The following is a 72,089-nucleotide window of genomic DNA, read 5'->3' as shown; positions in this document are numbered from 1 at the left end:
TTAAATCTTTCTTGAAACGCCCTTGATGGAAGTGAAGATCATTTCTTATATGAAGATGATGATGATGAGGAACAAGAGAAAGAAGAAAGAGAAGAAATTAATGAAGATAGAGAAGAGTCAGATGACAGTGACATGGGTTTTGCAGGTTTCTGAAAGGTCAGTTTACTATTAAAATTACCTATTATTTTATCCATTTTTTTAAAATCATACTTTAAAGTTTAGGTTTTTTTCAGAAAATTGTATTAAATTTCTTGGGTGCGTCTTATACATAGGAGCATCTTATACATCGGAAAATATATATTGGAATAAAATATTTATTTCTCTATTTTGGAAAACCAAAGTTAGAAAAAACAGCAGATTGATTACAAACTCACAAGTTACAGAAAATGCTGGTTGATTAAAAAAAAAAAAAAAAAAAAGATAATGTGAAATTTGGCATTGTTTGGACCTAGCAATATTTTCATAGTCAAGTAGATATGAAGAAGTGCCGATCGTGGACAATCATCCAAATGATTATTTGTAATTTGGTTTCTTAATTGATTTTTTTATGACTGTCATATTTGAAAAAGCAGATTCTGACAAGTATGTCGATCCGAAACACGACAGAATTTTTCACGCAGTATTGGTTAATATTGGGAATTTTTCATGTGCATACTTCCAAATGACTTCATTGTTTATTGATTTTAAATGTAAACTATTCTGAATGTTTATTATCTCAAGTTCTACTTTAGCTTGGTTTATATCAAACAGCCCACTAATTTTATTTGAAATTTTTGTGATGTTCAAGTTTTCTTGAAATGGATTATTGACAAAAGATACAATCATTTCAGTTTTATTAAAATCTTTAAATCTTGAATTTATTTCTTCCTCAACTAATTCTATTTCACGAATAAATTCTTTTAAATCATAGCGAAGCTTTTCTTGATTTTGTTCAAAAATGTTTAATAAATATGGGAGATGTCAAAATTCGTGTCATTTATATTTTTCTTTAATAAAAGTAAGTATTGTTGGAAAGTTTTTATTGAACTTAACATGTCAATTAAATTTTTATCTCTACCTTGTAACTCTAAATTTAAATTGCTTAATTTCGTACAGAAATTTACTAAAAATAAAAAGTGTAGCAACCATCTTTTATCACTCAATTGTGGATAAATATTTCCTTTTTCATCAAGAAAAATTTTTATATCGTTAATTAATACAAGAAATCTTTCTAAAAATTGACCTCTGCTGAGCCAGTGAACATTATTGTACAACAGAAGTTCCCTATCATCATCTGCCTGTAATTTAAATAACTGCCATTGCAGGGCTTTTCCTCGAACAGAATTTATACAATTTTAAATGTAATATCCAAAACATCTTTTATGTTTAATCTTTTACTACACAGTACTTGTTGGTGAATAATACAGTGGTATGTTAAAAAATCTGGATATTTGTCATCGTTTTTACATAATGAAATGAAGGCTGATTTATTACCTATCATTGCAGGAGCACCATCAGTAGTAATAGACACAAGTTTAAAAAGTGGAAGTTTGTGTTGTTTCACAAATTCATCAAATGCCGAAAAAATGTCTTCTCCCCTAGTCCTTCCCAATAATGGTATAATTTTCAAAAATTCTTCTTTATTTGAATAATCTTGAAATACAATGCGAATAAATACCATTAACTGAGCAATATCAGTGAAGTCATTTGATTCATCAAATTGTAATGAAAATGCAACACACTGGTGAATGTCTGACATTAACCTAGCCTGGAAACTTTTCTCTGGCAATTGGAACTCTTCCTTTTGGCAATTTGAAACCTTGTCTGCGGCCTAGAAGTAGTCTCTCTCTAGCGACGTCTCGAACCGAGAAGCTCCTTTCTGGAAGCGGGAAACTCCTCTCTCACACAACGTGGATCCCGGGCAGTCTCTCTGACGGCGACTCTGGACTTTGCGGCCTCCTCTCTGACAGCAATTCTGGAACCAGGACCCCTTCTGCTTGCTTCAGTCCCTTTTTATTAGGCTTCCTCTGAGACCTCGCATAAAGTTTGGCAACCCCCAAAGAATCTGTATGAATCTTTCATCTTAAGTTTCAATTTAGCATGTTTTTTGTTCTCCTCCACTTTCTTTTGATTGTAAGTTGCCAGCCATCGGAAAGTTGTTTGAAATCTTTCTGACTGACTTCAGAGTTGTTTACACTTAGAGCCTGCAAGCCTTTTTTGCTTGCAGGCTCTAATGCCATGTACAGCATTAGAAAGCCGTTGTACATGGTGGCTTTCTAATGCCGCCATGTACAGCTTCGGCGACATAAACATCGCCTTTCTTTTTAACACTCTAACATATTCTTATTAAAGTAGTATATACAGTTAGCTTCAAAAGAGTTATTTACAAAAACATCTAATACAGACTATATATATTAAAAATAAAAACATCTAATACAAACTATACAAACAAATTAATTCATTTACCTGGACTTATAAGAAAATTACTGATTTGACAATTTAACAAACAAAGTTTATTTTTTTACAATATTCACATGGGACTTAACCTAAGTAAAAAATCGATGTAATGTGCTTTGGAATATTTAATATTTAAGCTACAATCGAGTTTTTACACTTTGCTTATAATTGTATTCACTCGGCTAGCTGTTTGACTTCACACTGATCCAAATTAATTCATTTACCCGGACTTATAAGAAAATTACTGATTTGACAATTTTAATGAAAAATAAATAAACATAGCAATACACTTAAAGCGAATTAAAAATAATACAAAATGATGATAAATAAAATATTATGTTTTCAGTTTTAATTAAATTTGTAAGTAAGGAGGAATACACAAGAGATTGACCAAAAATCGCTCCGCGATCGACAGGTTGAACACCCTTGCTATAGGGTAATCAACCAACCTCTCATGTATGGGCCCAACATAATAAAAAAAAAAAAAAATTGTGAATAAATGAGAGAAGTATCAAAATAGATTTGCACAATAAATATAAAAAGTGCAACACCAGAGTTCTATTAACATGAATTTGGATCTTTCTTGTTTATATTACTGATTCAAAGTTTCTAGACTCACAAGGGAAAGAGTGTCCAACTTATTAGAAGCAAGCAACATTAAGATTGTAATAACATCATCAGGTAATTAATTCAGTTGCTTATTATTATTATTTTTTTTTAGGCATTTATTAAATTTTTTTCAAGTGCTGATATATAACTGAGGGCAGTTGTATATCATCTATATTGTACGGCATGATATCTCATAGACGGCATATATATATATATATATATATATGCCAACTATGAGACAATTTGATTCTTGTTCCATTACTGACAGAAAAATATGTTGCTGCAGTGACAGATTGAAAAAAAAAAAAAAAAAAGAGACAGGAGTTACGTATTATTGAAGAGAGAATCCAACGAATATTTTTGGCAATGGTGACAAGTTGATAACTTGTTACGGTATCTACATGGGATGCAACTTTGGTGTCACTCGCTTCTAATGAGCTTGCTGCACTCTATCCATGTGGAACTAGAAATTTTCGACCAATAATAGAATCATATAAGCTCTGAAAACTATTTTGGAGTGAAAACTATTAAATTGTAAATGTAAATGTAAACTATCGTAAAGTTTGTAATTACAGTGTTAAAGTAAAAAAAAATGTATCAACAATTATCTGTTTTTCAAGAGAAAATATAAACAGCCTGTTGGCACATGTGGCAAGTTTACACATTAGTCTAATGGCAGTTGACATATTAATGAGACTTTACCCACCAAAGCTTCTAAACCTATAACACTGTATTATGGGTAGGTAATGGTCAGATGATCTGCGCATTTAATATACATAAATAATTACATCATTAGGATGACAAGTATATTCCTAATACGTGATAAGAATATTCCTAATGAATAATCCTTCCTTGCGCACGTGTGTGTGTGTGTGATGCATGCTACTTGAACGCACAATACACAGTGAACACTAATTATTATTTTTTCTTTCACTCAGGTGATGCCATAATTTTATGAATGTATTTTTTTATGTCATCCTACTGTATATTGAGTGGCCAGTAGCACATGCTGAACTACTATAATCCTTCAGAACAGCCTCAGTATACTCTGACATTGATTCCATGATGTCCTAGAAATGCTTCTTAGGTGTACCACTCTTTCAGAGACAAATTCCTGCACTCCCATCATATTTACTAGTTCAAGTCTGTTTAATGTGGAATTTGGGATATGGTGCAGTATTTTATTGCTCTGTAGACTTGAAATTTGGTGACCTAGGGAATCAGTCTTTTAAGATAAATAAAGTCGCTATAATCTTTTTGTAGTCATTGCTGGATAATGTGCTGTGTGATATAGCATATAATCCTTTTTGAAGTGTCCACAACATGTGACATAAATGGTGAGCAGTGATATACAGAGAGGCCAAGCCATTTATCCCTTGCTGCTATTAACAAGGTGCTATGGAGTGTTAGGAAAATATGTCTCAGACCATGCAGTGTCATTGTCTTGCATTGCTGTGATTAAGCATGATGGATCCTCCCATGCATTTTTTTGTATCATGTGGCCTGACTATTTGTAGCATGTCTCTAACAGACATGCTTCAAATATGTCTGTTACAAAGAATCATGACATATGATTCTGTCATGAAACATATGACAGAATCAAATTATATGACTGGTCTTATGATTCTGTCAGTCCTAAGACCAGTAAGATCTTTAGACTTCTTGAATTGATCAACTGTTTCTATCTGGTGTTTATCAAGTCAACATACTTGAAGGTTTAGTTTTTCACAACATTCTCCGTAAATGATACAGGCTTCTTATGAGGAAAATGGTTTCTGAGATGCATTTTACTGATCTGTTTGGTTCTAACTCTCTTCTCCATTTGGTCACTTAGATCACAACCTCTGGCCATTATCACACTTGAATGCAGACACCTTTCCAGAAGTTGTGTACTACCTAATTATAGCCAGTACTGCTGCATGTTAGGATGAGGTGTCTATTTTTGGTTGTTGATATATAATGTTATATATATATATATATATATATATTAAAGATACCAAGCAATTTTATAATCTTGGTTTTAATCCTTTTTTCCTAAGTAAGCAAACAAGCAGGTAAGTCAAGTTTGCGCCTGAAGTATTTTTCAGGTCTGAGGCAACTCGTGGTAAAGGTGGAGTAAGCTCTGATCACTTTCCTTAGTATCTCCCATAATGCAAAGCACATCTCCTTGCAGACATGTATGAGGCTATGCATTAAGGGAAGGGTCACTACCCAGACCGGTTTCGACCTTTATTGAGGTCTTGTCAGTGGGAGCCAGACCCTGAGATGCTGCATTCCCACATATAAGAGGTTGCAAAACCTATATCACATTAGTGATATGTATGAACAAATGGTTAAGGAAAAAGAACAAACTTATTAATGTGTTTCTTGGATAGCTGAATGTTGTAACCTTTGGAGAAACACCATGAAATGGCTTCTTCTAAAGAACAAAGGGAAATGAAGTGAAAGAGGAGAATAAGAAATTGGTTCTATAGATTTGAAGCCAAACTGTGAGTAGGTGTTGATAAACTGCTGTTCATGTTTTTATAAACTTAAAGGAAACAGAGGACTGAAGATAGCCAGTTCAACAGAACAGAACGCATGAAAATATTCGTAGTAAATATAAGGCAAAAAAAAATCGCATTTGTGGAAAAAAGTAAATCCATTAGTGTGTGTGTGTGTGTGTGTGTGCATGCGTGTGTGAGAAAGAAAAAGAAAGTGGGGGAGGGATCATCTATATTCTGAATAGCATCAAGCATATTTGTTTTTTGGTGATCCACCCATTCTAAATATAACAGAGGTGATTAGGAATTTATATAGTTAGCATTTTTGCAAGTAAAAAGGAGAAAAGTTTTTGTGATATATTTGTTTCAGTAAAGGCTAAAGATAAATTTCAACTAAAAAATGAAAGAGAATAAAAGCAATTTGTTCTTGTCTGGCAAACTGGATATTATTGAAAATAAGGGGAGGGTGAATGGAAATCTGCTTTTTTTCTAGAAAGAAGATAGAACTGAGTTTTGGTCATACTGAAAGTGGTCTTCACTTCATTGAAGAATAGCATGGAAATCAGTATATCTTGTAGCCAGAGTCATTTCAGTACTTTGTGTGTCAGGTCAGTAGAAGTATAGTTCGCCCACCGATTAGAGGTCCCTCGACACTTCTGCGCATGTCAGAAAAAGGAGAATCCATTCCGATAATAGGGTAATCAATCTGTCTTCTGGAATGTGTTTGTTTATTATTACAGGTCGGAAAATTTAGCTTTTCTTTTACGAACATTGTAGTTTTTAAAGTGTAACTATTTTGCTTGTATAACAGTTGGAAAAATGTACGTAGAGTATTAACAAGATTAAAAAAAAGGTATATCATAAAACAAAAATTTAACTAAGTTTATTTTTAAGAAAGTTTTCTATAAAATAAAAATAATTATTTTATAGAAATCTGATCACCAAAGGTTCGCATAATTCTTCGATAATTCCATCTCTGTCCCAATACATATTTTCTAATGAGGTGACATGAAAGCAATATTTTCCCCAGTTTTGAACTGCAATACTTTCAATCGCCTGTTCTGAAAGCTTAAAAAGTTTCGACATGTCAATATCTCCAGTTACGTTGCGATGGCGAATGAAACTTTTCGCTTCTGCCCAAACATACTCAATAGTATTAATATCGCAATGATATAGTGGTAGCCTCAAAGCTAGAAATCCATGCTCTTTGAGCATCGTGTAGAATTTAAATAGTTTAGTTGTGGGTGAGTTTCTTTTGACCAAATTAAGCAATTCAATTTTTTGCATATCTGGGGAATGAGAAATGTTATTTGCAGAGAGCCAATCCATAAGAACTTGTTTCTTATTAGACCAATTTGGAACTTTGTTTGATCGAATAGAGTGATATAAAGCATTATCCATTGTAACAACAGCATTTTTGGGAAGGTTTGGAATCAGTTTTTCTTCTGCCCACTTTTTGAAGATCGTAGAATTCATTTGCCTATGTAATTGGCTTTGTATAGTAAGTTTGAATTCGGTAAAAAAAAAAAAAAAAAAAAAAAAATTTCTCCACCCGCACACAAAATTATTATGCGCCGTGAGGCATTTCCGGTTTGTAGCACTCCATATTCTTCATTAGACTGCCAACATTTACCATCATAATTTAAATTACTATCAATCCAAGTTTCATCTAGATGCACAATCGTTTTTTTTTCCTCCCTGAAACGTCTTATTGCTCTCAAATACTGCGTTCTAGATAAAACAATGTCACTTCGCTCCATGATAAGTTTCCTTTTATTCTGGGACTTTTTAAAACAAAATCCGATTTCATGAAGTATTTTCCTTAAAGTTTCTCTTTTCCAAGGAAAATTTATTTTTTCTTTAAGTACAGGAATCAATTTCGGAAGTTGGCAATCTTTTCTCGACCACGTAAAATTCATGAATAGTTCTTCTTATAACGTCTACATCAAAATCATTCAAAGCTACGGTTTCGATCGTTTTCTTTACTCTGGTGCTTTTTTTTAGAAGATTTAAATTTTGGCTTACCTTCACCTTTTCATTCCCTACGAATTCTTTTAACAGTCGACCTCGATACGCCTGCAATTGCACTTGCATGTTTTATGACTTGAGAAAGGGGAACAAGGAGACGATTCTTTTTCACAGAATGTCAGCACATTATTCAATATTCTTTTGCAAGAGCTACTGAAACGTTTAACAACCTAACGTTGACTGTACTGGATCCATCATACAAATTAATAATAAAAAAATAATGCAAAAAAGCTACAACAAAAATCAAGCTACTACTAGTACAGCGACAGACAAGAAAGCTCGTGATTTTGCATGTTGGCAACCAATTCGTACATCCTTCATTTCTTTCTCCCCTTCAGCATGAATCGACTATTCTTGGCAAAATGCCAAGGAGAGATCTACAAACGGTGGGCTAACTATATCATATTACACCAAAATTAGGATGATTTGAGCATACGGAATAGGGTTTGAGGTCAACAGGAGAAAGTTATTTATGTCTGAAGCGTAGTGTAGGCAGATGTATGGAGCTCTAAGGGAATTCCAGCATTGGGAAGAAATCTGAAGTGAGAAAGCTATTCCCCATAACAAGTAGTAAATGAGAGAAAAACTAGTAATCTTGTAAGGGATGGAAGAAAGACCAATGGATTACAGTTTGGTAAGTATGCATTTGTCATATCATTCATATGTCCTGGAAATATAAAGGATAGACATATAAGATTCTTCAAACTTTTCTATGGCTTATTTGTCCAAAGACATCAAACTTTGGCTATCATGTGAGCATATTGTTTCTTTGCACTGGTCCCATGAAATTTATTGGAGGAGGCATTATGTTAAAGATTCAGTAATGCTTCACTAATGCTAGACAATCATGATGATCTGATGGAAAGAATCAGATTTTGCCTGGATCAGTTCTTGATTCAGGCAAAAATATTATTTAAGTTGTAGTATGAATATACTTACCTTAATGATGTTTCCAGTGGTTGACAGATTCATATTGAACACTTGTAAGTAAATAAATAATAATTATAACAACTTCCATGGAGCCACCAGATTCATCATATGTGGTCTCACTCAGTAAGCATCATACCTATCATGACGAGTCTTAAACTCATTCATGCTAAGAGTAACAGTGCATTTTGGCATTGTATTCTACTCACCCACCACTCTCCACATATAAAAAATGTAGTCCTCACTCCCCACTTCACAATACTTTTTTAAATATTAGCTTCACACATGAGATGTCAAGACCTATGACACATCAGTACTGTGTGTGTGTGTGTGTGTGTGTGTGTGTGTGTGTGCGCGTGCGTGCGTGCGTGTGTGCGTGTGTGTGTGTGCGTGCATGAGTGTGTATTGAAAAGTGGTTAAGAAGAAAGAAGGAATCTATTAACAAGTTTCTTAAAGATCTAAGGATTGCATTCATGGAAAAGCAGTATGGGGAAGGCTGTTTTGAAGAACAGAGGTAGATGGAATGAGAAGGTTTGATATGTGTAGAGTTGAATTGTGTACGGATGTTGAGCAGTGGCTGCCTGTGTTCTTACATGATTAGAGGAAAGCAGAGGAATGGTAGTGGCTAATTAGGTGGAGCGAGACCTATAACAGTAGCTATAAAAAATGGCATAATGTAGAAACAATGCTTATGAGAGAGTGACCGGAGGCATCTCTCTCTCTCGCTCAGAGATGCCCTCCGGTCACTTAAGTAGTTTATCCTCCTTTGCCTACAACCAAGAATTCTTAGAGTGGTTTCGAGTGCATTATCCAAAATGTTAGAACAGTATTCTAAGGTTTGTCAGATTTGGAATTTATAAAATTTTAGGAGTTGAGCAGGAGAGAAGTAGTGTCCTGAATGAAAAAGAATACCAATTTTATGGAGGATGAGGCAAAATTGAGAATGGTGAGGAGATCAGTGTTTTAAGACACTAGTTTTGGAAGGTCTTTAAGTTTAGATCATTTGAATACTGAAATACTTCTCAAATGAAGAAGTGGAATGAAGAATATTGTCATCACCAAAACTATGGATAGGATTTGAAGTTAGAGAAAGAGAGAGAGAGAGAGAAGGTTTTTGATGTTTAGAAGGAAGAGTGTGGGCAAAAGTATAGAGTTATGGGAGTAGTTTTATACTTGGTATAGAACTACCAAGTATAGAATTAGACATCCGATCATCCACAGTGATATGCAATGAGCAACCACAGGGGAAACTAGATCCAATCACAAAGGACAGGAGAGACCATAAGGCAGTAGCTTGATAAGAAAACATTAATGCCTGACATGAACAAATGCCTTGGAAATATCAAGAGTGACTAGATGAGCTTCTTCAAATTTTTCTGCAGACTGTGTTCAAATGTGGGTAAGGTTAAAGATAAGGTCTGCTGTAGAACAAAAGTGAAGCAATACATAATGATGACTAATTAACTGATGGGGTTTCTAGTGAATAAGCTGGTTTTTTGATTACCTTCTCCATCATATCAGAGAACTAAGATGAGAGCAGTACATACACAGTTTTGAGACATGACCTCTTGTTCTTACATATCCTTGCATAGCCTCAAAAACTTGAGAAAATGAATTTTGAGTTTTTGAGGATATGTGAGGATTGAGGGGTCTTGGATTTGATCATGAAAATTAGAGGATATCTGATTTGCATGATCAGGATCATGAAAGTGACTAGGAAGTGATTACCTGGGTAGTTGCAAATTATGTGAGGGCGTTTGTGTTTTGGAACTACACAGCTGGTGATTATGAGGAACCCAGGGATAGCTTGGAGCTTTAGCATGAAATGAGGAGTTGAAAAGGAGATCCATGCTGCTTGGGTGCTATTCAAGAACTATTTAGTAGAAGCAATCTCTATTAAATCTATTCCAAGGGTTAGAAGGTTAAATAAGAGAGGTGTGAAATGGATGAATGAAGAGATTAAGCATGCAATACAGAAAAAAAAAAGACATTATGTACGGAGGCAGCATAATACAAGTGGTAATAGTCAATTCTATAAGGAGTACAAAGAACAGGAAAAGGAGGATAACTCAGTTGGTAAAGGTAGCAAAAGTTCAGTATTAGCAGCATTTGACTAATGAAACAAACAAACAAAATATCCCTAGGGAGTTTTTTTTTGATGTATAGCCAGCAGGAAAAAAAAGGAATGATTATGGTAGGATGACATGGATTGGAGAAAATGATCTAGGGACAACAGCTGTAGAGGATATACTGTAGTTGAGATATTTAATGAGCAGTTCATCCTTGTGGATGTGACATCCTGGAGAGAGTTTGAGAGCAATTGATGAGTGGGAGAGACTGTGAGCGAGAGGTATATGAGGTATTGAGCAAAGTGTGATGTTAATGAAGCTGTGGGACGTGATGATATATCGCCATGTATTTTGAAGGAATGTAGCAGGGAGTTGACATCTGCTTTAGCATAATTGTTTAATATGAGTCTTACAATAGGTCAAGTTGCAGAGGAGTGGAAGGATGGGAAAATTGTACTCCTTCATAAAGGAGTTGACAGAACTCAACCATGAAATTATACCTCAATTTGTGTTGTAGTTAAATTGATGGAGAGGCTTGTGAGAACCAGGATCCAGAGTTGGGTTGAAAATAGTGATATTATGTTTGATGGACAGCATGGTTTTGTTAAAGTGAGGTCATGTTTTAGTAATCTATTTTCTTATTATAATTTATTTATTTATTCTTATGGCAAAAGCAGCTACAGGTTAATGTTCAGACCAGAAAACTAATCCAGGGGCTCATCTGTCTCCTCATTGATGTCCTGGAGGCCACCATGAAATTAGCACCTTGGGAAGTCATACATAATATGAGTGATCATCTGGGCCACAAGGGAACAGTCACACTAAGGATGGTCTAATAGTCTCTATTTATGCAGTAGGTAGCCACTTCTGCCCTGGTTAGTTCTGATCCTGTTGATAGATGACCTAATCTTCCTAGGAAGAGCAAAACCAGGCTGCAAAGCACAGGGATCTTCAACCAGGATCTTCAATCTTCTAACCATTTGTTAGAAGATTGTTGGACCAGTGTTCTCTCCAACTGTCAGGTGTTGATGGTAAGGCAGCTGAAGAGAGTTCATCCATGGACCAGAAAGGGTTTTCTGATTTTAGGCGAATACTAGGTGGATTTATGAGAATCTGGTGGAAGGGCAGGAGTAGGTTGCTCATTACTTTATTAAATACTTTAATTGAGGCTTGTCTTCTCCATATATTTGGTGGAGCAACATTAGATAGGATAGGCAGCCAGGGAAGAGGGGTGTTTCTCAGTGTCCCACTAATTGTGTGCATGGTAGAGTTTAGCTGGGTGTCTATAATGTTAGTGTGTGCAATTTTTTCCCAGACAGGAGTACAGTATTCTGCTGCAGAGAATGCAAGGGCTAGTGCAGATGATCTTAAAACATCAGCACCACAACCCCAGGTTGTTCCAGCAAGCCGTGAGATGATATTATTTCTCATTTTAACTTTGCTGGACAGGTTGGTGATGTGCCTTTTATAGGTTAAGCTTCAGTCCAGGCTCACTCCAAGATATTTCGGGTGAGGCTCATGTTCTACCATTTTGTCACAGAAAGAGAGGTCGAGGTGTCGATTTGCCTCTGCATTGTTCAAGTGGAACTGTGGACACACTTTTTGTTGGATTTGGCTTCAGGTGCCACTGCTTGAAGTACACCTCCAGGATGTTCAGTTCTAAATTCAAGGTTGTTTTCAGGTTAGCAAAGGAGGTAGACTGGTGTAGGATAGCGAGATCATCGGCGTATACATGTTTGCTTGAGCTAGTATGTGGTAAATCAGACATGTAGATGCTAAATAGTAAACGGTATAACACAGCACTTTGTGGAAGACCATTATAGAGGAATTGGGCCTGCTCTTTTTTTTCCACCAATATGGTCTCAGATCTTTCTGTTGGAGAAAAATGGATTCAAAAAGCTGGAAAGTTGTTTTCCACCTTATGATATTGCTTAGCTTTAGGAGGAGGCCCCTGATCCAGACTGTGTCATAAGCTGATGTTAGGTCAATGAAAGTTACTCCAGATTTAAGTTTCTTCTGGAAGCCTGCTTCAATCTGTTGTCAAGGCCAGGACCTGGTCACAGCAACTTCTTCCCGGTCTGAAGACAGCTTGTTTAATCGAGAGCTCTTTTGATGAGTGGTGAAATTCTATTAAGGAGAATTCGTTCAAAGAGCTTATTACAATAAGGTGATGACAGCTTCATTGGGGATCAATAGGGAGATCGATATGCAATGGTATACTTAGATTTGGCAAAGGATTTTGATAGATTAACATATGATAAGTTGACAGTTAAAATAGAGCAGATGTGGTTGGATATTAGACTAGTGCATTGGATTGGAGATTGTCTATCAACAAATTGTGTATGGGGAAACAATATCTCAGAAAAAATCACTAATGGTGTGCCTTAGGGATCTGCTTTAGGGCAATCTCCTAAATGCCCATTAGGGCATTTAGGAGATTGCTGTTTAACCTGTTATTTAATGATACTTGGGAAGATTTGAATGGGGATATTCACTTGTTTGCAGATGATAATGCAAAGTTGGGACAAACTATGAGGAGCGGAGCAGAGCAAATGTTATGGTCTTACAAGAAGGCTTGAATAGACTGAGTGAATGTGCCTTGGAGGGGATGTCAGTTCAATGTTGTGAAATGTAAGATTTTAAAATTTGGGAAAAAAAGATGGAATATAGAATTTACTTTGGTGGAAGATATATTGTTTGAGATGGAGGAAATCAGAGATCTTGTGATGATGGTGGATAGAGATCTTAAATTTAGAGGACACATTGCCAAAACTGTGAGAACAACATAACAAATTTTGACAGTGATGCAGAGGACACTGACTTGTAGAAGTAAGGATAGTCTAGCTCCATTGTTTAATGCCTTGATTAGGCCACATATAAACTACTGTGCAAGATTTGGTCACCTGGTTTTCAAAAGGATGAAGAGATATTGGAAAGGGCCCAGAGGCATTTGACTAAGTTTCTGGTCTCTGGAAATTGAACACGAAGAAAGTTTGAGAAGATGAAATATGCAGATCCTATTTGAGTAGATGAAAAGGGATGAAATGATAAAGATATACAAGTTGGTAAGGGGTTTTGTCATGGGATTAATGTTGAACGGGTTTTTCATAAAATGGTGGGAGATTGGTAGAGATAAGAGGTCATTCCTGGAAACAATATAAGGAGGATGTGAGCACAGGAGTAAGAAACAGGTATTTTGTTTGGAGAATTGCGAATGACATGATATGTATTGCCTGAGCGTGTGGTGTCTGCAGAGAATTTGAACGTATTTAAGGCATGGCACGATGAGCTGTGTGTATGACAAAGATGAGTCTTTGACTCTCTCCAGTTATAGAAATAATAATAACAGCCACATAAGTTAGTCATAATTTTTCTTGTATCCTAAAATCACGGAATGCTGAGGAAAGCATGTCTTTGTCTTCATCCAAAGCACTTCAATAATTTGTTTCACTTTCTGTTTGAAAGTAAGAGCAAATATTGAATAACTGCTAAAACCATATCAATATTTTCTCCTCTTTAGAATGAATTTGCTTTCTGTATGAAAATCTCAACCTGATTTACTGAAGAAATCATCATGTCTTTCTATGCCTACTGGCACATAAGGCTGCAATGCTGGTTTTCCATCTCCCCCCTGTCCCTCGCAGCTGCTCTTGCTTCTTCCCAACTCGCCCATCTTGCCTCCTTCATTTTGGATTCCATCATTCTTCTCCAAGTTAATTCTGGGCTACCTCTAGAGCGTCTCCCTTCTGGAGCCCAACTCAGTGCTACTTGGGGAATTCTGTTTATCCCCATGCAAAGAATATGTCTGGTCCATTTCCATCTTCTTAGGTGAATCTCTTTATCTATTGACTTGGAGAAGGTTTTCTTTAAAAGTTTCTCATTAGTGATTGTATTTGACCAGAAGATTTTTAAAATTCTTCTTAAACATTTGTTTTGGAAAATGTCCAATTTATTACTTTGAGCCTTTGTAAGTTTCCAAGTTTAGGAGCCATATAGCAATACTGCTCGCACAATAGATTTATAAATATTAATTTTCACTTTAACTGTAATATTAGCAATTCTTTGTAAAACATCTTTGTCGGCACCACCTTGTTTATTTATTACTGATCCAAGGTATGTAAAAGTATTTGCATGACCTTGGTTTTCTTCTTGTTTATATGAAGACCCACAGTTTCTGCAGAGCAAGCAAAGTCATCAGTTTTTAGCTGTAAGTCATTTAACTTGGAGGGCAGAAGCACTATGTCATCAGCAAAATCAAGGTCTTCCATCCAGTGTGGATGTAAAGTCCCAGTGTATTCCTCTCTTTTGATGATTAATTGAGTTTTTCATAATCCAATCAATTAAAATTATAAATAATAGACCAGATAGAACACAACCCTGCCTAACTCCATTTCAATGATAAATAAATCTGTAAGTTTTCCATCTACTTCCACACAAGACTTGCTGCCATTATACATATTCTTAATAATGTTGAGAAATTTTTAAGGTATTCTGTATTCTTCTAATATTTTCCAAAGTTTCTCTCTATCTACTGAGTCAAATACTTTACTAAAATTGATGAAGTTTAGGTAAAGTGGGGCTTGAAATACTATACATTACTGAAGAAATAATTAAAACTAAATCCATAGTGTCAAAACATCTTTAAGGCTGAGAGTCCCAAACAAAACAAATTTTACGAGTCAATTTCCATATGATCTTGAGAGTAATAATGTTTTCTTCAGATTTTACCAAAGAAATCCAGTATGGCTTAATGACTACAAAACACAGCGCTTATCTCTCTCTCTTTTAAAAGGATATTCTCTGTGAGTCTTCCATTTCTAACTCTTCTAATTTCTTAATGAGCATGCATTTTCTTGATTACAGAACTAATGTAAATAACTATTTGGGAACATCGATCAAGTGTAAACGAATAAGTATTTTAATACCGAATAGTTTCACCGAACTTAAGCTGTTGGCATCGTCAGGGCACAAGCACTGAGGTTAAAACATATCACAAAATAGATCTTAACTCTAAATTCTAAAAATTATAGTTACAAACTAAAATAGCATTGAACGTGAATAATACACGTATTGCGTGTACATGATTTACTAGTTGTTGCTAAGGAACGTTCTATAGTTAGGCATTAAAGTTCATTTCTTGTGTGTTCAGAGATCTAATTAGGGTTTTCCATATCTCTGGAAGTATTAAACCTTGGTTCCTGTTAAGGTTATCTGTACTGCATGCGACTGTGGCTGCTTCTTTAAACATTCGAGAGTGGTAGTCTTCTTCTATGTAAGGGGTACAACTTTTGTCCCACTAAATGATGTGGTTTGTTATGGAGAAATGTGATGACAAACTATGAGGAGCAGATCAGATGTTATGGCCTTACAAGAAGCCTTGAATAGACTGAGTGAATGGGCCTTGGAGGGGATGTTAGTTCAATGTTGTGAAATGTAAGATTTTAAAATTTGGGAAAAAAAGATGGAATATAGAATTTACTTTGGTGGAAGATATATTGTTTGAGATGGAGGAAATCAGAGATCTTGTGATGATGGTGGATAGAGATCTAAAATTTAGAGGACACATTGCCAAAACTATGAGAACAACACAACAAATTTTGGAAGTGATGCAGAGGACACTGACTTGTAGAAGTAATGAGATTCTGGCTCCATTGTATAATGCCTTGATTAGGCCACATATAAACTACTGTGCAAGATTTGGTCACCTGATTCTCGAAAGGATGAAGAGATATTGGAAAGGGCCCAGATATATCTTGTCTGTTGTTTTTAACATAACTGACGTGTTCCTTCTGTCTAATCTCGAGGCCTCTCGAAGTCTGGCCGAAATAACTTGAACCACACGAGTATGGGATATTATAGACTCCAGCATACTTATAGAAAGGATGGGTATCTTTTGGAGATCATAGTAGTTTACGAATTGTTTCTATAGGTTTGAATGTCACTCTTATTTTGTATGGTTTGAGGAGATTAGCGAGCTTGTTAGAGATACTGCTCACCTACGGAATGGCGATTGTAGTAATATATTGAGTGTCTTCTCGTTCTCTTTGTGGTGGCTCAGAGAAAAGGATTTTTGTCGACTTTTCTAACTCTTCTAATTTCTGTTTAAGCTTCATATATTGAATGAAGACATAGAAACTCCACAATTCTCATCCCACTTTGTTGTCTTCTTTTCTTACTCTGACCAACTTAATTCTTAGTGGTGTCCATTAATTAATGTTTTTTTTTACTTCTACATATGCTCGGAAATACAGTAGAGTAACTTTCTGCTCCACTCTGCCATTGTGTGCTACTGTTACTCTTTTCAGAACTGTGCTTGAAACGATGATAAAGTTCTCTCCTAACGCAGGAAAGTTACTTTAATTATAATTTCATTATGAAACAAGCAAAATTTATTTCACAATCTTTAATGCAAAGTAAGTCTATTTAATGACTTCTGATAATTTAGTGGTGAGTTTCGCTTCTCTTGTAACAGACAACATAATTAATTTTTTTGAAAACAATCTTTGTCTGGATCTAAATAGTACAAACATGGCAGCTCATATAAAATTATAATTAATCGCTATAGTTAATCTCTAAAATTAAATTTAAATAAATTTATATCATATGTAAGCAAGACTTTTGCCAAAAGCAAAAATAATATCTCAAAATGTCTTATTGCCCATGACATGCAGAAAGAAACAAATGTTTAACTGAAACTTTACAAATACTGTATTAACTTTTTTTAACTTTCAATTTAATTATTTATTTTTAATTTGTGGGATATCTGAAGTTTAATATGGATCTCCTGCGATGTTATGTATTTAAACCAGTTCAGAATGCAATTTGATTGGCTAAATTCTAAATTGCTTGCCTATTCTCAGTCATTCAGTATCTAGGTAGATAGCGTATACCTACTAATAGGGTGTACTATAAGAAGTCGAGAAATTGAATGTTACATGACAATAGCTGTTTGGTATTCCTGGTATTTCTTAAAAGACTGTGTGAAGGTGTTCTACCAGTTAATTAGCTCTGATCCTTAAGCATCTGCAAACATTTGCAGTATACTCTCTAAACTTAACAAAACTGTTAATCATCACAACCAGATTTTGAATCTTACCCCCCCCCCCCCAAAGCATATTTCCATCATTAAGTACACAGCCTTCTAGCTCTGCACCGTAATGTGCACTACTTTGCACCTTAACATTACAAATGCATTTCCATTTGTTTGTCCACTCAAAATAGAAAAAAGAGTTTATTCAGATGGTTCTAAACAGAATTAATATGCACCACTCCTTATAACTCTCCCCAACTTGCATCGTCATCAAACAGCTGAAGATCTCCACTCATTCCACATGAAATATTATTAACAAATAAGTTAAATAGCAACATCCTAAGAACAAAACTTTGCAGAACACAACCTTCTGTTTCTCAGATGCTGCATCATTCAGTGTAACTTGCTCCTATCATTCAGAGAGTCCATCTGCAATTTTTTGGTAGCCAGTCTAGTATCCATATATCCATCCTTATCTTCTATAGCTTGGGCACCAACTTGTCATGTGGCAGTGTATGAGATGTAAAGTCCAAGAATATCACTACATATGAGTCTCTTTACCATGTTTTTTATCATATCATGAAATGTAAGTAGATTTCAGTTCATTTCATGTTTTATGTTCTTCTTCTCCTCCCTACAACGTATTAGGTCTACTGGCCTTTTACAGAGCTATCTTAAGCCCTTCTAAGTCGTACCCTGTCCCTAGGATAAGATGACTAGCCCTATGACTGCTGGTATGGCTATATCCTATGGCTATATTTCATGTGTTCATGGGGCCAGTTTGCCTGCTTGTGGGAGGATTGGTTGGTTGGTGTTTATTTGGCACAAAAACTACAAAGGTCATACTGTGCCATACAGGCTATATTTGGTATGTTCATGGACTAGTTTGCCTGCTTGTGGGAGGATTGGTTGGTTTTATTTGGCACAAAAACTACAAAGGTCATACTGTGCCATACTAAAGGTTACAACAACATTTACAGAAAATTGTAAACCATACGTCTGTACAAGAATCTAGTTTCACAAAGCAGCATCTATAGATAAACGGAACTGCTGCAGATGGCACAGCAACACACAAGGTCAGAGGTTATTACAGTAGTGCAAAAATATTTAACAATATAAGTTAATACACAAAATACGAACCACTAAGCCAAGGAATGCAGTATCTACATATATGTAAAATTGTAATAGATGTTTTTATAGCAGTACAAAAATAGTCAAAAAGGGATTACTAGGGGTGTGAGAGTGCTTGACCTGGTAATAGCATCTCAGAATTTGACTGTAATGAATATGACCATGTTGCCACCTATTGGTAAGAGTGATCATAAGGTCTTGACCTGGGAGGTGGCTAAAGGTGTGGAATTTTCGATTAAGACAGGGTATATGTGGAATTACCGTGCTGGCAAGTATGACAAGCTTAGGAGATTGCTTGGATCAGTGCCATGGCATGTACAACTGCAAGGGCTGGATGTCGATAGAGCATGGGAAGTGGTCAAGGAGCATTTACAGGAGGTTTTATGGCTGATTGTATACCTAGGGTCCGAATAGTAAAACAAGTAGGGGTTAAATGGATGAATAACACCATTAAGCTTGAGCTGCAAAAAAAGAAACAACTGTGGAGGGAATTTAAAGAAAGGGGTGACCTGCAGTCACACGAACGGTATAAAGTGCAGGCCAGAAAGGTAACGAGTGTGGTAAAAAAAGCAAAAGCGGATTATGAATGGAAACTAGCTATGCAATCAAAAGAGAATCCCAAACAGTTCTTTCAGTATGCTGCAAGCAAGAAAAAAACTGTACACGGCAAAATGATTTTAAGGAATGACGATGGCAAGGAGATCACTGAATCAGTCGATATAGTGGAGTTACTGAGCGCGCACTTTGCAAAAGCATATCATCCAGGTGGTGACATTAAAAAAATGAAGGAACCATTAGTTTATACGGGAATAGTGATGAATGAAGTGGAGGTGACTAGTCTGTTACAGAACCTTAATGTGAACACATCTGTGGGATTGGATGGTATACCGGCACGGGTCTTGCGTGAAGCGGCTAAGGAATTATCAGTGCCCTTGACCATGTTGTTTAATCTGTGTCTCAGGTCTGGTTTAGTCCCAAAGGTGTGGAAAGAGGGGAAAATAGTTTCACTGCATACAGGAGGATCCAAGACTACGGTTGCAAATTACCGACTGATCAGCATATCAGGAGTCATTGTCAAGGTCTTGGAGAAAGTAGTCAAGGGAAAAATACAGGAATGGATTGATGAAAATGAGATACTGTACAGGGGACAGCATGGCTTTGTGAATGGTAGATCATGCTTCAGTAATTTGCTCAAGTTTTATAACAAGGTGACGGCTGAACTGGATAAGGGAAATGGGTTTACAGTGATACTGCTGGACCTGACAAAGGCGTTTGACAGGATACCACATGGAATACTAATCCGTAAACTACAACATATGGGAATGGATATAGGGTTGGTGAGATGGATAGGTGGTTGGTTGATGGAGAGATATCAAAGAGTAGTTTATTCAGGAGTAGAGTCCAAAAGATGGCCTGTGACTAGTGGTGTGCCGCAGGGTTCTGTTCTTGGACCACTGCTGTTTAATCTGTTCATTAACGATATAAGGAAGGATCTAAGTGGAACAATTAATTTGTTCGCTGATGATGCAAAGTTGGGTAGGGTAATAGTGAATGCAGAAGATGTCAAAGTCTTGCAGGATGACTTAGATAGATTGTTCAGGGCTAAGGAGAATGGATGTCAGTTTAATGTGACAAAATGAAAGGTTATGCATTTTGGGGTGAAAAGATTAGCAGCAGTATACCACATTGGTGGACCTGTACTTCAAGAGATTGATGAGGCCAGGGACTTGGGAGTGTTGGTGGATAGGGAGATGAAGTTTAGGGGGCACATTGCAAAAGTAGCTAAATCAGCTCATCAACTCACTTGGTTGTTGAAAAATACCTTGATGAGCAGAGACAAGCAAGTTATTGTACCTCTGTACTGAGCCTTGATAAGACCTCATCTCGACTACTGTGCCCAGATTTGGTCACTTCGGTTCCTTCTTGATGGGGAGGAGGTGGAGAGGATCCAGAGGCGAGTGACTAAGATGATAACAGGTCTATGGAATGAACCATATGAGAACAGGTTGAAGATTTGTGGGTTGCAGAAACTAGTTGATAGGCAGAAAAGGGGAGATATGATTAAGACATTCAAATTGCTAAAGGGATTCTATAGGATTAATTCAGAGGATATTTTTGAGATCAGGACTGGTGGTGGGAGAACTAGGGGACACCTATGGAAGCTGGGCAAGATTGTGGTTAGCAGGGGTGTTAGAGCTGGGTTCTTTACTTTTAGAGTGGTAAATGAGTGGAATAAGCTGCCATAGTCTGTTGTGGGTGCTATGACAGTGAATGAGTTCAAGGCAAGGTATGATAGATACTGTGAGAATGTAATCGCATCGTTGTGTGGACATGATGTTTAGGGCCTCCCTCAATGAGTCTAAGGACTCCTGGAGTCGCCCGAAATAATAATAATAATAATAATAATTATTATTATTTTATAATATGAATCAGTGAAAATTAAATTTAGCAATGTAGTATAAACAGAATTACTAGAAGGTACACAAATAAACAAGGTGTCCTACAGCACTACATGATTATTCAATAAATAAAGTAGTAAATAAGATGCATATATAAAATTTATGTTAAACAATGCAGTATCTACGTATAAACAAAATTACTGCATAAATTATTTCAGCAGTACATAAATAGATAACCTGTAATGTTATCTATTTTATATATATATTATTATATATATATATACATATATATATATATATATAATATGTATATATACAAAACAAGTCAAGGAAAGCAGTATCTACATATAGTAAGATTATAACAAACATTATTATACTAATATTTAAAGTGTCAGAAAGGATTATTATACAGCACATATGCATAAAGTTTAGCATTATGGTATTTACAAATTAACAAAATTAGAGCAGGATGATACAAATATACAAGATCAAGGTCTACAGTAATACATAATTGGCCAGATTTAACCTAATGAATAATATGCATGTATAAAAGTTAAGTTAAGCAAAACAGTATTTACATATAAACAAATTTATACTCAAATGTCTTTGTACAAATTAATTCTTTCTTAAAAATTAAAAACATCATGCAATTTGCTTGCGTCTGCTAGCCTTCCCCTGAGTGTATATGGCTCGGTTAGATAGGTGAAAATTTCATTCCTGTCTCATGTAAATTTTTGACAATCTACCAGAATATGATCAATAGTGAGATGTGTGTTGCATTTTTCACATATGGGAAGGTCATCAGCACTCAGTAAATGAGAATGTGTAAGGTGACTGTGACCTATGCGGAGCCTGTAGCAAGAACCACCTCCTCCCTTCTCTTTGTACGTTGGCTAGAATGCCAGTGTTTAATTTCAGGTTTAATGTTATATAATTTGTTTGTTAATGCTTCTTGCCATGTTGACTCCCACTGAGCAATTAGCTTTGATCTTATAAGCTGTCTGTAGTCTGTATATGGAACTGTCAAATAGTATGTGGAGAAGGTATGAGCTGATTTCGCAGCTTCATCTGCTGCCTCATTTCCTTTAATTCTGATGTGACTTGGAATCAAGCAGAGCTGAACATCAAAATTAAGGATTTTCATTTTGTGAAACAGGTGTAGCACCTCATAAAGTACTGGATGTGGATTATACATAGGAGAGGAGATAGCCTATAAAGAGCTCAATGAGTCTGTATAAATTATACACTTTTGGTAGCAGTTTTCTTTTATATGCACAAGTGCAAGCTGAATGGCATGTAACTCTGCTGTTACACACACAGCAGCAGAGCCGACAGTGGTATTAGTTGTTGAACCATCAGTATAGATAGGTAAGAAATCAGCGTGTGCTGCTCTGTGTGCATTAAACAATTGTAGGTAAATGGATGATGGGATATAAGATTTCTGTAGCTGACAAAGTGAGAGGTTGCAGGATAGTGTGCAAACCTTCCATGGAGGAATGCTGTTATGTTTAGTGTAGTTAATAATGTCAACATTTATACTGACAGCTTGCACAGTTTCTTTAAAATGCATACCAAAAGGATGTATAGCAGTTTGATGTGTGATATTGAGCTCCCCAATGCAGAGAGAAGATACTATTTCATGTAGGGTGATCTGGGAGAGATTTTATTTTTAGGGCGTAATTAAGAGATAACTGTTTCCGTCGAAGTAATAGAGCTGGTTCATTTGCTTCATCATAGAGACTTTGAGTGGGTGATGTGCGCAAGGCACCAGTTAGCTATCCGTATATCCTGATGTTGGATGGAATCTAACCATCATAGGTTACTCTGTCTTGCAGAACCATAGACTTGGGACCCATAATCCAGCTTTGAATGTATAAGTGCACGATAAAGATGGAGCAATGAAGCTCGATCAGCACCCCACTCAGTCAAGGATAGAGTGCGAAGGAGGTTCAAAGTTCTTTTGCACTTTTCTCTTAGTTGACAAATGTGTGCTAGAAATGTAAGTTTTCTGTCAAAGATGAGTCCCAAGAACTTGGTTTCTGTAATTACTGGAATAACAGTATGTCCCATTCTTAGCTCAGGATCTGGGTGATGAGTGCGTTTTTGACAGAAGTGTACACAGACACTTTTTTTCTGTTGAAAACCTACATCCATTATTAAGAGCCCACAGAGAGACATGATCAATTGCTTGCTAAAGTTGCCTTTCAATTACCCTCATGTTACGTGAGTGACAGTAAATTGTGAAGTCATCAACATATAGAACACTGTTTACAGTGGGGGGAAGCTGTTCAATGATTGATTAATTTTAATAGCAAAAAGGGTCACACTTAAGACAAAGCCTTGGGGAACACCCTGGCCACCAAGGTTTATGTGGTTTATCTTTGAGTGATGTCTCCGACTTAATATTTTTGACAGGTGAATTTTCATCGAATGGGACCAGTTTTGAAGTTGTCTCTGGAGTAAGGCCATAGGTCTTGTGATTAATGCACTCAACAGAGAAGCATTTGCAATCATAAAGTTCAGGTATGGTGGAATAGACATACATGTTTTAGTTGCTGTTGGCACTTTTTTAATTGTTACTTTTTCAGCATAAGAGGATTGTAGAACAGGTATAATGGTGGCCAGCTTTCTTTTTGCATCCTGATATGTTATGTTTTGTTCTGTTTTAATTTCTTATATCTCTTTTTCATCTTTCCATTTCTGACATACACGAAAGAGAGTAAGCTGGATGATCTCCTTGACAGTTGACACATTTAGCTTTTTTTTGGGATGTACATTCTAACTGGACAGCTGAGATACCATGCGTTTACAGATGTCGGAGGCCTAGGTGTATCAAAAGTAAGGATGATGTTCTTGGTTGAGACCAGGCGCCCATCCCTACTTATTAGGATGTGCCTCACACCTGTCACTCCTTGATCTTTGAGCTCTGAACATATCTCCTCATCAAGAACATCAAGGAGATCCCATTCTGATATCACTCCTCTACTGGAATTGAGTGTTCTGTGAGGTGTTACTGTAATTTGTATTCCACTCATTGTCGTTGCTCTCAGTAGTTCCTCAGAATGTTGTTTACACATTGTTTCCATGAGGATATCACCAGAACGCAATTTCTTGACAGGTTTGGGAGGTCCTGCCAGTCCTTCTAAACCTTTTTGGATATAGAAGGGTGACATTTTCCCAATTGGTTTTTTACCTGTTGCATGAATGATTAAAAAAGTTGGTACATTTATGTTAGTATCCAATATCTTTTGTTTCTTGCTTCTGTTTTCATATGCTGTGTCTATAGTATCAGTACTTGTTTGAGACTTTATCCTCAAATGTTTCAGGCTCCCTGAAACATTTGACGATAAAGGATTCATATTTAAGGAGTTTTTAGTTCGGCACCAGAGCTCCCCACCAACCACGGAGCCACACATGGATGCCCACTACCCAGCAAGCAAAGACTGAGCTCAGGAGTGGAACACCAGGGCTACCGTGGATGCTATACCGGCACTGCAGCAGGTCTAGGATCACGACCTTGGACCATGGGATGAGAGACTTACTGCAACACTGTTGACCCTTGCAGATAAGTCCACTAGCCGATTTATCCTGGCTGGGCCATCCAGGACCGCCTGTCTTGCTGAAGCAGGGGGCCAAATTAGTGCAAGACTACCAGGATCCCCTTTTTCCCAGATGTCCACAGGTTGCACCGCATGGCAAACACAGCGGCAGGGTGTTGGATCCCAGTGATGGTGGTCTGGAAAAAGTATAGTGAAAAAGACTCAGGAGAAGTAGAGCAAAGAATACGGGAAGAAAAGTAAAGAAAAAGAGGAAGAATTAAAATGGCCAGTACCATCACTGGGAGGTTCCCTCCACCACAAACAGGTGTCCCGCATGCAGGGGTGTGGGAGGAAAATCCCCAGATAAACTATGGAGAAAAACCCTGCTGTCCATGCCCAAGACTGGCTAACTTAGCTAACTTGTCTGAGAAAGATCCTTAAGCTCCTCATGTCGGCGACGAGAATTGAACCCAGGACACTCCTTTCCCAGGCATATGGTTGCGAAGGCCATAGCCACTAGGCTAACTGTGCGGGCATATTTTATGTCGTAAATAGTTTATTTTATTTTATTTTATTTTTTTGTATATTTCCCTTACTTATTGCATCATTTGGGGAATACTGATCATTACAAATACATATTTTGTTGATTATCATTAATTTTTTTTGTAATGGAATATAGCCAATGAGAGCATAGGATACTCATGCATTGTCTTATCTTATAGAGTGTTCACTTGCACCATAACTGCGAAACAGAATCCAAAAATAAATATGCAGTGGACAGTGGATATTAAAACTTGGAAAGTTGAGAAGGAATAATTTATTTTCCCAAAATATTTTATTATATTGATTCTAACCTATTGATTGTTGTTTGAGTTGCCATCATGTCATGACATCACTAGCCCTGTCGATCCAGCAATGTTTCAGAGCCAGTAAGAATTTGAAATGCACCAGTGTAGTTATTTTTGTAGACCTAAAGGATTTATTTTATTGAGAGCTTTTATGATACTGAGACATTTCATTTTATTCGAAGCAGAGAAGAAATTGCTTTTTTTTTACTGTAGAAGCAAATCAAGAGATATTATAAGTGTTAGAAATGAAAATATTGTGAAAATTATTTATTAATCAAAAAATAAATAGTGTTGTATCACTTATAAAAATAGAAAATCACTTAGAAGTAGTTAACATATCTACTTCAACACTGATAGTTAAAATCAACCATAGCATTAACAGAAGGTTATAAGTTGACCAGATCCAGGAATAAACACGTGACTGATATATTAGCAGCTGTGTTAGAGTACAAAGGCTAAGCTAACATCTGACAAGTGAGATATATTCCTGGCTGATGAGCCAGTTACAAAATTTTTTACGTTCTGTGTGTATATATATATATTTATATATGTTAAAGATACCAAGTAATTTTATAAACTTGGTTTTAATCCTTTTTTCCCAAGTAAGCAAACAGACAAGTAAGTCAAGTTTGCACCTGAACATACTTCAGGTCTGAGGTAATTCGTGGTAAAGATGGAGTAAACTCTGATCACTTTCCCTTAGTATCTCCCTTAATGCAAAGCACATCCCCTTGCAGAGATGTATGATGCTATGCATTAAAGGAAAGGGGCCACTACCCAGACCGGTTTCAACCTTTATTGAGGTCTCGTCAGTGGGAGCCAGACCCAAAGATGCCAAGGTTGAAATAATGCAGAGCTTATAAATTTTATCTAAACAAGTTGCCACAAGATGCTTTGGCCTTATTAAATAAAAATATGGTTGATTGACTGGTTAATTGACCTACTGTCCAACCAGTAGGCCACAGCTTTGAATCCTGATGGATTTCTCTCTCTCTTTATACATATATATATATATATATATATATTTATGAAAAAAAAAATATATATATATGATCATTCTGTCATATATATATATATATATATACTCATATATATCCCATCCTATCTTAGCGTTATGTTCGATGAATTTGCATTGCCAGATAACTTGGCTTCTTTGAAACCAGATCATTGCTTATGATAGGGTGGTTAATCCTATTTGTATTGTCTGCTATGTCTGTAAATTGCATGCATTCTGCTGCCTGGTGTATCTGGCTTGCAGAATGATACATCTGTTTCTATAAGAGAAAACCTGCCACCTCTCTATGAGACCATCTTCAGTTGAAAAATTCTCATCCTAGATGGGATTTGAATCCAGGCATTTCCAACCATACAACAATGATGATACCAAATGAGCTATGCAAGTGCATATATATATATATATTCATTTTTAATATAAACTGACTAAAACCCGAGAGTTATAACAAAATGAGATTTATTTGAAAAACGCAACATTTTTCGTCGAGATTGACTTCATCAGGCATTAAGAACATAGAAAGATATTAAAAGACACTGAAAATAACATTGAGACACTCTAAAGCTATACAATTATAAAGTTATAATATTCGACTGTGAATTACAGTTATTATGAACTTGTGCTATAGTCCGTGTTAAAGTTCTATTGTTGTACACTTGTGCATGTGTGGAACCACACGATCTCCAGTATCTGATAGTAGAGCTGAAAGAGTCAGGCACATTATAGCTGAGATTATTGTTCATATGAAGAGGGTCCAAGGTGATTTCTTTTGACTCTACAATGCGGCGTTCTGCCTCATCATGGCAAATGTGTAGGTTTGAAGTTGTTGTCCAATTTACTTCATGTTGGCGGCTTTCGTTGTTTGTGTTTATTGAAAACAGGACATGGCCCGATAGAGCAGTAGCTCTGGTTCTCTTGTAAGCAATGTCTCTCTGGTGTTTGTCGAGACGTAGGAGGATAGATTTCTCCGTTTGGCCATAATAAGCTTTTCCGCACTCACATGTGACTTTGTATACACCTGGGAATTGTAGAAGGTTGTGAGATTGTTTATAGTTGTTGAAACGTGATCTTATTTTTGGCAGAGTCGAGAAGCACGTTTGTACGTTAAACTTCTTTAGGATTCTACTCAGCTTTTTGGATAATGTGCTGATATATGGCAAGGAGATATGACCTTTGGAGTCGTTCTGTGTCTCTACGTTGCTACGTTGACAGTGGGATAATTGGTTGTTAATACTTTTTAAAGAGTAGCCATTGTTTTAAAAGGTCCATTTAAGATGTTGTAGTTCTTTTTTTAGTTCTTCTTCATCTGACAGTACAGATCTTGCACGATTCGCAAGAGTTGATATAATACCCAACTTTTGCGCTGGATGGTGATGTGAGGACGCATGCAAATATCTGTCCATGTGTGTTGGCTTTCTAAATATAGAGACTTTTATTGATTCAGGCGTCTTGGTGAGTTTAACATCTAGGAAACAGAGGGAACTATTTTCTTCAATCTCCATGGTCAATTTTATATCCTGATGGAGGTTGTTTAAGTGATTGAGAAAACCATGATCAAATAGCAGAGTAGGAATTGATTGTCAGACATACAAAAATGCTTTGGGAAAATTTGGAGAAAAGAGCAGAGCTAATAATAATGGCATTACCTATTGGATTTCTGCTCAGGATATGTCCTAGTTATTACTAACACCATGTTCCAACATAAAAATGTACACCAATTCACATGGAGAGAAGAGGCAAGGAATAAGAAAAGTTTCATTGACTATGTTATTGTTGATAGTGATGTTTTCTTCCTGGTGCATAACTCCAGAGTGTACAGAGGATTTGAAATTGGAAATGATTGCCATTTAGTCTCGAGCAGGATAGAATTGAATTTCATATTATTATTATTATTATTAAACAAGACCTCATGGAGTCAAAGACTCATCTAGGAGGTCCTTTTATCTCACACACATCTCATCATACCGTGTCTTAAACACATTCAAACTCCTTGCAGACACCACACTATCAGGCAAGGCATTCCAATCACTCACAACTCTGCACGAAAAAAATCTGCCTCTCACTCCCCTACTCACACCCTCTTTATACAGTTTCCGGGGATGACCTCTGGTTCTCCCCTGATCTCCCACTATTCTCTGTAGAACTTCTCCACCATTGATCCTATAATAACCCCTTACCAACTTGTAGGTCTCTATCATATCTCCCCTCTTCCTTCTCTCCACTAGACTCTGCAAATTACATCTTTTCAATCTTTCCTCACACTCGACATTCCAGAGGTCAGAAACTACCTTAGTCAGTCGCCTTTGGACCCTTTCCAACATCTCTTCATCCTTCTGAAAACCAGGTGACCAAATCTGGGCACAATAGATTAGGCCACATGTGTGGCCTAATCAAAGCCTTATACAATGGAACAAGAATCTCCCCACTTCTACACGTCAGTGTCCTCCGCATCATTCCCAGAAGTCTTTGTGTTGTCTTCACAATTTTGGCGATGTGTCCCCTATATTTTAGTTCCTTATCCACTATCACCCCTAGATCTCTTATTTCCTCCACTTCCAACAATATATTCTCACCAAGCATAAATTCTGCATCCCATCTTTGTTTTCCAAATTTTAAAACCTTACATTTTGCAACATTGAACTCACATCCCCATTTGCTTGCCCAGTCACTCAATTTATTCAAGTCTTCTTGCAAGGCCACAACATCTTCACTACTCTTTATGGTTCGTCCCAACTTTGCGTCATCTGCAAACAACTGAATATCTCCATCCAAATCTTCGCCAATATCATTAATATACAAGTTAAATACTAATGGCCCTAAAACAGACCCCTGAGGCACTCCACTAGTGACTTTCCTTTTCCTGGATATTGTACCCCCATACACAACTTGTTGATACCTATCAGATAGCCAGTCTCCAATCCAATGCACTAATCTAATTTCCAACCCACCGCATCTGCTCTAGTTTGACTGTCAACTTATCATGAGGTACTCTATCAAAAGCTTTTGCGAAATCCAAGTATATTACTGTGTATCCTTTTCCTCTGTCCAAGCAAGCAGTCACTTTATTGTAATAAGTAAGTAGATTACTAAAACATGACCTCCCTTTAGCAAATCCATGCTGTCCATCAAAGATTATACCATTGTTGTCAACCCAACTCTGGATCCTAGTTCTCACAAGCTTCTCCAACAACTTAACCACAACACCTGACACACAGATAGGCCTATAGTTTGATGCTTGAGTTCGATCACCTCCTTTATGAAGTGGCGCAATCTTACCCTCCTTCCACTCCTTAAAAACTTGACCAAGTGCAAGACTCGTATTAAAAAAATATGTTAAGGTAGGTGTCAATTCCCTGGCACATTCCTTCAGAATACGCAGTGATATATTATCAAGTCCCACAGCCTTATTTACATCTAGTTTACTCAACTCCACAAACACCTCTTGCTCACTTACAGTCAGTCTCTCCTCCCCATCATCAACTGCTCTTAATCTCTCCATGAAGTCACATTCACAAGATTGAAAGATCTTTATGGACTGCTCATTAAGTATCTCCACCACACATTCTGCAACAGCTGTCTTTATACCATTTCCTCCAATCAATGTCATCCTTCCATAATCATTCTTTCTTTTGCTGGCTACATATCAAAAGAACTCCCTAGGATTCTTTTTGGCTTCATTAGCTAACTGCTGTTTATACCTCTCTTTAGCTACTCTCACCAACCAAGTCACCCTCCTTGCCTGGTCTTTGTAGACCTCATGAAATTGGTTACTTCCACTTCTCTTATGCTGCCTCCACAATGCCCTTTTTCTCTGTATTGCATGCTTAATCTCTTCTTTATTCATCCATCTCACACCTACCTTATTTAACCTTCTCACCCATGGTATACATTTAGACATTGCATCTACTAAATATTTTTTGAAAATCCCCCAAGCTGCATTGATCTCTTTTCCAGCTAACTCCTCATTCCATGCTACACCTGCAAGCTGTCTCCTGAGCTCTTCATAATCACCCCCCTTGTAGTTCCACATATACCCTTTTTTCACAGGGGTCCTTGCACTGCTGGCAACCACCCAGGTAATCACCTCATGGTCACTTTCACCAATTGGTGGATGATTTGATACTTCATTGATAATTACATCCTCCGATGAGATGACCAAATCCAAGACCCCTTAAATCTCGTGTGCCCTCTGCTACATACTGTCTGAGGTAGTTATCCCTCAAAAACTCAAGAAACTAATTTTCTTTACTTCCAGTTGCTATCTCTTCATTCCAGTCTATATTGCCATAATTAAAATCACCTATAATGATCACCCTTTTCTTATTTGCTTGCTTATTTGACTATACATTTCACTATCACCATCATCCACATTACCAGGTCTATAACAAGTATTTGATTCTATTCACCTCTATCTCACACCATACTGCCTCAAACCCACTGGCCCTATTTCCCTCTTGCATCTCTACCTTGTTGGACATAACTCTTTCTCTATCATCAATAGCACTCCCCCTCCCTTTTTACCCCTTCTATCCTCACGAAACACATCATACCTTTCCATCTGTATTCCTGTCAGGATGTCATCCTCATCTAACCATGTCTCACTTATTCCGACAATCTCTGGGTGCACAGACGCAATTAGTGCAACCATTTCATCCGCCTTTGTTTCTTAAACTTCTAGCATTGGTATACAAACACAACTCATTTCTGGATCTACAGCTAGTTCCACTGATACCACTCACTTGATGTGATCTCTCCATGCTGGACTGGGGCCATTTCCCTTTCTGCTTCTTCATTGTAGAACCCTTTTCAATTCCATCTGTTTCCTCTTGATCCCTGATCATCCCATTACTTTCCTGCCTACACATGCTCTCGCCTCCTCTTGGAGCATCCACCTTTCTCACGCTGTGTACCCCTGTCCACCCTGAGCCTCCCCGTTTCCCTGCTCCTCTTGCACACCCATTCTCTCATTTTCTATACTCATACCACTCACTTCCCCATTCATTTCCACTTCTTCAATCTCTCCTCTCTTACTCTCCTGCTCTTCCACATCACTCCCCTCTCGATTCATTCATCTGATTCATTCTCTCTATTCACTTCTCTACCTTCCAGCAGCAGTCTCTCCAAGCGACTCACACCATAACCACTCAAATGCAGTCCATCGCTCCCATACAGCTCACTTCGTCCCTCAAACTCATTCCACACATTAACAAACTGTACTCCCATCTCCTCACACATTTCAGCCAGAATATCATTCATAATCCTTGCTCTCCACCTCATTTCACCACAATCATTCCTAGGCAACACACTGACTACCCTTCCTGTCACACTATTCTCTTTTATTTTTCCAAGCAGTCTCCTGACATTCATTTTGACATGCTCTTTGTTCTCTCTCAAATCATTTGTACCAATTAATACAATTAACTCTTTTGCTCTTTCCCGCCTCATATTCAATGCCTCAATCACTCTACTCATTTTACCGCCTGGAAAACATACCTTGTGCATTTTATCCTCTAGCACACCTTTAATAATGGAGTCGCCATACAACACCACTCGCTCATCTTTCGTTAACTCTTTCATGTCATCATGATTTATTTTAATAGTTTTGACCTGAATTCTCTTAATTTCATTCCACATCCATTTCATTTCTTGCTTCATCCAATCCAATTCACCTTCCGAACCTCGCGACACATTCTCTCTATCATTAAATCTTTCTAACTTTCTAACTCTCGACCCCCCTCTTCTCACTTTCTCTCCCATTCATCCTTCTTTGTTTCCGTACTTTCGGTCCAACATGCGTCCAACTTTCACTATTATTCTTCTCACTTTCACTCTCACATATCTTTCTTTGTTTCCGTACTTTCGGACTAACATGCGTCCAACTGTCGCAATCATTCTTCCCACTTTTACTGTCATTCATCTTTCTTTGGTTCAGTACTTTCGTTTCAACATGCGTCCAACTTTCGCCATCATACATTCTTTTTTCACTATCATTCATTCTTTCGATTTTTTTTACTTGCGATTTCTGCATCACGCAATTTCTACTTTCATTCGTTCTCTCAATTTCGTTTCTTTCCGCCTCACTTTCGTCCCTTTTAACATCCGTTACGGTTGTCAAATCGCTGTTTTTCTTTTTGAAAAGAAGAGCATGTAAGAAAGTTTTAAAGTGAATAAAAGTTGAACAGCTCTCAGATGTGAACTGTAGACTAAAATACACATACATTATTCAAGAAACAATGAAAGAGTTTCAGTACAGGAAACAAACATACCTTGGACATTCAGTGGCAAGCTCTAAAGAAAACATTGCTTGATTCAGCCAGAGAGGTTGTCTGCAAGGATAGAAAAATCAAAACTCCATGGTGGACACAGAAAGTTAAGGAGGCAATGAAGGAAAAGAAGAAAGCATATCAAAAGTTCCTGGTAAATTAGTCAGCTTGTGCTCTCAGAGAATTCAGAGACAAATGTAAGAAAGCTAAACACTGTGTAAAACTAGCTAAAGAAAAGTCATGGGAAGACTTTGGTAAGAACATAGAAAAAACAGGCTTGCAGTCAGGAATACATATCCATACTTGAAGTAGAAAACAAAATCAAAGGCCTAAAATGTGGAAAGGCAGCAGGAGTAGATGATATTCGACCAGAAATGCTCACGTATGGGGTATAAAAATCTAACAGTGGCAAATAAACTGCATAGTTCAGAAGGCCTGGACAGAGGGAGAAATTCCAGATGATTGGAGTCGAGCTCTCATAGTACCCATATATAAAAAAACGGGAAATAAAACTGAATGTGAGAATTACAGAGGTATTTCTCTACTGAGTGTTCCTGGTAAGATTTATGCAAGTATACTTGATAAACGGTTGAGATGGATTGTGGAAGAAAAGCTTGGTGAAGAACAAGCTCTATTCAGGCCAAATAGAGGCTCTCAGGATTTTCACTTTATGACAGATAGTTGAGAAATCATGGGAATACAGCAAAGATCTGTATTTAAATTTTGTAGATCTGGAAAAGTCATATTGTAAAATCGTGTATAGACAGAAATTTAAAATGAAATTCTTTCTATACTGATTTTACTTAGGAATTTAAATTACATTAATTTACTTTTTGTAAATATTTAACTGTTGAATTACTGTATAACAACAAGAGAACAAAGAAAAATATGTATAATTGAATTGTAATAATAGATTGTTAAGACAAAGAAATATCCCAGATGGGATTAAGTATAAAACCTAAGGCCATCACACGCACGAAGGTCAAAAATGTACAGAGTCTCCTGCCTTAATTCATGGACTTAAAACGGTGGTGGGTGAATATCCAAGTTAATGAAAGAGTAGCAAAATCCAAGGTTGATGGAGCAGCATAAAAGGGGGAGACATTGAGAGAATAGGGGAGCGGTGAGTTCTTTTTTCGTCGGAGAAGGTCAGTCTTCATAGCAGGAGTTTGTCAGGGAAGGTCGGTCGTAGGCAGCCAGGGGACCGCTTAAGAGGAGAGACTATTATTGATGTTCGTCTCTGGATAGGCACATTTTCACCCAGATTCTGTTGCTGCTCCCAGTTTGAGTATGTCCTGTCGATTCCAGGTCAAGGACCCGTTCCAGCCAACAGACACCTGAAGAGGTTAGGTAGGTCATTTAAGTAATGAAAGAAGTGAGTTCCAGACTTCCAGCCGCCAGTAGAAGTGCTCCCATCGATGTCGTAAAAAGGAACCCGTATGTGAAAGGCAATATCAGAATGAAATAGATGGTAATGATCTTAAAGATCTACCAATGTGGACTAGATGACTACATACCAAGTAAGGTCTTCCATATATGATTAACAAAAGACAGAAATTGTAGCAGAGATTTCTCTAGCGTATTTGTTTGTTAGTATTATTTCAGGACTGATGGCAGTTTGCTAAACATTGAGAATTTACCTGCTTAGTTGTGTGAGATAAGAAACAGATGGAGAATATACTTTGAGGGTCTTTTGAATGAGGAAAATGCGAGGACTCACAGAGAAGATGGGCAGCCTTCTGAGGGGATGGTGCAGAACATCAGTAGAGTGGAAGTGGAGGCCATGAAGAGGATGAAGAATGGAAAAATCGGTGGGCCCAGACAGGATTCCAGTGAAGGCATGGAAGGTTCTGGGGGAAGAGGGAATTGACCTGCTGTGGGACCTGTTCATGAAAGTTTGCCAACAGGAAAATGTACTCGAGGAATGGAGGAAAAGTACTCTTGTTCTCATCTACAAGGGTAAAGGGGATGCATAAGACTGTAAAAATTACAGAGGAATAAAGTTGATGTCCCACACAATGAAAATCCTAGAAAGGGCTCTTGATGGAAGACTGAGGAAGGAGGTGGAGATTGCAATGGAGTAATTTGGCTTCATGCCTGGTTGATCGGCTACAGATGCTATCTTTGGGGTACGACAGATGATGGAAAAGTTTCGAGAGAAGCAACGGGAGCTACATCTGGTATTTATTGATCTGGAGATAGCGTGCCAAGGCAAGAAGTCTGGAGGTGTCTGAGGGAGAAGAAGGTACCAGAGAAATATGTCAGGTTGGTGCAGGAGATGTACAGAAATGTGAAGACAAGTGTTCGAACCTGCCTGGGAGAGACAGAAAGTTTTCCAATGACAGTTGGCTTGCATCAAGGGTCTGCAGGAGACACATCTGGAGCTGGAAGGAAATGTAATCAAGAAGGTCAGTGACTTTAGATACTTAGGTTCAACAATGAAAGAGGATGGTGAGGCTGAGAAGGAAGTGGGATGCAGGATACAATCGGGATGGTGGAACTTGAGAGAGATGGCTGGAGTGCTATGTGATAAGAGGGTGCCGATCAATCTAAAAGGCAAAATTTACAGGACAGTAGTGAGACCAACTATGATATATGCTTTGGAAACTGTGGCCCTGAGGAAAAATACAGGATACAGGGGGCAAGGTTGAGATGGTTTGGTCATGTGATGAGGAGGGAGGAAGAGTATGTGGGAAGAAAGGTCATGCAGATGGATGTGCAGGGGAAGAGGAAGCACGGACGGCCAAAGAAGAGATGGAGGGAGATGGTGGAGGAGGACTTGAGAAGGAAGAACTTGGATGTGGCTACAGCCAAGACAGGAAGTTGTGGAGGTGACTTACCACAAACAACGACCCAACTTAAGTGGGAAAAGCTGCAGAAAAAGAAGTTGTGTGAGATAAGATAGTGTTTATTGTTACCTATTATTTAAACTTGCCTGTTGAATAGCAATGTAGGTCATCTCAAATATATGATTTAAGTGTAGGCACAATTATTACCAGTCTATGTACATAATGAAAAAATTGTTGAACTAGTTTGATTAGATTAAGATTCAAGCTAATGCTAATGAAAAGTATAGAATCAGAATTAATTTTGTGTGCCCAGTATTAACCTTTATTGTAACTTGATTAGTATGAATAAATTGTTTTGGTTGTCAAATAATTTGCCTGATTGCTGCATACCAATGCACTGCTCATAAAATCAAACTTGTGTGACCTTAGGGGATAGTTAGCCACCACTGAAGAATAGAGTTTTATGTTGCTTGATATAGTAATAAGAGTTAGAAATATTTTCGTGCTTAGCGAAGTATGTTTTTATGGAAGGATATTTAAATCTTATCTGTAATTTCTGATGTGTGCAGTCGAAATAAAAATAAATTTTCAGAAATCAATATTGAAAAGTGACGCTTGCTGTTATAACAAAGGAATTCAGCTCCAACCAGAGGCAAATTCTCAAGTTATAAAGTTTCATGCACGTGAATAAATTACTACAACCTTGAGAAAGGGGAGAGTCAAGAAGGTTAAGAGAAAGGATTAACTGTACTAGACTAAATCAGGCAACGGATTAAAAACCTCGGCATTACAACAAGAATTTAATAAGCATAATTGAACAAGTAAAAGAACAAAATATTGAATATATATTTTGAATGAAAAAATTGAAAAAGCAAAAATTAATATAATTTTTACAATATGACATGGTGTCAGTGGGTTATTATATCAAGCAATACTTAGTCTTTATTTGAGTTGTAAGTCAGCGGTTAGAATTGAAGGAGGTACAGGAAGATGGTTTAATGTTAAATCTGGTGTCAGACAACGATGTACATTGTCCCCTTTGTTATTCATTATCTATATCAATCACTTTATGAAGGAAAGTGGTATTAAACATGATATCAAAATTGGAGATGTTAATCTCAGCTCTTTGCTTTATGCAGATGATTTTATACTTCTAAAAAAATCAGCTACAAGACTGCAAGATTCCCTGACTAAATTGAATAACTGTTGTAATAGACATGGTATGTATTTCAGCAGTAACAAGACAAAGACAATGAAACTAGTTAGAATCACTGAAAATATCAACTGTGTTGTGAATGGAGAACCTGTGGAACAAGTAAAACATTTCAGCTACTTATGCACAATTTTTAGTGAAGATGGTAAATTAAATATGGAAATAGACAACAGAATCAACGAAGCTGGTATGAAGGTATGGTAGGAAGTCAACTGAATAAATTTATATGGAATAATAGAGAAATTAGTGAAAACACTAACTTAGCTGTATACAAGACAGTTCAAACGAATTTTAACTTTTGCATCTGAGAGCTGGGTCAGAAGTATAACACTTGACCAAAGACTAGAGACCACAGATATGAGAGTCCTGAAAGAGATTAGGGACATTAACACATGGCATCAATGGCAATTATCATATTAAAAATGAGTATATTAGGAAAGAACTTGACATTGTTAGCATCCAGGAATTTGTTAGCAGAGCTAATCTCAGGTGGTATGGTCACTTAAACAGAATGGGAGGAGGAAAGATTAGCAAAACAAGTGTTCTCTGCCAGGTTGGTAGTAAAAAGACTCAGAGGAAGACCAAGATATAGGTGGATTGATACAGTAAAAAGTGTCTTAGGAGATAGAAATATAATTATTATTATTATTATTATTATTATTATTAAACAAGACCTCATGGAGTCAAAGACTCATCTAGGAGGTCCTTTTATCTCACACACATCTCATCATATCGGGTCTTAAACACATTCAAATAAGATCTGATAATGTTGGAGTCTTGACAAGTAACAGCTTGATTTGAAAGAAAATTATAGATAGGAAATTAGTAATGATGTAAATTTTCCATGTGGTACTATCATACCCTTGAGAGGAATTTAATGATGATGATTTAATTTGTTGTTTATTTGTTCTTGTGTTATTAGATTTCCTCGATATTTGTTTATGTATAATCTTGCTTTATTTGATACTGTGTTTACTAGATTCATTTCTTCTAGTTCTCTTTTGTTGTTTGCTATTATGCTAATATCTTCAGCATATTCAGTAGCTTTTTCATATATTTTGTTTATTAGTAGTATATAATTTTCTCTTACTTCATGTTAGTTTGTTGCTGTTAGGACTGCTTGTTTTTCAGCTGCATCAGAGGCTTTTTTATGGTTTATAAAACCTGAGTGCAATGGTAAATCATATCTGACACTTTCTTGTAGTCGATTACATGTCTGCAGATGTCCAATTGTGCTAAACGTTTCTTTTCTGAATTCATCAAGCTGTTCTTTATCTAATAGTCTATGATTCTGTTATTATTTTTATAAACTGTTTATATATATATCTCCATGTGATAGCAAGCTTATCTGTCTGTAAGTTTCTATCTTTTTCTTATTACTCTTTTTTGAACAGTGTATAAGTATTTGAACAATATAATCAAATTAATTATATTAACCAATTAGCTGGCCTGGTTGGCCGAGTGGTTAGCATATCTGTTCTTCAGCCGAAAGGCTGCGGGTTCGAATCCCACCGTGGGCATGGATGTTTGTGATTGTCTGTGGAAATACTAGTGTTGGTAGCGGGTGGTAGATGGCGTTGGTGTAGGTGTGGTTAGTTGTAGTTGGTGGAGATAGAGAGAGATGTAGAGTAGGTGGCGTCCCTCGATGAGTCTTTGGACTCTCTGGAGGTATCGCATAATAATAATAATAATAATAATAATTATATATTTGGTTTTATCCTTTATCCAAGTGTACGCAAACAAAGTTTGCACCTAAAGTACTTTCAATACTTGGTTCTCATCTCTTGCCTTAGTATCCTATAATGCAAAGCACATCTCCTGATGAACATGTATAATGCTATGCATTAAGGGAGGGGTCACTATCCAGACCCGTTTCGACCTTTATTGCAGTCTCATCAGTGGTACTTAGACCCTGAGGTGGTGATACCAAGGTGGAAGTAATGGAAAGTCATATTTCCATATACAAGTCACACCTTATTATTAAAATTCTCTTCTTATTATTAAAATTTAATATTAATTATATTATATTAAACAAGTTAATTGATTTGTTAATTAAATTAATTAATTAATTAAATTAATATAAACAAGGTATTTGAACTGCACACACATATATATTGTGTACCATCACAAAAGCACTGTGCACGCATACATATATGTGTGTGTGTGTTTGTGTGTGTGTGCGTGTGCGCATGCACAGTGCTATTTTGTGATCACAATGGTACGGTGTACTGGTTCCTTTATTAACAGTGACATGTGACATTTACATAGCAAAGAATACATACTGTTACCTATTGTTTGACAAAAAAGTACTGTATATATTGTACAGGGCTTTTTTTTCAGCCGGAACGTGTTCTGATAAACTTTTCTGAAAAAAAAAGCCCTATATATATGTATTCATGAACATTGACTCGGTTACTGTGATACATTTAAAAGGATATTTAATGACTAACAAACCGAGAATAAGTTAGAAAACTTTAATGATACAGCTAGTTTCTGTTATTATGGCCTTCGTCAGGTATCTTTGTAGTAGAAGAAACAATAATAAAAGACTGAAGATATTAAGAAAATCAAGAAGCACAGGTTAATTGTATTAGATAATTAAAAATAAAAAACGTTGTATTAAAACTCCAGTTCTGTTTACGTGCCATTGTTTATTGTATGCGTGGTAATAGACTCTCGAGAACACCAGTATTAAACAACAGCAGTATGGCTCTCAGGGATGTTATAGCTCAAATTACTGTTCAAATGCTCAGGATTAAGGAAGATCTCCCTGAATTCCACTATCTTTCTTTCAAATTCATCCTTGCAACAGAAAATGTTGTCAGATCTATCCCAGGAAACTGAGTGACCTTGAAAATTATCATGAGGATTGTTAGAGAAGAGAACATGACTGGATAAGGCACTAGCATTTGATCTTTTATAGGAGATGTCTCTTTTATGCTCCTCCATGCAAAGTTCAACAGATTTATTAGTTTGACCGTAACAAGGAACTTTACAGTCACACCATAGTTTATATACGCCAGGATATTTTAGATTATGATGTAAATTTTAGATTATGATTAACCTGTGCTTCTCAGTTTTCTTAATATCTTCATTCTTTTATTATTGTTTCTTCTATCTACAAAGATACCTGATGAAGGCCACAATAAGCCAAAACTAGTTGTATCATTAAAGTTTTCTAACTTATTCTCGGTTTGTTAGTCATTAAATATCCTTTTCAATATATATATATATATATATATATGACACAGGCCATTGAGCCTAATATGATAAGTGGCAGATTGGAAGGTAGCTCCATGTTGTTTAATTTATTTTCCTTAGCTCATTTTTGGGCTATCCAAAATAAACAATATTTTTTTTCAAAATAACGGAAATTGATCTTTTACTTGGAAGAATGTTTATGGAAAGTGAACTTAATTTATGTTACTTTTTAGCTGGATACGCCTCTTTTATGGAGATGTGGTGATGGAAAATTTAGTTGCTCCTTCAGAAAGTGCAGAACAGGATGCACATGGAAAACGTCCCGAAGATGCTTCTAAGGTTAGTTTTTAATATTAATTACTGCTGAAAAAGAACTTAAAGGAGAGTGAGATTAATGAATTTAACGACTACCAAGAAAAAATAATAAATAAAGTAAATAACATAAGCAGTGAAAGAGTATAATTTCAAAGTCTCTTGCTAAGGTATGATAGGAGTGAATTGAGAAGAGCAATGATTGCAATTGAATCATTGTGGAAGAATGATGTAAAGTTTCAGTTGTCTGGAGAGTGAATTTGGTGATGAAAGAAATTGTATCTGTATGGTTTGAGGTAGAGGTTAACAGAACAAATACATATTTGGATGCTCCTAAAAGCTTCTGAAGAGGATTTTGACTTGTACAGGAACATAAATCTTGGGGGTGTAAACTGTCACAGGTGATTTCATCTATAGGGATATAGATGCACGACATCAAAGTATGCATGAAAGAGAATTGATAGAGTTATTAAGGGATTCCCTAAAGCAGCACATGTAGGAAGAGACTAATGAGCACGAATATTGGAACTAGTGATATCATCTGAGAATCTACACACACACACACACATTTTTTTTTTTTTTTTTTTGATGTTGAAAGTTTATTTTTCACTTGGTTAGAGTATAATAAAATTAGTTTAATCCTTTATCCAAGTGTGAGCAAACAAAGTTTGCGCCTGAAAGTATCTTCAGGACTGGGATAAGGTGGTACAACACCAGGGAAAATTGTTGCAAAGGTGGAGCAAGATACCAACACTCCTATCTCAGTATCTCCTATAATGCAAAACACATCTCCTTGCGGATATGTCTAACGTTATGCATTAAGGGAAGGGCCACTACCCAGACTAGTTTCGACCTTTATTGAGGTCTTTTCAGTGGGAGCCAAGCCCAAGTGGAGATACCAGGCAGAAGCATTAGCAGGTCATCTCTACCTATAGTAGATACTTTCAGGTGCAAACTTTGTTTGCTCACACTTGGATAAAGGATTAAACTAATTTTATTACACACACACACACACACACACACACACACACACACACACACACACACACACACACACACACACACACACACACACACACATATATACATTATCTGATAAAAAGTATCTGGACACCTACTCAAAACTGTAATCAGACTTTCCCTGTTGCTATTTTGGAGGTTAATTCAATTTTCATTAACCTCCTCCACATCTCCAATAATGTCGTTAGCAGAGCTAGCCTTCTTGTTCTTGCCTGTGGTTCTCTTCTTAGCAATAATCTTCTTGTGCGTTATTGTCGCCATTTTAAACTTATTATTGAAATATCTTAATAAAGATATATTATAAAATTCTGAATACACTAAAAATACTAAAATCTACACTAATATACTATAAAACACTAATTTTCTAAGGGAAATACATAAGAAATCAGACAAAAATCACCAATTTTATACCAGCGCTAAATTTCCAGACCAACCACAGTATCAATGATAATATATATATATATATATATATATATATATATATATATATCCTACGATTATTTTCCACGTGGAAATATATAGATTGATAGTAAAAGAAAAGACTTAAGAATAAATAACAGAAAATGGAAATAGATTAGAAAGAGCTGCATAATGTGCATAATCAAGGACTGTAGCCATACTGGTTATTATAAATATGCAACGTAGGCAATACAGTCATTAAATGACTGTGGGTCATGCAAGTATTCATACAAGACTAGATATAGCAAGTATTATAAACAAGGCTAAGCCTCCAAAAAAGCAATATGCCACGTAAGCAAATAACTGCCCTAAAAAAGTTATATAATAATAAAAATATTATTATTACAAAAGCCAATAAAGGAAATGCAACATTTATCATGAATAAAGAAGAGTATAACAGAAAAATGCAAGATCTCATATGTCACAGTTCCACATATCAAATTATACATCGAGACCCTACGATGTCTCAAAAGAAAAAAGTCCGAAAATTACTGAAAAAAGTGACATCATGGCCCAAAGAAATCATCAGGAAAATAAAACCAATTCATATTAAACCACCCCGTATTTATGGATTACCAAAAATCCACAAAACTAATATTCCCCTACGCCCCATAGTTGATAGCATAGATAGTCCCACATATAAACTGGCCCGGCATTTAGCCAAGTCGCTTGCCCCCCCCCCTTATTGGCAACTCCTCTACTTTTGTAAAAAATTCAATCCATTTCAAAACACTGGTTAAAAATCTAATCCTAAAAGATTCAGACATAATAGTTAGTTTTGATGTCACCTCCTTATTTACCAATGTACCACTTATAGACACTCTTGATTTAATCAAGTCTAAATTTCCCCCAGATATTTTTGAATTATTTCAATTTACCATGAATGCAGGTTACTTTACATGGGGGGGGGAAATTCTACAAACAGATTAATGGTACTGTTATGGGTTCCCCCCCCTCTCTCCCCCGTTAGCAAATTTTTACATGGAACACTTTGAAAACAAAGTACTTACCAAAGCTACATACAAGCCACAAGTGTGGTTACGCTATGTAGATGATGTGTTTGCCATCTGGCCCCATGGACAAGACACTTTGGTTGCTTTTGTCACCTACCTAAATAGCCAACACCCCAAAATTCACTTCACAGTAGAAAAAGAATCAAATAACTGTTTACCATTTCTTGACACATTAGTCACCCGCCTTTCAGATGGATCACTATCTTTTTCTATTTACAGAAAGCCTACACACACAGGAAGATACCTACATAAACAATCACATCATCATCCAGTCCAACAGTACGGCATTTTAAAAACACTTACACACAGAGCCAGAGCCATTTGTTCTAACGATACAGCTCTGACCACTGAACTCCAATACCTGCGCCATACGTTCTTAGCCAATGGCTACAATCTCTACAAAATAGATAAAATACTACATAGGCCCATTACTCTACCCTCCCCTAATACACAAGAATACAACATGACCATTTCTATTCCCTATATCAGGGGTACATCGGAAAAGATAGCCAAAGTATTGTTGAAACATGGCCTTCGCACCACTTTCAAACCTCATGTCAAGCTAGCAACTCTGATGCGCTCACCTAAGGATAAACTTCACCCTTTAGCACACCCAGGAGTGTATGAAGTTCCGTGTGACTGTGACTTGGCCTATTATGGGCAAACAGGAAGATCAGTGAACATCCGCCTGGAAGAACATGAAAGATACATTCGCTACTATTACTATGTCAAGTCGGGACTGGCAGACCACGTTTTGGACACCCCTTCACACAGGATTAGATGGAGGAAAATGAATGTGCTATTTAGGAGTCATTATGGATCTGAAAGATTATTTTTTGAGTCAGCAATGGCTTTGAAGAATTCTCCCAACCTTAACAAATATGGTTGCATTAATTTGCCAAAAATTTGGGAGACGGTTATCCTAAGAAAAACTCCTGGATAACTCTTTTTTTTTTTTTTTTTTTTCGTTAGAGGGGCACCAAAAATAGGACTTTAGATCTTTTGTCTTTTGCAATTATATTGTTTCACTTACTCACTGTCGTGTTTACATGTATGTTGTGCTCTGATGATGCTGAGTTGAAAATCAGAGAAATATAAGCATTAATAAAACATCTTTGTTGATAAAAGTGTTTGTGGTGTTGTTAATACCGTGAAAAATAAGTCATGAATAACCATCAACACCTAAGCTTATCTGTTAGACAGAAATCCTCTTCTCTGAACTAATACTTTATACTTCAATTCCATATCCTCCAACTCATGTAGCAGCGATCCATGCTACATGGATCGCTGCTACATGCTAACCTGTGAAAAGCCTTAGCAAAGACTAAAGGAATCATGCTGTATCCATTCCCTTATATAACTTAGTCAACTGTAATATCATAAAATATTAGCAAGTTAAGTTCATATTTGCATGATCTTCCATTAGAAGACCCATGCTGTTTTATAGTATAGTATAAATTCTCTTTAATTCCATTTCTATATGCAAGTTCTTACCAACTTTTCCAAAATCTTCACCTCTACTACTCTGACAATACTGATAAGCCATTAGTTAGACACAGTCTTTGCATTACACTTGTGCAATGAGATAAAAATCATTCTTTCCACTCCTATGGAATCATCCATGTACTGAGACTCAAATTATTCAGTTTATGCAACAACTCTAGTACCTTTTCTTCATACACCTGAGTCACATCATTAGTGTAGTGTAGATACGCCAGGTCGATAGCTTAGCTGTTTCAATAATGAAACACTGTGAGTAAGTATATTTAAAATAATTATAATACCAGAGAAAACTCATGTAAAATAATTGTGCAGAATTTTCTCCTAAGTATCACAGGCATCGTCAGTACAAGAATACAAAATGGCAATTGAATATTAACCGACAATTTTAAAAAATGCCACCTAAGTAGCTAACGTAAGATAACTAAAAATGTCAGTAAATTTCCTAACTTATTATTTAAAAAAAAAAAAAAAAAAGAAAAGAAAAAAAAAAGAAAGAAAAAACTATATATTTAGTATAGATTTAAAAAGTACTATCTCTCACAAAGGGGATAGATGTAGACCATCGGATCTGTTTAAGTTAGGAGAGTGAAGTAAAGTTTCAAATGTTGTTTCTTTATAAAGCCATTCCATGAAGAACTGACTTCTCTGAAGAATTTCTCTTGTTCCAACGAATACTCTCTAGTGTTGATAGCATGCTATGCAAGTCTAGATTGTTCAGCTCAAGGTATTTAATATAAGACTTGTGTTCTAGCTGAATAAAATCAGATCTTCCTGTTTGTCCAAAATAAGATAACCCACAAGAGCAAGGAATCTAGTAGATGCCTGGATAATTGAGAGATGGAAGCTTGTTCTTAGAAGATGCAAGAAAGGTGGAGATTCAGATATTATGATTAGTTTAGATGTTGTTTCCTTATTTATTAATGTTCCTTTATCTGACAGCATTGAATTACTTCAACAAGAATTTCCTTCATATATTGTTAAACTATTTGATTTTGCAATACATTCTTGTTATTTCTCCTCTAAAAAAAGTTGTATCAACAAATCGAAGGAACAGCAAGGGACAATCCTATTTCTCCTGCTCTCGCCAACTTCTTCATGGGACACTTTGAACAACGTATTCTTGACGACGTTTTTCCTAGACCTACTTACTAGTTCAGATATGTTGATCATATTTTTGCAATCTGCAATGGCTCTTCCTCTGAGTTACAGCAGCTTCATTCTAAATTAATTTGATCCTTCATTCTAAATGAATTCGATCCTGGGATGAAGTGCATACCAGGATCAAATTCACCCTAGAAGAAGACAGAGTAAATAAGCAGTTAGCCTTTTTAAACATATTTTAATTCTTTGTCAACCAGATGGTAGCCTATATTTCTCAGTTTTTCAGAAGAAGACTCATACAGGCACATATGTGTTATATCCACGCTGAATCTTATCACCATCCAGGTCTAAAGACTTGAACTATTAAAACATTGGTTCATCAGTCCCGCTCCTTATGTTCTTCAGACGAACTGTTACAGAGAGAATTACAGCATATTAATTAATTCCACCTTTTTATTTAATGGTTTTAAGGATTCTTTCATCAAAAGAGCTTTTAACAGTTATGGTATCTCTACCTCTTCAAATACAGAAGAAACAACTCATCTTTCTATCCCTTATGTGCTAGGCATTAGTGAACACATAGCAAAACCTTTAATACCGCTGAAAGGTTTTGTTGCCTTTTGCCCCATCAGAAAAATTTCCTCTTTTCTCACCCTCTCCTAAGAACAAGCTTCCACGTCCCAATTATCCAGGTATCTACTAGATTCCTTGCTCTTGTGGATTGTCTTATTTTGGAAAAATAGGAAGATCTGCTTTTATTCAGCTAGAAAAAAAACAAGTCTTATATTAAATACCTAGATCCTAAACAGTCTGGACTTGCAGAGTCCGGAGTCCATACTGTTCTTTGGTATCCCCTTCATCCAGGAGACTAAATCTGCACACAATAATCTAGGTGTGGTCTTATTAAACCTTATAAAGTGGCAGAATGATTTCCATATCCTTACATGTCAAGGTTTGCTTAAACATCACAATTATCCTCTGAGTTGTATTTGCAACTTTTGCTATGGGACCTTTAAACTTCAAATTTCTATCCATCGATACTCAAAGATCCCTTACCTCTTCAGTTTCTTCATCATTACTAATTTGAAATCAAATGATGCTAAAGTGCATAATTTTACATTTACTAACAGTTTAATGTTAGTAAGTTTTGATAGCCATTTTCGTTTGCCCAAATTTCTACCTTATTCAAATCATTTTGCAAGTGCTGTATATCCAGTATCATTCCTGATTGCCCTGCCTATCTTCACATCATCAGCAAACAATTGTACATCTGATGTTTGACCCTGCCTGATGTCATTAAGATTGAACAATAATGGCCCAAGGACTGAACTCTGAGGTACACCACTGGTCATTTTTTTTTTTTTAAATTAATCTTTGTACTGGTTATGGGCAGTACTACCCTTACATCAAGTCCAGACTTGATATAGGCCTAAGCCTTTACAAGTGTTTTACCCTATGCCTGTTCTAGTTATCATTGTAGTCATTCTCTGGTGGCAACACCATGCCACCAGTGTGCCCTGTAGGGCCCTCAAGGAAAGAACTTTTATATCCTTTTGTGTAAGCCCAAGATGTTTTAAGTCCTTATAACTATCTGCACTCCATACGGCATGTAAAGAGATGGTGGCGCTGGTAAACCTCGGAGTTGCCCCATGCTCCTCCCGTATCTTACTAACTAGATCTTGGTTATTTTTATAATAATTTACTTTATTATTATGGCTGTAGGCTAGTGGGCACCCTGTTCCCACCACCTGGGCATCAACTATCCAAACGTCACCATCTCTTTTAATCACTAAGTGTGGCTTACACAAACAAACGGAGGTCCTATAATGTGGTTTCACCGCAGTCTCCTAACCTTTGTTCTTAAAGCGGTTGTTCAGAATGGAGACCACGGCATCATGCCTCCTGATGTGGACCCCATGGGTGCAGAAGCAACACTGGGATATATGAGACAATGTCTCACTGTAGTGGCAGCCAGCCTTACAGTTTGAGCCGTCACTACCCCATTGAGCTGTGAATGCTCAATTAGGCAGGACATTGATCCTCGTCCTGATAAGGTCAATATACTCGAACCCAGGGAGGAGTCTGGTGCCATCCCTTACCCAATCATGCTGGGGAGGCACCAGATATGACTTTTAAAGGAGCACCATCTACAGAAGAGTGCAACAGAGATGCCCATCTCTTGTGTTCTATGGGTGCTGACTCGATTAAAGTACCTTGATAATGGGACCAGCCTTTAGCCCACCTAAAGTCTTCTTGTATTTATGAGCTGTAGAAAGCCTCTGCAGATGGGGGAAGAAGATAGTTCTAACTGCGCGATTCTTGACAGCCGCAGGCATGGGATCAGCCATCTAAGTGATGGAACCCCAAGCCCACCATCCTTCACCCTCGCATGGAAATATGCAGTAGGAGTGTCAGGTGGCAGTCGGAGCCATGATCTCACGACTGAATGGATAGCCCTGTCCATTTGGGACAGTACCGAGATATATGTCCTACCAAGCACCAACTTATGGTAAAAGAGAGGTAGGAGATAGTAGGAAAGGAGAAAGTCTTTGCTGGGGCTTGAGAGGAGCTTTCCTCAAAGAAGCAATCCCAGCTTCTAGGATAGAAGGGACAGAAGACCTTCCCTTTGGAGTGAACATGATACCGAGGTATCTCCACTCTTCCAGGATGGTCAAAGCATGCAACGGCCTCCCGTGCATGCAAAACTCTATAGTCTCAACCTTAAGCTTCTTGTCATGACCAGAGGGGACAAGAGCTAAAGAGCAGAACTTCTGTACATTAATAGAAAGGCCTCGAATAGAGAAAGTCAACTGCCCAGTCAAGGAGTTCCTGCAAGCCTATCTTAGTAGAGGCTACGAGAATGAAATCATCCGCAAAGGCCATAGCATTAAAGGAAGAAGTACCTAGAGAGTAGCCTATATGGATAGGAAGAGAATGAAGAAACTCATTTATGATGCAGTTAAAGGGGAGATAGAGGATCACCCTGGTGAACACCCCGCACTGTGAGAATAGAAGTTGCATGGGACCCTGTAGTGATAGTGATGGAGCTACCCAAATATAGCTCCATAACATAGGAAAGAAAAGGTTCTGGACATTCAGCAATAGACAGCTCTTGAAGGGGAGCAGAAAGGGAGACGCTATCAAAGGCCTTTTGGAGGTCCAGTAATGCCATATATAGAGGCTTAAGGTGGCATCGGGAATCAGAGAGAAGAGAAGAAAGACGATATACATTCTCGGCACAGCCATCCGAAGGGACAAAAGCTCTCTGTCTATAATCATGCTGTATATGTTGCTGAAGTCGTTTAACTAGTATTTTATGATAGAGTCTAAGTAACACAGGGGAGATGGTAATAGATCTAAAGTTTGATGCACAGCTTGAAGTTTCTTTCTTAGGAATGAAGATAGTTCTTGAAGCACGTAAGTATGGTGGTATTACTTTACTGGAAAGGAGAATGTCCACTAAGTCTTAAAGAATCTTCAACGGCACCTTCCGAAGCCTAGACACAGGAAAGCCATCAGGTCCGGAGGCAGAGAAATTGGATGGAAGAACTGCTTTAATCTCCTGGATGGAGACAGGCTGGTATATTTGAAGGGCAAGAATGGACCTCAATATCGTAGGTTGGTCATCATAATCAGGGAAGTGTGGAGGTGGAGCAGAAAAGACTGTACTTCAGAATTTGACAAAATCATCATGTAAGTCTGCTAGAGGTGGAGGGGAAGTACTGTCAAGGATGGTTTTGGCACATTGCCCTCTATTCTTTTTATAGAGGGCCTGCATAACTGCATAGGCCCTCTTCCTCTGCTTCCTATTTGACAACATCAGTGATGTTGACGAGGTATGAGGTTGAAAGTTTATTTTTCACTTGGTTAGAATATAATAAATTTAGTTTAATCCTTTATCCAAGTGTGAGCAAACAAAGTTTGCACCTGAAAGTATCTTCAGGACTGGGGTAAGGTGGTACAGCACCAGGACGACTCCTTGCAAGGGTGGAGCAAGCTACCAACACTCCTATCTCAGTATCTCCCATAATGCAAAACACATCTCCTTGCGGATATGTCTAATGTTATGCATTAAGAGACGGGCCACTACCCACTAGTCTGGGTAGTGGCCCGTCTCTTAATGCATAAGAGACGGGCCACTACCCAGACTAGTTTTGACTTTTATTGAGGTCTCTTCAGTGGGAGCCAGGCCCAAGTGGAGATACCAGTCAGAAGTATTAGCAAGGTCATCTCTACCTATAGGAGTTGCCACTTGGGCCTGGCTCCCACTGAAGAGACCTCAATAAAGGTCGAAACTAGTCTGGGTAGTGGCCCTTCCCTTAATGCATAACATTAGACATATCCGCAAGGAGATGTGTTTTGCATTATGGGAGATACTGAGATAGGAGTGTTGGTAGCTTGCTCCACCCTTGCAAGGAGTCATCCTGGTGTTGTACCACCTTACCCCAGTCCTGAAGATACTTTCAGGTGCAAACTTTATTTGCTCACACTTGGATAAAGGATTAAACTAAATTTATTAAAGAGGTGTTCAGAGAATTCAGTGTGGAGGTAGTCATTCAACTGATCTGTGATATCCATTCCCAGAAGGTGAGTCTGAACGAGATATTTAAGAATTTGATGGTCATATTCTAGAAGAGGAGGATCATCTAGAGATGATGTCAGTCTGAGAATCAAAGCCTCTTCTTCAACAGCAGGATGAAGATGGAGAGGCTGGAAGATGGAGTGGCAGTGACAGGAGATACGGAGATATTACCTGTCCCTACCTGTGGCAGATGGGCTGCCAATTCTTGAAGTAAGCCTTTGTAACTTGCGTTCCTTCTATGACACTTGATGGCATCCAAGGAACTTAATGGGAATGCCGTAAATAAAGCCTCATTGATTTTCTTTATCCCTCGAGCCGTCAACTCGATCTCATGAGTGGCGAGGATCTTTTCTTCTTTGGCAGTCTAACGTGCTTTGATGCACTCTGTTCTTATTGCAGCTGGATGTTTGTTGGTGCGATGCACGCCAAGGCCAACTGCAGTAGAGAATGCACGATCGCAGACCTGACATATGAAGTGTCTGAGATTGGGAACTACTTGACCGCAAGCATTATGAAAACTTGAATAAATGGGTTGATGACAATCTTTGCAGAGCTTTCTTTTAACTTTTTTCCTGAGGGCGCTGCTGGGACGGGTGGCAGGATCCTCCAAACAAGAAACAGACATCTGGATTCACACTCGACGAGTTTCCTGGCTCCGGCCTATAAAAATCTGGCAGATATAGAAATCCGGCCTTAAATCTTGCAGATTCACACCCACCATATACCACTTTTTGATATCTGTTTGTCAGCCATCCCCTGATTCAAGTCAAATGTTTATATTCTAATCCCATATACTCCAGTTTATGCAACTGCCTTTTGTGTGGTATCCAATCAAATGCCTTAGAAACTTCCAACATTAATTTAGTGTATCCATTCCCATTATCCATTAACTTGACTGTAACATTTTGTTATAAAATACGAGGAAATTGCTAAAACATGACCTTCCTATAGTAAACCCATGCTTCCCCCTGCAGAGTATAGCTTGTTTGTCTATCCATTTCTGTATGTGAATTCTTACTAGCTTCTCTGAAATCTTCACTATCACACCAGAGATATTTATAGGTTGGTAGTTAGCAGGGGCGAATATTCCAGGTGTGCGGTGCTCATCCACCAAATAGCAATATCACCAATATTATATTTTCGCATTTATTCCTGTTAAAGACTCCCTTAATTGTTTCCAGGCTTTGCGTGATTCTTAAAAGTAAACACAATATACAAATGCTTCATGAAGAGGACACTTTTTAATGTGTAAATATTGTATCACATTCGCATTAATAATCCTGTTGTGCATTCAAAATACATACACCTTTGAGCCCTTTGAAAAGATGTACAGATGGCACAGCATGTCAAATTCTTAGTGTTCTAGTAGTTTTAAACCATTCAGATGGCAAGGCAGGCTAGGCTCTGAGACAATAGCACCTAGAGGCTGTGACTGGTTATTGTGTCAACCAATCCAATTGAATGATGTCATTTGTCATGAGTTGCTGTTTTTGTTTTCTGAGTTTCATCTGTTTTTTGTGCATGAAGTGTGAACTGATATGGTAGGGAAGTGTTTATATATATAATTTAGACAAGTTTTTAATAGATAATTTTTGATAAATTTATAACTTTTTTTGCCTATATTTACAATGGGAAACAGTATTGTAGTCAAAGGAGATAAGCCTCGTCCTCCTCTTCCAAATTTTATGCCTTTGAGTAATTCAAATTTATCAACCAAATATAGCATTCTCCTTTATTATTGCTTTCTAATATACAGTATCTTAAAACAAACACATTGTCTCCCACTCTGTATAGATTTGGTTACAATGAATTGATAAATTAAAGTATTCAAAGTTATCCTACAATTAATTGCATTAGACCAGTTCAGATGAGTACTGATGTGCTATGCGAGGGGTGTTCAACCTGGTGATCACGGAGCAATTTTTGGTCAGTCTCTTGTGTATTCCTCCTTACTTCTTACAAATTTAATTAAAACTGAAAACATAATATTTTATTTATCATTATTTTGTATTATTTTTAATTCACTTTAAGTGTATTGCTATTGTTTATTTATTTTTCGTTAAAATTGTCAAATCAGTAATTTTCTTATAAGTGCAGGTAAATGAATTAATTTGGATCAGTGGAAGTCAAACAGCGAACTGAGTAAATTTGCTTATATGATTATAAGCAAAGTGTAAAAACTCGATTGTAGCTTAAATATTAAATATTCCAAAGCACATTACATCGATTTTTTACTTAGGTTAAGTCCCATGTGAATATTATAAAAAAATAAACTTTGTTTGTCTCGGTATAGTTTATATTAGATGTTTTTGTAAATAACTCTTTTGAAGCTAACTGTATATACTGCTTTAATAAGAATATGTTAGAGTGTTAAAAACAAAGGCAATGTTTTTGTCACTGCAGATGTACATGGCAGCATTAGAAAGATTGTTATTGAAACTTGTATGTATAAGAAAGGCTTGCAGGCTCTAAGTATAAACATCTCCAAAGTCATTCAGAAAGAGTTCAAACAACTTTCTGATGGCCAGCAACTTACAATAAATTTATTCAGCTGGCTACACACTGTCCTAGTTTTGCTTATTCTGTTATCTATTTTCAGATTTAACCTGCCGTCTTCACTAAAAACTCTGCCTAAATAGTTGAAATATTTTACTATAGGATCTCCATTCAAAATGCAGCTTAAGTTTTCTATGCTCTTGCCTATTTTTTTAATAATTTTGGTCTTTTTATTGTTGATTTTACACACTGTCCTAGTTTTGCTTATTCTGTTATCTATTTTCATTTTTAACCTGCCGTCTTCACTAAAAACTCTGCCTAAATAGTTGAAATATTGTACTATAGGATCTCCATTCAAAATGTAGCTGAAGTTTTCCATGCCCTTGCCTATTTTTTTAATAAGTTTGGTCTTTTTATTGTTGATTTTCATGCTATATTTGTTATAGCTGTTATTCAATTTAGTTAGAGAATCCTGAAGACTTGCACTAGATATGTTTAGGAGTACACATCATCTGAATAGAGCAAAGAGCTAATTTAACATCTCCAAATCTAATCTTCTTCTTCGGCACTACAGCCCTAGGGCCTTGGCCTTCCATTTTTGGTTTCATAACTCACTACGAGGCAGGGTCATTACTCCAACACTCAACCATGTAATTGTCTGTGAAACGTTGTGTTCTTAAGACTGGTTTGTCTGCTTTGCAGGAGGAAAAACCCCAGATAAACTGGTGAGATAAACCCTGCAGTCCACGCCCAAGACTGGCTAACTTGTCTAAGTCTGAGAACAATCCTTATCAAGTCAGCGATGAGAATCGAACGCTGGACACTCCTTTCCCAGGCATATGATTGCAGAGTGCGTAACCACTCGGCTAACCATGCAGACTCTCCAATTCTAATATCAGGCCTAATTCCACTTTCTTTCTTAATGTGATTCATATAGATGAATAAGAGTGAAGATAATGTGCATCCTTGTCTTAACTCTGATTTTACATGAAACCATTTTCCTGTATTTTCTTCAATTCTAACTGCTGACTAACAACTTACATATAGACTACGTATTGCTCTATATAATGTTCCATTTACTCCTATATAATTGAAGAATTTTGCAAAGCTTTTCTCTGGGCACCTTGTCATATGCCTTTTCCAGATCTACAAAACTTAAGTACAGATCCTTGTCATATTCCCACAATTTCTCAACTATTTGTCATAAAGTGAAAATTTGATCTTAACAGCCTCTATTTGGTCTGAACCCTGCTTGTTCTTCTCCAAGTTTCTCTTTCACAATCTTTTCAACTCTTTACAAGTATGTTTGCATAAATCTTACCTGAAACACTTAGTAGAGAAATTCTTCTAATTCTTACATTTAGCTTTATTCCCTTTTTGATAATGGGTAGTATGAGAGCTCTGTTCCAATCATTGGAATTTGACCTTCTGACCAGACCCTCTGAATTATGTAGTGTAGTCACTGCAAAACTTTTATACCTCCATACTTAATCAATTCTGGTCACATATCATCTATTCCAGCTGCCTTTCCACATTTCAAGTTTTTGATGGCTTATTCTACCTCAAGTATTGATATGTACTCTTCTTTGCATTCCTCTTGAAAATTTTCTTGTATGGTTCTGCCATGCTTGGTTAAGTTCGTTTAACAGTCTTTCAAAGTAATTATTCCAGACATCTAGGACAGTGCTTCCCAAACTGTGGGCTGGGTCCCCCCCTTGGGGCCCTTAAGTTTTGTTGGGGGGGAGGGCATGAAATAATGAAAACAAATTTAAAATATTTTAAAACTAAGTCGATTTTTTTTAATCTTAAAAGAAACATATTTAATTTTTATTATTTATTATTTCTTTTTTGTTCTTTTTTATATTTTAATGGAAATTAAAATATAAAAAAATTTAAAATTAAAATATAAAAAATTTGTTAACCAACAAATTTTTTATATTTTAAAATTTTCTTGCGTATATCAGCGATTAATGAATATTAGTAAATATATGCTTATTCATATAAGTTTCATTTCAAAAGTATTGATGCACAAAAAAGATTACAAACGCAAAATCTTGAATATAAAAATTGTACTGGATATAAATACAATAAGTATTATAATAATATATGTCTATATTACGATTTTTTTTTTTTGATGGGGGCTGTGAAATATTTTAATTTCTCCAAAGGGAGCCTTGGCATCCATAAATTTGGAAAGCACTGATCTAGGATATCCTTATATTCAGTTTTTTTCATGTCACCATTATTATCTTTAATTTCTTTTGCAGTACTCTTTCTTCCATTTCTAAGCTTCTTCAATAGCATCTAAAACATTTTGCCACCTGTCTGATATTTATTTTCCATACTCTTACCAAAGTCTTCACATCACTTTTGCCTAGCTGCTTTTACAGATAACTTAGTTCTCTTACATTAAAACTTGAGTTTTTTCTTGGTTTTATTCGTTGACCATATATTAATAAATGATATACACAAATTAAGTATGGTACAATAACATTTGCTAGTAAAAAGAGAAGAATGGAGTAACACAGTCAAATAAATTAAAATTAAAACTGACGTATAACATCATATGCATGGAGCGTGGTGTCTCAGTCATTGTTTATTGAGTGTGTTGTATAGTTTTTAGCACAATGAAATTCTGGTAAGCGGAGTGAATTTATTAGGCTTTTTCAGATGTCTTTTAGAATCATTCCTTGATTTCTGTATAGATTTTCTCCCGAACTATATAATGCACGGAGTTGATATCCCAATCGATGGTGTGGTTAGAGATTGAGAAGTGATGGACTAATCCTGAAGTGTCTGTTCTGTTGTTGTTTACGTCACCTATATGTTTTTTTTTTTTTTTTTTACTAGCAAACAATATTATACCGTTATATTTGTCCTGAAGAAGCCAGACAGAATAGCTGGTGAAACTTGTTGACAATTTGTGTATATCATTTATTAATATATTAGCTCTCTTACATTTTTCTCTGCATTCTTTTATTGCATCTGCTGACTTATTTGCTAGGAACTTTTGGTATTTTCCAGGACTGCTTCTTTAAATTCTTGTGTCCACCATGATGTTCTTATTTTTCTATCCTTGCAGACAACTTCACCACATACCTCCCTAGCTGAATCAGTCAATGTCTTCTTCAGAGTTTGCTACTGAGACTCCAAGGTTTGATTCTTGTTTTTAATTTGTTCAATTTTTTGTTCAATAATGTTTGTATAGCGAAGACTACAATTTACCTGTAAAAGCTGCTCATCTTTAATTATTTTTAAAGCTTTCTTACTGTTCTTTTCAAAGTGATATCCATTTTCATCCTACTTAGTACTAACTAATAGTCACATCCAATTTTAAATCCTCTGTACACTCATGTATCTTCAACCAGCCTGATTATATTAATGTCAACAATGACATAGTCAATAATTTATTGTTTGCTGATTATGCAAATTTGGTTAGTGCAATAGTTAATCATGGCAATGTTAGAGAGGGCTCACAGGATGATTTAAATAGATTGTACCACATTGATGGAACTGTATTCCAGGAAATTGAGACTGGAAGTTGAAATTCAGGAGTATGTTGGTTATAATTAACTGTTATATCAAAGTGGATTCATAATCTTTCATAAGTGGAATTGTCACAGAAACACGCAGATAATTATATATATTATATCTTTTATATATATATATATATTATATCCTTTTTTTTGGGGTGCTTAAGGGTCAAAGCTGTATAACTGAGAGGAGACCTCCACATAGCCTTTAAAGGAATGCAGAGAACCAACCATAGCTTCTGACCTAATGTCCAATCCTCACCGTCTCGTGGTGCACCCTGTTGGGTATCTACTTGGATACTAAATGAATGAGGATGGGCTGGCAATTTGGGACCAAATTGTTAGTCCAGACCAAATTCTATTCTTATTGGTTAAAAAAATATAAAAAACGATGTTACAACATGACAAAATTTCATGCCGGCTGGGGTGTCGCCCGGTTAAACAAGGCCCTCGTTGTTGTTTTCGCCAGGGAACCAGGGCGAACAGCAAAAAGTCAGCTACTGGAACAACATAAGCAAATCTGAAAACAAACCCCAACTCAACATCACCAGAGTTAAAGAAGATCGGTACTATCGACGTAAGAAGCCTGAATGGCAAAGAAATGGAGCTAGCTGAGGAATTAGATAAGTACCAGATCGACATAATAGGGGTGATTGAAACAAAAAAGACCAAAACTGATGAGATCTTTCTGAGCAATAAATACAAAATGTTATATTCAGGCAATGACAGTCAAGGAAAAGAAGGAGTAGCCATAGTATTCAACACAAAATACGAGGCTAATCTTCTTGAATGGCAGTCAGTCTCAAGTAGAGTAATGTGGGCAAATATGAGAATGGGGAAGTGAACAATGAGGCTTATTTGTGCCTATGGTCCCACAGAAGGTTCTACTAGGGTAGAAGTGGAGGAATTTTTTGAGGCTTTAGAAAAAGCAACTGACACAATGAAAAAGGAAAAGTTGGTCCTTGTTGGGGATCTAAATAGCCAAGTAGGAAATGATTGTGAGACATACAAAAATATTTTGGGAAAATTTGAAGAAAAGAGCAAAGCTAATAATAATGGCAAATTTCTGCTCAGGACATGCACTGGTTATTACTAACACCATGTTCCAACATAAAAATGTGCACAAATTCACATGGAGAGAAGAGGCTAGGAATAAGAAAAGTCTCATTGACTATGTTATTGTTGATAGTGATGTTTTCTCCCTGGTGCAGGACACCAGAGTATACAGAGGATTTGAAATTGGAAGTGATCACCATTTAGTCTTGAGCAGGATAAAATTGAATTTCATATTGAAAAGAATAACATGTAAGAAAGTTTTAAAGCGAATAAAAGTTGAGCAGCTCTCAGATGTGAACTGTAGACTAAAATACACAAAGATTATTGAAGAAAAAATTGAAGAGTTTGAGAACAGGAATCAAAATTTGAGATTCAGTGGCAAGCTGTGAAGAAAACACTGATTGATTCAGCCAGAGAGGCATGTGGTGAGGTTGTCTGCAAGGATAAAAAAATCAGAACTCTCTGATGGACACAGGAAGTTAAAGAGGCAGTGAAGGAAAAGAAGAAAGCATATCAAAAGTTCCTGGCAAATAAGACGGCTTGTGCTCTTAGAGAATATAGAGACAAATGCAAGAAAACTAGCTAAACAAAAAAAAAGAAAACTTGCTAAAACTAGCTAAACAAAAGTCATGGGAGGACTTTGGCAAAAACATAGAAAATAAATATCAAGAAGTGGTAAGATATTCTGGAGGTTGTTGAAGAAGCTTAGAAATGGAAGAAAAAGTGCTGTAAAAAGAGTTAGAGACGATAAAGGTGACATGAAAACAGGAGAAAAAGATATCCTTGAAGTATGGAGTAATTACTTTGAAAAATTGCTAAATGAAAGAAGCAGTGATAGCACACTAGTAAAAAACACTCAACACGCATATAGTCAGGAATACATATCCATACTTGAAGTAGAAAAAGCCATCAAAGGCTTGAAATGTTGAAAGGCAGCAGGAGTAGATGATATACGACCAGAAATGCTGAAGTATGGTGGTATAAAAGTCTTACAGTGGCTGCACTGCATTGTTCAGAATGCCTGGACAAAGGGACAAATTTCAGATGATTGGAGTAGAGCTCTCATAGTACCCATATATAAAAAGGGAAATAAAACTGAATGTGAGAATTTCAGAGGGATTTCCCTACTGAGTGTTCCTGGCAAGATCTATGCAATTATACTTGAGAAACAGTTGAGAAGAATTGTGGAGGAAAAGGTTTGTGAAGAATAAGCTGGATTACAGCCAAATATAGGCTGTCAGGTTCAGATCTTCACGTTACGACAAATAGTTGAAAAAGCATGGGGATATAACAAAGATCTGTTTAAGTTTTGTCGATTTGGAAAAGGCATATGACAAGGTGCCAAGAGAGAAGCTATTCAATACGGTGCAGTTATATGGTGTTAATGGGGCATTATATGAAGCAATACTTAGTCTGTATTTCAGTTGTAAGTCAGCAGTTAGAATTGAAGGAAGTACAGTCTGGTGTTAGACAAGGATGTACATTATCCCCTTTGTTATTCATTATCTATATGGATCACATTATGAAGGAAAGTGGTATTAAACATGATATCAAAATTGGAGATGTTAATGTCAGCTCTTTGCTTTATGCGGATGATGTTATACTCTTAAATAAATCCGCTACAAGTATGCAAGATTCTCTGACTAAATTGAATAGGTGTTGTAATAGATATGGTATGAAGGTCAGCAATAAAATGACAAAGACAATGAAAATAGGCAGAATCATTGAAAATGTCAACTGTGTTGTGAATGGAGAACCTGTGGAACAAGTAAAACATTTCAGTTACTTAGGCACGATTTTTACTGAAGATGGTAAATTAAATATAGAAATAGACAACAGAATCAGCAAAGTTGGTATGGTGGAAAGTCAATTGAATAAAGTCATATGGAATAAAAGAGAAATTAGTCAGAACACGAAATTAGCAGTATACAAGACAGTGTTCAAACCAGTTTTAACTTATGGATCTGAGAGCTGGATCAGAAGTAAAACACTTGACCAAAGACTAGAGACCGCAGGTATGAGATTCCTGAGAAAGATTAGTAGTGTCACAGATGGCATCAATGGCAATATCATATTAAAAACGAGGATATTAGGAAAGAACTTGACATTGTCAGCATCCAGGAATTCGTCAGCAGAGCTAATCTCAGGTGGTATGGTCACTTAAACAGAATGAGCGAACAAAGATTAGCAAAACAAGTGTTCTTTGCCAGGTTGGAAGCAAAACGACCCAGAGGAAGACCAAGATATAGGTGGATTAATATGGTACAAAGCACCTTAGACGATAGAAATATAAGATCTGATAATGTTGGAGTCTTGACAAGTAACAGACTGATTTGGAGGAAAATTGTAGATAGGAAGTTAGTAATGATGTAATTTTTTTCTGTAGTATTATCATATCTTGTACACCCCTTGAGGGTACATGGCAGGAATTTGATGATGATGATGATGATTATATCCTTTATATATCCTATATATATATATATATGACAGGATGATCATTGACTTGGTTAACACACATAGTTTTATGAAGAATTAAATGACTAGAACCGAGATTTAAGTTAAAAGGTTTTAATATAAACACACTACTAGTTTCGCCCTAAAACAGCCTTCTTCAGGTGACATTATAAAAGAAAAAACACTAAACATTGAGGGTTAAAAGACTATGAACAACACAGACAGTCTTTATACATAATTAGCATGAAAACGTAGTAGTTGTATTTAAGCTGTTCTTTCGTTTGTTGCATTGTTGGGAGAGTGCGTGTTTGCTGCATCACGTGAATGCCAGTACATGATTACAGCTGAATGACTATCTGTGAGGTTGTAGCTTAAGTTGTTATTTAGATGAACAGGATTGAAGATGATTTCTCTAGATTCCACAATTTTTCTCTCTATTTCGTCACTGCAACGGAAGATGTTAGTAGATTTTTCCCAGCAAACTTTGTGACTTTGGTTATCATCATTAGGATTAGCCGAGAAAAGGATATCACTTGATAATGCACTCGCTCGCTATCTCTTGTAAGTAATGTCTCACATGTGTTCTTCCATATGCATTTCGAAAAATTTGTCTGTCTGCCCGAAATAAGGAATATCGCAGTCACATAATATTTTATATAGACCAGGGTATTTGAGTTGATGATGAAAAGGTTTTGGGTGGCTAATTAAGGAACGGATCTTTGGAAGTGGAGTGAACAAGGTTCTGATATTGTATTTTCTTAGAACTTTTGCTAATTTGTGTGAAACAGTACTTATGTAAGGAATAGATATATTGCCTTTGAATCTATTTGTTTCTTCTGAGTAATGTCTTGGAGGATTAAGAAGGAATTTGTCAATGATTTTCTTGGAATATCCATTAACTTCAAAAGAAGTTTTCAGATGGTTTATTTCTGTAAGCAGTTCATTTGTGTCATCCAGAAGAGAATGGGCTCTATGTCCCAAGGTGGAAATTATTCCAAGCTTATGAGGAGGGAAATGATGAGACTGACTGTGCAGATATCTGTTGGTATGTGTGGGCTTTCTATATATCGATATTTTTAGTTTACCAGAAGAGCAAATCAGTTTGACATCAAGAAAAGGCAAGGAATTATCCGTTTCTAGCTCAGCAGTAAACTTAATACTTTGATGTCGGCTATTGAGATGTTCGAGGAAAACCATAAGGGATTCATGTCCATGGCTCCAACCAATGAAGACATCATTCACATAACGTTTCCAAACTTTAGGTGTTAAAATAAAGGAAGAGGTAGCCTTGGTTTCAAAATCCTCTAAGTAAATATTTGTGAGTACAGGGGATAAAGGATTACCCATATGCAGTCCATGATTTTGTTTGTATATATTATCTTGAAATTTGAAGTAACCGGACCTGATGCAATGTGTAAGCAAGGCTAACATTTTTTTGGATAACTTGTCCTTGAGTAATATTAGGACTTCATCTGTATGGACATTAGTGAACAAAGAAGTTATGTCCAAGCTAGCCATGATGTCATTTTCATCAACTGTAATACCCTTGATGTATGTAACAAATTCTGTAGTGTTCTTGATAAAGGATGGTGACTTCCCTGAAAAACTTTTTAGGTATTTGGCAAGATATTTTGAAAGTTTGTATGTAGGAGAATCGATACCTTCTACAATTGGGCGTAATGGGGTGTTCTCTTTATGGATTTTAGGAACACCATATATGCGAGGAATTAACGGATGGAGAGAGCGTAGAGATAAACGAACGTTTCGGGATAATTCAGTTGTTGTTTTTAATGAGTTGTTTGTGTGATTTTGAAGTTCACGAGTTGGATCTCTCTCAAATATTGAGTAGGTATCATTATGTAGTAATTCAATCATTTTATTCTGGTAATTTTCAGCGTTCAGGATGACTGTTGCATTTCCTTTATCCGCAGGGAGGATGATTATATCTCTGTTGTTTTTTAAACTTTTAATAGCTTTGCGTTCAGTTGAAGTAATGTTGTCTGCAGGTGGTTTTGCGTTATTGATAATAAAGATTGATTCAATACGTAGAAGGTTTGCATCTTGTGGAGGGAGAAAAGAAGCAGCTTTTTTAATTAGCCACCCAAAACCTTGTCATCATCAACTCAAATACCCTAGTGTATATAAAATATTATGTGACTGCGATATTCCTTATTTCGGGCAGACAGACAAATCTGTCGAAATGCATATGGAAGAACACATGAGAGACATTACTTACAAGAGACAGCGAGCGAGTGCATTATCAAGTCATATCCTTTTCACGGCTAATCCTAATGATGATAACCAAAGTCACAAAGTTCTGGGAAAAATCTACTAACATCTTCCGTTGCAGTGACGAAATAGAGAGAAAAATTGTGGAATCTAGAGAAATCATCTTCAATCCTGTTCATCTAAATAACTTAAGCTACAACCTCCCAGATAGTCATTCAGCTGTAATCATGTACTGGCATTCACGTGCTGCAGCAAACACGCACTCTCCCAACAATGCAACAAACGAAAGAACAGCTTCAAATACAACTACAACGTTTTCATGCTAATTATGTATAAAGACTGTCTGTGTTGTTCATAGTCTTTTAACCCTCAATGTTTAGTGTTTTTTCTTTTATAATGTCACCTGAAGAAGGCTGTTTTAGGGCGAAACTAGTAGTGTGTTTATATTAAAACCTTTTTACTTAAATCTCGGTTCTAGTCATTTAATTCTTCATAAAACTATATATATATATATCCTTTCACACACACACACACACACATATATATATCAGGGGCGAAAATTTCGTGTGTGTTAGGTGTGCCGTGCTCATCCGCAAAATATCAGTATCACCGATATTATATTTTTGCATTTATTCCCATTAAAGACTCCCCGAATTGTTTCAGACTTAAAATTGAACATTTAAAATTAAAATTTAAAATTAAAATTAGTATATTCAATATACTAGTGCTTCATTGTCCTCTTCAGGAGGGTAATTAAGATTAATGCTTAATGAAGAGTGCACTTTTCGACCTGTAAACATTGCTTCATATTTGCGTTAATAGCTCGGGTGTGCTTTCAAAATGCATACACATTTGAGCCCTTTGAAAAGATGTAAGGCGGGCACAGGGGCAAATTCTTAGCTTTCTTGTATTTTTAAACTGCTGAGAAGGCATGCCTGGATGAGCTGACTCAGCACCTAGTGTCTGTGATTGGTTATTGTGTCAACCAATTCAATTGATTGTTGTCACTTGTCATGAGTTGAGTGCTTGCTGTATCCGATCGCTGTATTACAAACAGCTATTACATATGTTTTCTGGAACTGAAAATTTGAAAGTGGTTCTTAGGAGAAAAATGCTAATTTTTTTCTTTTGCTTGTGCAGTATACATCTGTTGATGCAAAGTTTTTTAACAGTATATAGAAATAGATATTTTTATTCTAGTCTTCAGAAACAACAGAGTAAAAAATATCTATTCCTGAATAAAAATGAATATTCTGTGTATTATACGATGCTGTTGATCTACAACAAAATACCAGCATATGTGAGATTGATAAGAGAAGAACTGCTGATACTAAAAAAAATAACAACTAATGAATGTAGGATTCCCAAAAGTGTGGATAATTCTGATAAAGATCGGATGTTATGTATACTGAGTCTCAGTAAATAAAATAAAATACTTGGAAAATGGAGCGAAATATACACAAACCAGAGAAATACACATAACATGTGCAACAAATCTTATGAGATGATTTGCTGCTCCATCAAACCATATTTATTCCTGCAATACTCTCTATCTTTATAAGTTTTTTTTTTTTTAATTATGCCATCATAAATTCACTTATACATGTTTAGGCTTTATAGGATCGTGCTCTACCCAGCAACTTATAGGACACACATATCACAAATGATAATTATTAATAATTTGTTTACCATTAATGAAAATGTTTCTACTCACACTTATTCTTTCCTATTCTTACATGTCTTATAAATGATGGTTCACATATTTTCATCTTTGAGTATTTCAAATATACCAACTAAATATAGCATTCTCCTTTATTGTTGTTTTCTAATAAATTCTAAAACAGATTGTTCCCCCACTCTACGCAGAAGGCAGAAGTATTCAAAGTTATCCTGCAATTAATTGCATTAGACCAATTAAGATGAGTGCTAATGCACTATGCCCTCTCAAAACTTTCATACATTGATAAAAATGCAATCATAAGGTCATGGGTGTCCTCTTGGGTGGTGGTGGGGGGCATTTCCCCCTGAGATCGATTAAAAATTCTACAAATTATAATTGTAAAATTGATTAAGATATGTAATCTTACACCCTCGACCCTGGGATGCTTTGTCTGTCTTAAAATTTTATTATGGGTTGCCCTGTTTTGGCCTACGGAGGGATAGCCATAGAACGTGTTTTATTGCAGCAATAAAACATGTGTTCCTGTTTTTGGTTCATCTTTTTCTGATTTGTGAACGGTGACTGGTTAATTTGCCCTGTGTCTAGCGAATCACTGAGTGAAGTGTTAATTCTAAATTTATAGTGAAACAAACTTATTAAAAAGAAAAATAAATTTTTGAAAAGCAAGCATATGTATTAATAATTTAATATTTTATTTGTTAGTTTTATGATTTTTTTGCTTTTAAACTGAAATAATTTAATTTAGGATTAATTAATTAGTTCATTTTTAATAAAATACCAGCCAATTTTTTATATATGAAATTGTGCTAAAAATTAATTCTGAATACTTTTTTTCTAAGAATTCAAAATCATTAAAATCGATACAAAATGAAAATAATGTAAATATTTATAGTTTACATTGACAAATAATTACATCAAATAAAAGAAAAAGCTAAAAGACGTTTATTGATGTAATTATTTAATTAAATCAATAATTATAAAAATTTATTGATGTAATTATTTGTCTCCAGGCTTTGCTTTCCCCCCCCCCCCCCAGAAAATTTTCTGGATGCACGCCCATGCATACAGTCAAATTGAGGTGAAATTTGTAGCGTGGGTTGCATAACCTACACGACAGCACACCCAACCGATATGTGCACTCAACCACTGATATATATATATATATGTGAACAGCTTTTTATCTTGGGGATAATATATATTAAGGATACCAAGTAATTTTATAAACTTGGTTTTTTACTCCTTCTCCCAAGTAAGCCAAACAGTTAAGTTTGCGCCTGAACGTAGGTTCAAGTCTAAAGGTAGTGCAACACCAGGGCAACTTGTTGTAAAGGTGGGTAAAGCTCTGATCACTATTCTTAGTATTTCCCATAATGTAAAACACATCTCACTAGGAGATGTATTCTGTTATACATTATGGGTGGGGGGGGGGGAGGTCAAGGTAAAAAAACTTTTCACATCTTTATCTCATCCAGAGTTTCTTATTCAAAGTAAAAGCACCTTGTAGCAACTTGTATAAGTAAAATTGATAAGGCTCTGTATTACTAAACCTTGGTATTTCAGGGTCTAGCTACTCACTGAGGAGACCTCAAAAAAGGTTGAAACCAGTCTGGGTAGTGACCCCCCCCCCCCACACCCATAATGTATAACAGTGTACATCTCCTAGTGAGATGTGTTTTACATCATGGGAAGACTAAGAATAGTGATCAGATCTTTACCCACCTTTACAACGAGTTGCCCTGGTATTGCACTACCTTTAGACTTGAACTACGTTCAGGCGCAAACTTAACTGTTTTGCTTACTTGGGAGAAGGAGTAAAAAAAAAAACAACTTTATAAAATTACTTGGTATCCTTAATATATATATATATATATATATATTAATAAAACTAAATTTAACTGACTAGAACCCGAGAAAGTATAACAAAAAACCTTTAATACATCACAACTAGTTTCATCGGTGCTCCGACTTCTTCAGGTGAGAAATAAAAACATAAGATATAAAATAACACGGTAAAAATGAACTTTACAGCTTAATAAAAAGCATGAAACTAGTTGTGATGTATTAAAGGTTTTTTGTTATACTTTCTCGGGTTCTAGTCAGTTAAATTTAGTTTTATTAATGTATACATCCCGAGTAAATCCTAATTTCAACAATATATATATATATATATATATATAATATATATATATATATATATATATATATATATATTGGTATTGCACTACCTTTAGACTTGAATTACGTTCAGGCGCAAACTTAACTTTTTTGCTTACTTGGGAGAAGGAGTAAAAAAAAAAAACTTATAAAATTACTTTGTATCCTTAATATATATATATTATATATATATGTATGTATGTATATGAAGAATTGAATGACCCCATTACGCCCAGTTGCAGTTGTAGAAGGTATCAATTCTCCGACGTACAATCTTTCAAAATATCTTGCCAAATACCTAAAACGTTTTTCAGGCAAGTCACCATCCTTTATCAAGAACACTACAGAATTTGTTACATACATCAAGGATATTGCAGTTAATGAAGATGACATCATAGCTAGCTTGGACATAACTTTGTTCACTATATCCCAACAGATGAAGTCCTAACATTACTCAAGGACAAGTTATCCAAAAAAAATGTTAGCCTTGCTTACACATTGCATCAGGTCTGGTTACCTCAAATTTCAAGATAATATATACAAACAAAATCATGGACTGCATATGGGTAATCCTTTATCCCCTGTACTTGCAAATATTTACATAGAGGGTTTTGAAACTAAGGCTGTCTCTTCCTTTATTTTAACAACTAAAGTTTGGAAACACTATGTAGATGATGTCTTCATTATTTCGAGCCATGGACATGAATCCATTATGGTTTTCCTTGAACATCTCAATAGCCGACATCAAAGTATTAAGTTTACTGCCGAGCTTGAAACAGATAATTCCTTGCCTTTTCTTGATGTCAAACTGACTCGCTCTTCTAGTAAATTCAAAATATCGATATATAGATAGCCCACACATACCAACAGATATCTGCATAGTCAGTCCCCATCACTTCCCCTCCTCATAAGCTTGGAATAATTTCCACCTTGGGACATAGAGCCCGTTCACTTTCTGGATGCCCCAAATGAACTTCTTACAGAAATAAACCATCTCAAAACTTTTTTCGAAGTTAATGGATGTTCCAAGAGAATCATTGACAAATTCCTTCTTAATCCTCCTAGACATCACTCAGAAGAAACAAATGGATTCAAAGGCAATATATCTATTCCCTTACATAAGTACAGTTTTCACATAAATTAGCAAAAGTTCTAAGAAAATACATCAGAACCTTGTTCACCTCCACTTCCAAAGATCCGTTTCTTAATAAGCCACCCAAAACCTTGTCACCATCAACTTAAATACCCTGGTGTATATAAAATATTGTGTGATTGTGATATTCCTTATTTTGGGCAGACAGACAAATCTGTCGAATTGCATATGGAAGAACACATGAGGGACATTACTTACAAGAGACAGCGAACTAGTGCATTATCAAGTCATATCTTTTTCTCGGCTAATCCTAAAGTCTGCTGGGAAAAATCTACTAACATCTTCCATTGCAATGATGAACTAGAGAGAAAAATCGTGGAATCTAGAGAAAACCATCTTCGATCCTTTTCATCTAATTAATGAACGTGAGCTACACCCTCCCAGATAGTCATTCAGCTGTAATTATATACTGGCGTTCACGTGATGCTGCAAGCACCACGTGAACTTGTAGCACTCCCCCAACAATGCAACAAACGAAAGAATAGCTTTAAATACAACTACAATGTTTTCATGCTAATTATGTATAGAGACTCTCTATGTTGTTCATAGTCCTTTTAAACCTTCAGTGTTTAGTGTTTTTTTTCTTTTTTCTTTCTTTTTTAATGTCATCTGATGAAGGTTGTTACAGGCTGAAACTAGTCATGTTTTTATGTGTGTGTATATATATATATAATATATATATATATATATATATATATATATATATATATATATATATATATATACGCTTTGATAAGTGGCATTGTCGTAAAGACGCACACACACATATATATTAATGATTTTTTTTCCTTCTGTTTTAGGGATTCTTTTTTTGGCTTGTAGCACTCTCAAGAATTAGGTCAGTAAATACTTTGTTTAAATTATTTGCATTCTGTAAATGTAATGATAAAACTTTTTTCTTGAAATAAGTAATTCTGATCAACATTTCTTTTATAATAAAAATTGCAGGGGCTGCTTAAGGGTCAAAGCCGTATAACTGAGAGGAAACCTCCACATAGCCTTTAAAGGAATGTGGAGAACTGACCAGGGCTTCTGACTTATGTCCAATCCTCACCTTCTCGTGGTGCACCCTATTAAGTATCTACCTGGATACTGAACAATCGAGGATGGGCCAGCAATTTGGGATTTAGCCGATCAAATTGTAATCTTATTGGCTTAAACCAAAATATAGAATGTTGGTACAACATGACAGAATATCATGTCAGCTGGGGTGTCGCCTGGTTAAACAAGGCCCCTGTTGTTTTCGACAGGGAACCATGGCAACCAGAAAAAAGTCAGCTACTGGAACAAAGCCCAAAACTCACCCCCAACTCAATATCATCAGAGTTCAAGATCAGTATCAACATAAGAAGCCTGAATGGCAAAGAAATGGAGCTAACTGAGGAATTGGATAAGTACCAGATCGCATAATAGGCGTGACTGAAACAAAAAAGGCAAAAACTGGTGAGATCTTTCTGAGCAATAAATACAAAATGGTATATTCAGGCAATGAAAATCAAGGAAAAGAAGGAGTAGCCATAGTAATCAACACTAAATGCAAAGCTAATCTTCTTGAATGGCAGGCAGTCTCAACTAGAGTGATGTGCGCAAATATCAGAATGGGGAACTGGACAGTGAGACTTATTTGTGCCTATGGTCCCACAGAAGGTTCTGCTAAGGTAGAAGTGGAGGAATTTTTTGAGACTTTAGAGAAAGCAACTGACATAATGAAAAAGGAAAAGTTGGTCCTTGTTGGGGATCTAAAATAGCAGAGTAGAAAATGATTGTCAGACATACAAAAATGTTTTGGGAAAATTTGGAGAAGAGAGCAAAGCTAATAATAATGGCAGATACCTGTTGAATTTCTGCTCAGGACATGGACTGGTTATTACTAACATAATGTTCCAACATAAAAATGTGCACAAATTCACATGGAGAGAATGCAAGGAATAAGAAAAGTCTCATTGACTATGTTATTGTTGATAGTGATATTTTCTCCCTGGTGCAGGACACCAGAGTGTGCAGAGGATTTGAAATTGGAAGTGATCACGATTTAGTCTTGAGTAGGATAAAAATTGAATTTCATATTGAAAAGAAGAACATCTAAGAAAGTTTTAAAGTGAATAAAAGTTGAGCAGCTCTCAGATGTGAACTGTAGACTAAAATACACAAACATCATTCAAGAAAAAATGGAAGAGTTTGAGATCAGGAATGAAACCTTGGAGATTCAGTGGCTAGCTGTGAAGAAAACACTGATTGATTCAGCCAGAGAGGCATGTGGTGAGGTTGTCTGTAAGGATAGAAAAATCAGAACTCCATGGTGGATACAAGAAGTTAAAGAGGCAGGAAAATAAAAGAAGAAAGCATATCAAAGTTCCTGGCAAAAAATCAGCTTGTGCACTTAGAGAATACAGAGACAGACAGAGAGTAAGAAAGCTAAACACTGTAAAGCTAGCTAAACAAAAGTCATGGGAAGACTTTGGTACGAACATAGAAAAATAAATATCCAGAAGGTGGCAAGATATTCTGGAGGTTGTTGATGAAGGCAATGAAAATCAAGGAAAAGAAGGAGTAGCCATAGTAATCAACACTAAATGCAAAGCTAATCTTCTTGAATGGCAGGCAGTCTCAACTAGAGTGATGTGCGCAAATATCAGAATGGGGAACTGGACAGTGAGACTTATTTGTGCCTATGGTCCCACAGAAGGTTCTGCTAAGGTAGAAGTGGAGGAATTTTTTGAGACTTTAGAGAAAGCAACTGACATAATGAAAAAGGAAAAGTTGGTCCTTGTTGGGGATCTAAAATAGCAGAGTAGAAAATGATTGTCAGACATACAAAAATGTTTTGGGAAAATTTGGAGAAGAGAGCAAAGCTAATAATAATGGCAGATACCTGTTGAATTTCTGCTCAGGACATGGACTGGTTATTACTAACATAATGTTCCAACATAAAAATGTGCACAAATTCACATGGAGAGAATGCAAGGAATAAGAAAAGTCTCATTGACTATGTTATTGTTGATAGTGATATTTTCTCCCTGGTGCAGGACACCAGAGTGTGCAGAGGATTTGAAATTGGAAGTGATCACGATTTAGTCTTGAGTAGGATAAAAATTGAATTTCATATTGAAAAGAAGAACATCTAAGAAAGTTTTAAAGTGAATAAAAGTTGAGCAGCTCTCAGATGTGAACTGTAGACTAAAATACACAAACATCATTCAAGAAAAAATGGAAGAGTTTGAGATCAGGAATGAAACCTTGGAGATTCAGTGGCTAGCTGTGAAGAAAACACTGATTGATTCAGCCAGAGAGGCATGTGGTGAGGTTGTCTGTAAGGATAGAAAAATCAGAACTCCATGGTGGATACAAGAAGTTAAAGAGGCAGGAAAATAAAAGAAGAAAGCATATCAAAGTTCCTGGCAAAAAATCAGCTTGTGCACTTAGAGAATACAGAGACAGACAGAGAGTAAGAAAGCTAAACACTGTAAAGCTAGCTAAACAAAAGTCATGGGAAGACTTTGGTACGAACATAGAAAAATAAATATCCAGAAGGTGGCAAGATATTCTGGAGGTTGTTGATGAAGCTCAAATGGAGGAAAGAGTTACTTAAATATAAAGAGCCAATAGGTTTCATTTCAGCGATATAAACATTATTTAAATTAAGGGGATATTAAATCCCACATTGTTTTAAAACTGAATAAGAAACTCAAAGATTGGAATCAGAGAATGTCATGCCGAATATAGTAAACTATAAAAGTATCGGCGATTACTAGCGTGAGCTAATGCAAGTAGTCCTAGTACGTAGTACAAACTTGGGCAACTCGTAGCAAAGGTGGTAAAGTTCTGATTGCTATTCTTGGTATTTTCCGTAATGTAAAAACACATTTCCTAGGAAATGTATGCTGTTATTACATTATGGTGGGAGGTTACTACCCAGACCAGTTTCAACCTTTATTGAGGCTTCATCAGTGAGTAGCTGGACCAAATTAATACCAAAGGGTATAGCGAAAAAAACTTATATACTCTGCTATATGAGTTGTCAAAAAGGTGCACCCATTAAGTTATGGAGGAAATTATGGAGGAATGAGTGCTGGAAGTAGAGAAAAAGATATCCTTGAAGTATGGAGTAATTACTTCGAAAAATTGCTAAATGAAACAGTCGGTGAAAGCACAGTGGTATAAAAACACTGACCAGGTATGCAATCAGGAATACATATCCATACTTGAAGTAGTAAACAAAATCAAAAGCCTGAAATGTGTAATGGCAGCAGGAGTAGTTGATATTCGACCAGAAATGCTCAAGTATGGAGGGATAAAAGTCTTACGATGGCTGTACTGCATAGTTCAGAGGGATGAATTCCTGATGAATGGAACAGAGCTCTCATAGTACCCATATATAAAAAGGGAAATAAAACTGAACGTGAGAATTACAGAGGTATTTCTCCACTGAGCGTTCTTGGTAAGATATATGCAAGTATACATGAGAAACGGTTGAGAAAGATTGTGGAAGAGAAGCTTGGTGAAGAACAAGCTGGATTCGGGCTAAATAGAAGCTGTCAGGATCATATTTTTACTTTACGAGAAATTGTTGAGAAATCATGGGAATGTAACAATGATTTGTATTTAAGTTTTGTAGATCTGGAAAAGGCATATGATAAGGTACAAAGAGAGAAGCTATTTAAAATGCTACAATTATATGGTGTCAAAGGGACATTATATCAAGCAATACTTAGACTTTATTTGAGTTGTAAGTCATCAGTTAGAATTGGAGGAAGTACAGGAAGATGGTTTAATGTTAAATCTGGTATCAGACAGGATGTACATAGTCCCCCTCTGTGATTCATTATCGATATGGATCATATTATTAAGGAAAGTGGTATTAAACATGATATCAAAATTGGAGATGTTAATCTCAGCTCTTTGCTTTATGCACATGATTTTATACTTCTAAAAAAATCAGCTACAATACTGCAAGATTCCCTGACTAAATTGAATAACTGTTGTAATAGACATGGTATGTATTTCAGCAGTAACAAGACAAAGAGAATGAAACTAGTTAGAATCATTGAAAATATCAACTGTATTTTGAATGGAAAACCTATAGAACAAGTAAAGCATTTCAGCTACTTATGCACAATTTTTAGTGAAGATGGTAAATTAAATATGGAGATAGACAACAGAATCAACAAAGCTGGTATGGTAGGAGGTCAATTGAATAAATTTCTATGGAATAAGAGAGAAATTAGTCAAAACACTAAATTAGCTGTATACAATATAGTGTTCAAACTAATTTTATCTTACTGATCTGAGAGCTGGGTCAGAAGTAAACCACTTGACCAAAGACTAGAGACAGTAGATATTATCATCCTGAGAAAGATTAGGGGCAT

The sequence above is a fragment of the Typopeltis vanoorti genome, chromosome 11 (assembly GCF_054136105.1).
Source record: "Typopeltis vanoorti isolate ZY-2024b chromosome 11, IOZ_Tvanoo_1.0, whole genome shotgun sequence".
NCBI classification, from domain to species: domain Eukaryota; kingdom Metazoa; phylum Arthropoda; class Arachnida; order Uropygi; family Thelyphonidae; genus Typopeltis; species Typopeltis vanoorti.
The sequence above is the reverse complement of the archived record's forward strand: the minus strand, read 5'-3'. Positions refer to the sequence as shown.